This window comes from Urocampus carinirostris, chromosome 11 (assembly GCF_059441175.1).
Source record: "Urocampus carinirostris isolate Australia breed hairy pipefish chromosome 11, RoL_Ucar_1.0, whole genome shotgun sequence".
NCBI classification, from domain to species: Eukaryota; Metazoa; Chordata; class Actinopteri; order Syngnathiformes; family Syngnathidae; genus Urocampus; species Urocampus carinirostris.
The window spans coordinates 38,105,864-38,177,952 of NC_142359.1; the positions used below are offsets into that span (position 1 = coordinate 38,105,864).

Here is a 72,089-nt window from a genome sequence, read left to right on the forward strand (position 1 = left end):
TTGTGTTCGGATCGGCATCTGCGACCAACTTGAGCATCACGCCGGCCGAGAAGCTGCTATCCGATCGGATGCTGTGCTACTGGGGTGCTTTTGCCGGTACCGGCGACCCATCCTCGCGGCTCGGTCAGACCCAGTTCTGCCGGGAGAAACGATTGCCCATGTGGCCTCGCTATACGGACGGCAGCGGGTGGCTGCTCATGAACTTGACTTTGCGCTCGCACGCACAAGTCGGGTCCAGGAGCGTTTTTTGTGACTTTTGGGACCAGCTTAAGATTTACTAAAGATGCAGAATGTCGGCTACCTTTGCTGAAAAATGACCTGAACACTACTATACAAAGAAGTAGCAATTTTAGTTGACCCATCTAATATGGCCGACTGTTATATTCCGGCGTGCATGTGATGTCAAACGAAAACCATCAATAAGTCCAACGACCAGCTTCAAATATCACTTGCCCACTCTTTTCACAAGTAGCCTTTTTTAACATCACAATGGTCTCCAGAATAGTCTGCCATTAAAACTTCTTAAGTTCATCTGTAGCCTATGATTTTGCAAAAATTCTCTTCACCCCCAAAAAAATGCAAGCAAAGGACAAGAGAGGAAGACTACTGTTTCTAATAGGCCCAAGTTGAATGTTTTTTTTTTTGCTATCAAGGTTTTATTTTGATATTGCACGGACTAAAAACAAAATATAGTATTTTATCATGCCTCTATGCGGTCTGAAGACAGAAAATCTTTTACACCTGTGACACCTGCAAGCTTATGATATATACAGTAGCCCCTCTACATACAAAATTAATCCGTCAGTAATCAAGCTTGTATCTAGAATTTCTCGTATTTCAAACAAGTTCTTTCCATAAGCAATAACTGCAAAACAAAAAAATCTGCTCCCGGTCTTCCACAATCATCCAAGTTTACCCTAAATAGCTATAAAACACATCTTCCTGATCCCTAAAAGATGTTCAAATAGTAATTGAACATAAAAGTACTATATTACTACAGTATAATCACACACTTTTAATTCAATAGTTCTAAATTAAAATGTAAAGAATGCATGATAGGTAAAATTGGTACAAGGTAACACTATCTCCATCTTAATGTGATCTAAACATTAATCCGTGACAATGCCCTATGTAAAACAAATAACAAGGGAATTTACCTTTGATTTGTTCCCCAAAATCCCTCCAAAAAATAAAGGAAATGTCCCATTCCAGCTACATTTCAACGGTTCGGATCTGAGTCCCAGTTTGATCCTCAAGTGATCAAAAAGATAAATCCGTAACAATTGTTTGATTTTTAACTTGTGAAGGTATATTAGATATTATATTAGACCACTAGATGTAACTGTATTGTGTAGTGCAACCGAAAACAAGTGCTACAAAGCACAAATAAGACTCAAAAGTGACCAAAACAACCAAGATACTTTTTGCCTAGTCTTTTTTTAAGTTATTTGGTTTTCTGGGGTACCCTTCGCAGCAAGATTGGCAGACAATTATGTCGGCTTTCTCTAGGTGAGTCTCTTGTTATGTAAAATAAATGCAAATTTCTTGACGTAAGTATTTTAACAAATGCACGTTTCTAAAAGAGTTCATACATTTTCTCTACTATTCATATTAATGTTTTTTTTTTAAATGAGTGAAGTTTTACCTACCCCTAGGATGCACTAAATAATACATGCTCATCCATTGTCTGCACCGCTTATCCTCAGTAGGGTCTCAGGGTTGGTGGAGCCCATCCATGCCAATTTTGGGCGGTGGGCATGGGAGACCCTGAACTGGTTGCCAAGCAGTAACAGGGCACACAGATTTGGACCGGCCAATTAACCTGAAATGCATGTTTTTGGAATGTGGGAGGAACCCGGAGTGCCCCGGAGGAGACCCACAGTCTGAGAGCTCGGTTTCTATGTTTTCCTGTGTAAAAAACAAACAAAAATTGGGTCATTTTGACTCCTATTAGCGTTCCAAAACCCTTATCCAAAAACCAAATGAAATGTCACATCACGGCTCTTTTTTGGGAGGTTTTAAAGATCACGTATTGAAGCCCCGGAGTTGATTTGAGGTTTCGCCGATCATCACACATTAAACGCGAATGGCCTCATAAACTAACTTTATTTCAAGGTCCATAAAAGCAGCAGCCCTCGGCACCGGGGCATGCTTAGCGGCGCCGTAACGTTTAAGGTCGGCCAGCTGCTCTCTCATGCTTGCTTGGTCATCAGAATGTATTTTCTTATTGATTATGTTTATTAAATATAATATTATTAAATTCTTTATCATGCATTTTACTCATGAATTTTGTTGCGTTATTAAAAATGCATCTAAAATTAAATCCCCTAAAAGAAGTGAAAAACTTTTTCAAATAAACGAAGAATGTACACAAGATATAAATAAAAAAGGAAAATAAAAGTATTACAATTGATTTGAATGAATATTGAAATAAAGAAAAAAGAATTACTATCTTCCCTAACCAATTTATGCAAACAGATCAGGATCTTTTTCCCCCTGCGGTTAAAAGCACAGTGTAATATTTGACCACTAGATGTCGCGGTATTGTTTAGTAGAATGAAAAACGAGTGCTATAAAGCACGGGGAAAATGCAAACTGCAGAGACTCAAGGTGACAAAAGTACACCGTTTTCCTTTTTTGCTTAGCCTTTTGTGAATTAAACAGAAAAAAGCATTAAACTTTAAAAGGGAGAAATGTAGAGGGAAAAAAGGAAAAACAGAAAAGAAAAAAGGGGAAAAGAGGAACAGAGAGAGGAGAAATAAAAAAAAAAAAAAGAAGAAAAGAGGAGGAAAATGGAAAACAAAAAGAAGATAACATATCAGAAAATTAAAGAAAAAAAAGAAAGATATAAAACTGAAAAAGTACAAGAAAAATAGAAAAAAGAAAAGAAAGTGAATAAAAAAGAAAATACAAGAAAAAAGAGAAAAAGAATAAGAAAGCAGGGCAAAAAGAAGAGAAATGGAAAACAGTCAGGAAAAAAAGATAAAAAGAAAGAGGAAAACTGAAAGACGATAATGAGAAATGATTTAAGAAGGCAAAAAAATAAAAGATAAAAAACTGGTTTTCGGTTTTTTGAGGGGTACTCTTAACAGTAAGATGGCCAACGTATCAGCTTCCTGTAGGTGACCCTCATCTTATGTCAAATACCCTATTTTCCGCACTATAAGGCGCACCGGGTTATAGGGCGCACCCCGAAAAAATACTTTTTGGTCCTATTTTTGACATACATAAGACTCACCGGATTATAAGGCGCTACAATGGGAACGTCGACAAAACAGTCAGATAGTTGAGTCAAACTTATTACCCCCTTAACATTCCGAAAGCTTGCAAAGACGCAAATACGTGTCGAGAACACGTGCGGATGCGGTGTCCGTTCGATGTCACTCAAATGCATCGTTCCATCATTCAGAAGGTTAAAGTCTTGGGATTCAAGAAATGCCAACCATTCCTTAGTTTCTATTTTCTTTTACGCTCGCAACTTTACTGTGCATTTGACAATAAACACTTGGAATTGAGTTTAATTTAAAAATAGACACTCCATTCCATCCATTATCTGCACCGCTTAGCACAGAAACATCGAGTTCAGTCTGAAACAAGATACAGGGATAATATAAAACCCGGAGTAGCTCACCGAAGTCGTTGTGTTCATAATAATGTGCAGCCAATGTCCTCTTATATCCGTGAGTGTAGTAAATCCAGGAGAATAAAATATTTACAAATACAGAATAGTAAAAAATGCTCTCTATGCCGTCAACCCAACGTGCTATACACATTCATCTTTTTCGGCCAATTGCAGGCTTTGTTTTGCCGTTTAAGCCAATGCCAGCCTGTAAATGATAAAAAGGATCCGCCTCTTGACCTCCGAATAACTTTAGCCAATAGTAATCGATTGAACTGATGATTGACACATCTTTTTTGGCCAATTGCAGGCTTTGTTTTGCCGTTTAAGCCAATGCCAGCCTGTAAATGATAAAAAGGATCCGCCCCTTCACCTCCGAATAACTTTAGCCAATAGTGATCGATTCAAATGATGAATGACACATTGGTTAGCCAATGAAACGCCGGTAAATAAATCCCAGCATACACCGCGTACTACTTTGCGTTCGGGGGAAAATCTGGTCGGCGGCTGCAAGTTAGTTGGAAGACTTTACAAATTAATGTTGATCCATAAATAAGGCACACTGTATTATAAGGCGCATGGTCAGCTTTTGAAAAAAATAAAGGCTTTTAGGTGCGCCTTATAGTGCGGAAAATACGGTAGTGTTAATACGAATTCCTCCACCTACGAGTATTTAAAAAAAACTTCACATTTACGGTATATGATAGTTTGTGTATATTTGCTTATGATTTAAATCAATATTGTTTTCTTTTAGATGATTGGTATATTTTTTTACCATCTATCTATCTATCTATCTATCTATCTATCTATCTATCTATCTATCTATCTATCTATCTATCTATCTATCTATCTATCTATCTATCTATCTATCTATCTATCTACCTTGGTCATATCCCTCAAGAGGGGTGACCGACAGCAAGACACACACATAAAATAACAAAGAAAATAAAAGGGAAATAAATAGCATAAAAAACACACAAAAAGTTTTGGACCATGGGCCAACCAAATTGCCCAACAGCCAAACAAGTTAGGCACCTCGGCACCCAAGTTGGTCATGCTTTCGTCCCTCCAGATGAAATGGGACACCAGAAAGCGACCATGTCACTCGGGTCAGGGTGACACAACACACTCTTTTGTTCCACAGCAGGGCCCGACAGCTTTCACTGGTTTAACCCTGCCGCATCATACGGGTGCCCAGTCCATCCTTAAGAACGCGTCCACAATCCAACTATCGTTTCACAACACCTCTCCACTCCTTTCTATCACCAACAAGAGCTCTAGCTTCCATTATATTTAGACCTCTTTCCTGCAGTGCACCCATAACACCATCCATCCAAGTCTATTGCGGCCTTCCTCTTGGTCTCCTTCCAATGACTTCTGCTCTGTAGATCCTCTTCAACGTTCGCTCCTCATCCATCCTCTCCATGTGTCCAAACCAACCGAGTACTCTCTTATCAACACGCTTGCTCAGTTCCACAACTACTCCAGTTCTGTCTCTTACAATTTCATTTTCCGGCTCCGGTTTCCAACATGGCGGCGCGTGTTTACGTTGCGGCTGGTTGCTATCCGGCTATCCTACTATTTACCACTTGACTTGACAGTCTATCCAATCTTGTCACTCCTTACATAGTCCTCAAACACTTCATCTCAAAAACATTCAACTTCCTTCTTAAATCTGCGTTCAGGCTCCAAGTCTCTGCACCATACAACACAGTCGGCACAATCACACGCTCATACAGTCCCCTCTTAACATCCATACTCATACTCTTGTTGTTCATCACTCTCCTCAGAGCACCCAAAACCTTGCTTCCTTGATTCACTCTGTGCAATACCTCAAATACCATTCCACCAACTGCAGCCACATTACAACCCAAGTACCTAAAGCTTTCAACTTCTTCCAGCACCTGTCCATGCAACCTGATTTCTAACGTCATGCCCACTCCATCATGTGAACACTTCATCACCTTACTCTTCCCAACATTGACACATAACTTACGTCTATTACATACTCTTCCAAACTCCGTTACCAACCTTCTCAATGTTTCCTCAGAATCAGCCACGAGCGCTGTGTCATCTGCAAACAACAACTGACTTACCTGCCACACTGTTCCACTGTTGTCCATCATGTCTGCACCTCTGCCAAATACTCTTGCATTCACCTTTCTCACCACACCATCCATGTACATATTAAACAGCCATGGTGACATCACACACCCCTGTCTCACACCAGTCAACACAGGGAACCACTCACTTGTCTCACTCCCTACTCTTACACATGCTCTGCTGTTCATATAAAAACTCTTCAATGCTTCCAACAACTTTCCACCCACTCCATACATCAACACCACTTGCCACAACGCCTCTCTATCAACTGTCATACGCCTTTTCCGAGTCCATGAAAGCTAAATAAACATCCTTACCTTTTACAAACTATTTCACACACACTTGTCGTACTGCAAACACCTGATCCACACGTCCTCTTCCTTTCCTGAAACCACTCTGCTCCTCCATCCCCACCTCTTTCATTCTTTCTCTCACTCTCTTAATCAAGACTCTTCCATACAGCTTACCCGGCACAGACAACAAACTGATTCCTCTCTAATTGCTACAATCATACTTATCACCTTTACCCTTATACAATGGCACCACACATGCACTACACCAATCAACAGCAACCACACCACTTAAAAAGCATTCATTCAACAAGCGTACTAACCAGTCAATCATAGCTGTGCCACTTTTTTTCAGGCATTCAGCAGTACAACCATCCAACCCAGGTGCCTTCCCCCCTTTCATTTCTTTCACTGCCTCCTGCACCTCGCCTGTTTCCACAGGCTTCACATTTAAATCACCCAACACGGGCATTCTCTTCATACCATCGATCGCCTCGACTCTTACTTCTCTCCCATCATCCACATTTAGCAACTCCTCAAAATACTCTGCCCATCTCGTCCTGACTGCACTACCGCTAACCAGCAATCTACCATCCTTATCTTTCACTTTCTCTTCCTTTCCAGAATCACTGTTTCTTACTCTTTTCACTTATTTCCAGAACACTTTTCTCCTTTCCTCAAAGTTCACTCCTATCTTTCGACACCATTCATCATTTGCTTTTCTTTTCGCTGCTTCCACTTCCGCTTTTACCAACCTTTTCTTCACTTTATATCTTTCATACGCATCGCCACTCTTATGAGATGAAATGATCTGCTTTTATATAGCGCTTTTCAAGTCAATGACTTCCCAAAGCGCTTTACAGTGTGCTTCACATTTCTCAATAGCGGCCTTGTATTGCAGCCATGTAAGACGCTAACCTGCTTATTGGGGGTATTAGGGGTTCAGTGTCTTACCTTATCTTGCAGCCACTCCTCAAAGGCACGTCTCTTTTCTGTCACAGCCTCTGATACCTCATCATTCCACCATTCACTTCCTTTCCTAATACCTTGACCAACTTTTCTCATTCCACACACTTCTTTTGCACTCCTCAACACTGCCTCTTTACACTACTTCCATTCAATTTCCACACTCTCCATTTCTCTTCTACTAACCCGTTCATACTCTTCCCTTATCCCATCTTTAAACTCTCTTTCCTTTTCTGCCTTATCCAACTCCGACATTTTCACCTCTTCCATCACACTCTTCTTATAACTAGCCCTCCACGATCCATCTATTCTCAGTTTTCCTTCCACATAAAAATGATCAGACATACCACTCATTTCACCTCTGTACACATGCACATCCAACAATCTACTTAACATCCCTTTCTTAACCACTACATAATCCATCAGTGCTCTGTCCACCATCTTGCCACTATCCACTCTGACAAAGGTATACTTATTCACGTCCTTCTTTTTAAACAATGTATTTCCAATCACCAACTCATTTTCCACACATAACTCAATCAATTTCTTCCTAATCTCATTTCTTCCTGGTACTCCATATCTACCAATCACATTTTCAACCGTTTCATCACCCACTCTAGCATTCAGATCACCTAGTATTACCACTTTCCACCCTTCTTTCGCACTTGCCACACATTCGGACAAGTCCTTCCAGAACTCCTCTCTCTCCTCCGCGCTTCTTTCTGAACCAGGTCCATATGCACTTATAAACATCCATACTTCTACACCCCACTCAACCTCACCCACATCAATCTGGAAGATATCTCTTTCCACTCCACCAGTTTTTCCTTTGCTTTCTCACTCACAAGCACAGCCACTCCTTCTCTAGCATGTCCACCCGTAACTCCAGCCCTTCTACCATACATACCTCCAAGCTGTAATTTACCCTTTCTTTTCATCCTTGTTTCACTCAAGGTTAACACATCAACCTTCCTTTTAGTCATCATCCTTCCGATCTCCTCTTTCTTCCGCTCAGTCGCATTACTTCCACATCCGCTCACATTTAATGACCCTATACTATATTTTTACCGCTAGAAAGCTCTAAATAACACACACTGTCCCTTTGAAGATGGCAGTAAAATTAGCTAAAGGTGGGGTGTGTCGCTTGAGGTGCCCTTAAAAAGTACAAAGTTAAATACTTACACTATTATGTTTGTGTTAACAATGTCCAACTGAGTTCAAAGAGCCTGTTTGCCTTACTTTTTATTATTTTCCACTGCACCTATCTGCTTTCATCTTACTTTTATTATAGCTGTTCTGGGCTGAACACATTTGGTTCGAGGAATCGGGTTTGGAGAGTGCTGAAGAGTGACCATGCTCATCCCCGCTGGTTGTTTTGTCAGTGTCAGTGAAAATGGTGAAAGTAAATTCCAAACACTAACTCAAACCCTAAAAAAGATAAAAAAAGAAAAGTTTATTCAAGCGCGTCTTGCACGTATTTGCACGCGCATCATGAACAACTTGAATACGGTTGCAATCGTGACTTTGAGCCAGGAGGTGGCGGCACACAGTAGCAAAGTTTTAAGTTGCATACGGCACCTTTAAGAGGCCTGAATGTATTTTTTATGTGTTGTTATTTATAATGTTGTTAATTTGTATACTGTTTAGCTCACTCATTATGGTTGGCGTGTCCGCGGCACAGTTCTGAGGTCATGGGATCAACCCTTCCTGTGTGAAATTTGCATGTTCTCCCCGTGCTTGTGTGACTTTCCTCCGAGAACTCCAATTTCCTCCCACATTCCAAAAACATGCATTTCAGGTTAATTGGCAGGTAAAAATTGTCCCTAGGTGTGAATGAGCATGAGTTGTCTGTCTCTGTGTGCCCTGCGACTCGCTGGCAAGCAGTTCAGGGTGTTCCCTGCCCACTGCCCGAAGATGGCTGGGATGGGCTCCAGCACCCCCGCGACCCTACTGAGGATAAGCGGTGCAGATAGTAGATGGATGGAGTTCACTTATTATTTTGTTATCTATTAAAAAAAATTCTACAAATCAATCAAAAACTGAAGAAAGTAATTTAAAAAAAACGCAAAAACGTACCAAATAAAATTGTAGAAAAATATGCAATTTAATACAATTTTTTTTTTGATTATCCCTCATTCTCCCCTTCCTGGTATTGAGTGACAGGTGGGAAGGAGTGAGTGGGCAGGACATAGGGGTACACTCCAAAACTCTCTCATATGAAACAGTTTCCATAGCAACAGCCTCGGGAAAGTTGGGGATGGTGAGGCTAGTAAGGGGCGGGTCGGAATCAAACACTAGACACTGGCTGGCTTTAATGAGATCTGCAAGGCTGTCATGAAGAAAAAGGTTGACAAGAACAACAAATTAACTGTAATGTAATTGTAATGTAATTACAAGGAGATACATAATCTCAAATAAACAACAATGGAGCTGATTGTCATGATTGCCCTATTTGGAACACCTGTGGCAGCTTGATTGGCGCCAACAGCCCGGACAAGCTGATTGGTGGCCACACCCTTCTTAAGCCCCTGTGTTCTGTTCAAACTTTGTCAGATCGTTTGCGAGCTGTTGTGTTTTCACTCAGTGAGTGTTTTCTGTCACCGACCTGTCCCTGTATCCTGCTCAATTTCGTCCCCGTTTCCTGTATCGATCCCCTGTCCCTGGCATCCCGATCGTCTCCGGTTACTTGATCTCCGATCCACGCTCCGTCTCCCGTCCTGGCTGAATGAAGAGTGACAGATGTAGGACGACAAAAGATATGTTGGAACACAAAGTAGTTTGCACCGAAGAAAACATGAGAGCAAATTAATGTGGGATATGGTAGAATACCAACTGGGTATACAGGGAACATCCCTGTGAATGGAACAGTAAGGGTATATTATGTTCTAACACCGGGCAGCACGGTGGAGCAGTGGTTAGCGTGTGTGCGGCACAGATCTGAGGTCATGAGATCGAACCTCCTGTGTGGAGTTTGCATGTTCTCCCCGTGCTTGTTCTCCCCAAGATAGACGATACAAGAAACACCAACCAGATCTAAACGATTCACTATTTTAATCAGATTTTTAAATTATTTTGTTCTAACATATTTTTTCATGTATTTGTTTGTGTATTTCATTTTGTTTAAATCATACATCTATTTAGTTTTATTCATTAATTTCAAAACATATTTTTAATTTATTCAATACTCCAATTATTATATTCATTAAATAAATAATTCTATGGGAGGGCTTATTCTATTCATGCTTTTATTTTTTCCATTCATTTTTATTTATACATTTATTTTTTTATTTAATTTATTTAATATTTAATTGTACTCATTTATTCATGTAAAAGTTGGAGTACATGTAAGTGTCACTTATCCTCAGGAAAATACAAGGAGAGTTACCTTGGTGTAAATTTTAATCTTGCTCACAAAAATGCATTAAAAATAAGATAAAATGAAAAATAAAACAACGTAAAAATAGACCTCAAATAACTTCAAAAGTTATAATAACCTAGTTTTGGTTTAGTCTTAGGTGGAAACATTTCACATAGTGTTTACCAGTATTGCGATCTGAATTTTTTAAGAACGAATCAATTGATTTTATGAGATTTGATTTATTATTTATTCTTAATTGTTTTCGTCATTTAGCTAATTTGATTATTTTTAGTATTCATTAGTTGATGCATTTAAAATAATTTCTATGAATTTTTGTTCATTTATTTCATTCTATTAATTTAATTATATATCTTATTTATTTTTTTATTTATTTTTATTCATTCGCGTTGGAGTATTAACAAGGAATAAATTAATTTCATGTATATTCAAACATGTATAGTAAGAAATATAGAAAACAAACAAAAAATAAATAAGTAAATAAATCAGCACTTTACATGTCCCAGCATGAAAATTTATAAGACCCTGTATCGGTCCACAGTCAATTAAATTCTACACAAGTGACAAAATATTTGATTGAGTCATAAAAATGCATACAATCCATTACCATATTTTGCTAATATCTGTCCACAGTGTATGCATCAGTGCTCTCGTGTCATGCCGATACCCTAAACTCTTGACAGCTTCAGTAATTGCCTTCAGCGGATCATAAAATTGCACGGGTTGCATCACTCCTACCTCCCCCATGACGGCGAGGGGATGCGGTTTAAATGCACGCCGTGTTTCAATGCAGTGTTAGTTTGAAAAAAAAAGGCGCCACCGTATGCATAACAATGTGTCACCTAGCGACGACAAAAGTCACAACTGGGAAAACTTCGGGAGAAATTCATCATAAAAATGAATTATTGATGTTTTAACCCAAAAAAGGTAGGAAACAAGTTAAGGTACATTGTTCTCTACGGCCATCCCAAGTCAAAGTAATTTTTGACGTCTATAATTGTCAATGGTAGTGGATGAGTTAGGGTTCATTGACATCTATAACAATCCTACATAAAAATAATACTTGACTTCTATAGCCGTCAACGGCAGAGAATGAGTTAAGGTTCTGTGACATCTATAGCCGTCAATGGTAGCAAACGAGTTAAGGTTCGTTGAGATCTATAGCAAACCCAAGTAAAAATAATATTTGACATTTTTAGCCGTGAATGGCAATGGATAAGTTAAGTTCAGTGACATCTACAGCCTTCAAAGGTAGTGAATGAGTTAAGGTCCCTTGATGTCGTTAGCCATCCCCATTTAAATCATTCATTGACGTTTGTAGCCGTCAATGGCAGTGGATGAGTTAGGGTTTATTGACATCTATAATAATCCCACCTAAAAATAATACTTGACGTCTATAGCCGTCAATAGCAGTGGATGAGTTAAGGTTCGGTGACATCTATAGTTGTCAATGGTAGTGAACGAGTTCAGGTTCATTGAGATCTATAGCAATCCCAAGTAAAAATAATAGTATAGTAATAGTAAATAATCTATAGCCGTGAATGGCTGTGGTTCCTTGTGTTGTTAGCCATCCCCAGTCAAATCAAACAATGATATTTGAAACCATCAATGACAGTAGACGAGTTGAGGTTCATTGACATCCAACGCCGCTAATGGCAGTGAAAAAGTTATGGTACATTTATGTCAATGGTAGCGAACGATTTAAGGTTTGTTTATGTCTATAACCCATCCATCCATAATCCATCCATTATCTGCACCGCTTATCCTCAGTAGGGCCGCGGAGGTGCTAAAGCCCATCCCAGCTATCTTCGGGCAGTGGACACCCTGAACTGGTTGCCAGTCAGTCGCAGGGCACACGGAGACAGACAACTCACTCGGTTATTCACACCTAGGGACAATTTGGACCAGCCAATAAACCTGACATGCATGTTTTTGGAATGTGGGAGGAAACCGGAGTGCCCAGAGGAAACCCACACAAGCACGGGGAGAACATGCAAATTCTACACAGGAGGTTCGATCTCACGACCTCAGAACTGTGACGCACACGCGCTAACCACTGCGCCGACGTGCTGCCCATGTCCATAACCATCCCAAGTAAATCAAATTGTTGACAGCTATAGCCGTCAATGGCAGTGGAGGAGTAAAGGTTCAGTCATGTCTACAGCCTTTAATGGAAGCAAACGAGTTAATGTTCGTTGACGTCTATAGCTATACCATGTAAAATAATCGTTGACATCTATAATTGGCAGTAGATGAATTAAGGTTGATTAACGTCCGAAGCCACCAACTGCAGCAAACGGGTTAATTTCATTAAAATCTATAACTTTCCTGGGTCAAATCGATTCTTAACATTTATAGCCATTAATGTTAAGATTTGATACATTCATAGCAAAAAATGAGTTTATGCTTATGACCTCCTTGATTTTTACGCCACATCTGATGTCACTTGTCTTGAAAACCCTCCAATCACACCTCTCCGTCTTCCCTATTTGAAAACTCTTTATCTTTGGCATATTGCTAGTTTGTTGCCATTTTTGTCATGTTGTAAGCCTTATTGTCAACGACCTTGCCTATACAACTATTGACCCCTTAGCCTTCTGGATCACAAGTACTGCTTGCTAAATTCTTGGACTGACACTTTTTGCTGCCTGCTGGATCATCGACCCCTCGCCTGTTTCTTGGACCACTACTGCTGGATACTGTTGCCCCCCCATACCTGACTCCTTGTGTACCAAATCCTTCCCGAAAAAAAGACCACTGCCCTAACATTTGTTTCTGCTTTGTGTTTCTGAACCCCCAGTGGGGGCGTGAAACATCTAGAGCTGTTAATAGTAGCAGTGAACCAGTTCAGATTTGTGAGGTTTATAAAGTCTATAGCCGTTAATGGCACCAAATGAGTTAAGGTTTATGATGTCTATAGCAGTCAATGGCAATAAATGAGTAAAGGTTCATTGACGTTTTGGAAGTGTTAATGGCGGTAAATCAACCTCAATTCAAGTTTTTGACGTCACAGCCCTTCAATGGCAACAACTGAATTAAGGTTCATTGATGTCTCAAGTCGGCAATTGTTGACTTCATTTGCCATTCCAAGTCAACTCATTCATATAGCCGTCCCTGTCAGTGGCTGAGTTAGGGTTCTATGACATCTATTGCCGCCAATGGCAACAAATGAGTTAATGTTTAAGATGTCTATAGGTGTCGATGGGAACAAATGAGTTATAATTTATGATGACTATAGCTGTAAATGGCAACAAACGAGTTAAGGTTCATGACATCTATAGCCTTCGATGACAACAAAAGAGTTAAGGATCATTGACATCCAGAGATGCTAATGCTAGTGAATGAGGTTTTTTTGTTGATGTTTCGAGCTGTCACCGGCAACAAACAAGTTAAGCTTTATGACGTATATAGTTGTCAATGGCAACAGATGAGTTATGGTTCATGACATCTATAGCCATCGATGACAAGATAAAGGTTAAGGTTTACCGACATCCAGAGATGCCAACGGCAGAGAACGAGTTAAGGTCTCTTGATGTTTCGAGCAGTCAATGGCAACAAACGGGTCAAAGTTTATGACATCTATAGTCGTGAATGGCAACCAATGAGTAAAATCTAATCGACGTCCAGAGCTGTCTGTCAATTGCAGTGAACAAGTTAATAATTATATTGAATTATAACATGAAAATGAACTTCTCGTCTGACACCCACGCGTCTTTTGTCATTCTTTGAAGCGATTACTAAAAACAAAAGTTTTTTTTTCTTCCACGGAAACCTTGGAGCGTCCCCGTTTCCATAGATACCACATGCATTGCAGCCGGGAGCTTTCTGGAAGCGGACCAGAATATATTGAGAGCTGTTGGGGGGTGGGGGGGGGGGATGTTGGGGGTTGGCTCACTGTTGAGTGAAGCCAAGTAAAGAGGGGAAAAATAATTATGTTTTTTTTTCAAACAAGGGAAAAAACATTGTGTGTACAAGACTTTTCTTTTTTTTACGATTTTGGGGTTGTTTGTGTTTTCAGAAAAAAATATGATTTTAATTTAAATTAGAATTGGTTTGCCTAAAATAAGCAAAACATATTTTATCTTATTGAGCATAATTTTCTTTCTGCCTTGTTTACAAAATCTGGGGAATCATGTGATATTTTTCACTAAAGTTTCCATAGAGCTGAATTTAGATATCTTGGTAAAAAAAATAAAAAGTAAAATATCCTTAAAAATTGAGCAAGAAGTACAAAGGCGATGAAGAGAAGTGTTTTTCAACAGTTTTTTCCCCCCAACATACTCATTGCTGTTCTACAGTAAGTATTTTGAAACTTATTTAATTAAATCTTCACCAAAAATTGAATACCTTCTTGGGAAACAAATACTACAGCGTGACCTATACATATTTAATTCAAGTCACATTTACTCGTAAATACGCAATTTCCCATCTCAGCCAGCTGGTCGATGCAGATGATGACATGCTTTAGGTTCAGTTGGTGGTCTGCTCATCCTAATTCGTCTTTGTCCCTTATTTCGCCATGAACCAGGCAGCCAGAAGGGACAGGAAAAGAAAAGTATGAAGTTGCCATTAATCACAAGCTACAGAATAGAAGTGTGTCTTAAGTCTAGATTTAAAAACTTTCACTGAGGTTGCAGACCTTATTTCAGAAGGCAGAGCGTACAACAGCCTTGATGAAAACTCTTTCTAGCTTGCAAATTTCTTCTTGGCTCTTGGAGTCATGAGTAGATTAGCATTTTACGAGTGGAGACGCCGTGTAGGAACATTGGGGGAACTCAAATCAGAGAGATAAGAGTGGGCAAGTTCTTTGCAACCATTTGAATTTTAGTAACAGAACCTTAGATTCACATTTTAAACGGAATGGGAGCCAGTACAAGTTGGCTGAAATTGGAGTGATATGGTCAAACTTTCTGGTCTTAGTCAAAAAGTCAAAACTTACTCACTCAGGGTTGACTATTATACCTTAACGATTGTAACCTAAAAAGATTAGACTTTTATCTTTACACTTATTTAATAAAATTCCCAAAGGAAAACATCTGGTTTGGGGGGGGGGGTATGTGTTTGGGGATAAGATTTCTGTAGCTCTTTCATGAAAAATTTGAAATCATTCCAATCTTAATGAGAATTACAAACCATCAGCGATTAACCCGTCCGGGATTCGTGGTCCCCAGTGGACCAATAAGTGAAATGAGGAACGTAAAACGGAGGAACGGTTTTCTAATTTCGATTAAACATCAGCGGAGTCCTTGATGTTACCTTTTAATGAACCTCAGCAGACAATAAAGCTGCCTCATAACCGAGCAATCGAAAACCGTTTCCTCTTCACTAAGTGGAAGTCAAACCATGGCCAAGGACAGAAATAATATGAAAGAATAAAACTGGTTATATGTTCTGCAAACAAAAAGCTTCTCAAGACAAAGATGGAGAGGAACTTATTTTCAACTCTCTTTGAGGAAATAGCGATTTTTTTCCTAATAATGGAGTTTCTCTCTGAAGTCTGAAGAATACACTGTGGGATTACAGAAGTGTGTTTTTTATCCCTTATATTTTTGCTCTTTAGGAATGGTTAGTTTGCCACCATAGTCTGTGGTTTTTTATTTTCATGTTTTGTTCAGTTAGGGTTAGTAATTTGACGTATTCTGTGTTGTCTTTGTTACATGTTTTATCCAGTCAGAATTAGTGCTCCAATATAACCTAACTTCCCTGTTTTACATCCGTGTTCTGTTAAGTGAGAGATGAGTGGTGTATCAAAATATCTTGGGTCGTCCAGCTTAATTTTTTGGTCAGTTAAAGTTAGTTGGTGCTCCAACATATTCTGCATCGTATTACCTTCAATTTTTTTGATCAGTGAGAGTTGGGTGGTGTTCCAACATATACAGCATTGTCTGTAGTTCATGTTTTGTATGGCGAGAGTTAGTTAATATTCCAACGTATCCAATGTTGTTCCCTTTTATATTTTGTACAGCGAGAGTTGGGTGGTCTTCTAACATGTCCTGCGTTGTCTTCCTTTCAAGTATTTGTTCAATTAGAGTTGGTAAGTATTTCAACATATCCTATGGTTGCTACTTTTCAAGTTTTGTTCAGTTAGAGTACTTCAACATATCCTGCTACGTCTACTTTCGTGTATTGTTCAGTGAGAGTTTGGGGTGTTCCAACATATCCTACAACTTCTTCCTTTCATATTTTGTTCATTTAGTATTAATGAGTGTTTTAACTTGATGTAGCAGGAATGCGTAGTCGAGCCTTTGTTAGAGTAGCTTTGATGGATTTGAATTCTGAAGATCAGTCCTTTGAGACATTTTTGTGATTAAGGGCTATATAAATAAATTTGTTTGACTTGACTTAAATAAATTTGACTTGACTTGACTTGACTGTACTATTCTACTTTGTTTTTGTTCCAGTTAGTGTTCCAACATATTCTATGTTATCTTTCTTACACATTTTGCTCAATTACAGCTGGTTTGTATTTCAATATAACTTGCCTTGTTTACCATCATGTTTTGTTCTATGGTTGATGTTCCAACATGTTAAGCATGTTCTCCTTTCATGTTTTTTTTCAGGGAGAGTTGGGTAGAGGTCCAACACACCATGCATTGTCTTATCTTCATTTTTTTATTCAATTAGAGTCAGTTAGTGTGTCTGCATTTTATTTAATGGTCTCATCATCATCATTGCACTCACATAGTTGTTCTATCCACGTCTGGGAATGATTTATGTGTTGTCTTATTTTCCTGTTTTGTTCTTTTAGAGATGGGTAATGTTGGAATATTATTGTTTTTATCCATGCAAGAGTATGTTCTGTGTACACCTTCATTTGTGTTCTGTCTAGTGTGAGCTTTGTTCCAACATATCCTACAACTTCTTCCTTTCATATTTTGTTCATTTAGTATTAATGAGTGTTTTAACTTGATGTAGCAGGAATGCGTAGTCGAGCCTTTGTTAGAGTAGCTTTGATGGATTTGAATTCTGAAGATCATAGTTAACTTCATTGCTCTGTTTCTGTACAGTAATCGATGACAATACCTATGCTATAAATAAATCCTTTTCTTAAATTTAATTTTGTGTCTCCGTCTATGGGATCGGCCAACACATAAAGCTTCTTTCTTCGACCACTGACTTCTCTCATAGCTTTCTGATAGATGTTGACGATAAAATGGATCAATAAAACACTGAGGATGTTTTATGATCCTAATAAGATGCCGGTTGCTCTACAGGCAATGTTGAGCTACAGGCTACGTTGCAGTCCATTAAAGTCAAGCCAGCTTCTCAAAAATACAATTTGAGTATTTTTGCACTGCGTGGGTTCCTTGTTTTTCCTCCGTCTTCGGCCATGTTGACCTAAATACACAGTGCCGGTTCCTTTTCTTCATGCCACGTCTTTTAAAAAACTCATGAATAATCGATTGCGCTCAGATCGTGTCTAATTCGTCTTCATACTACTTGACTCTAAGTGAATGCAAAGTGCGCCACGTCTGCAATTGTCTTTCATTCAATGACGTAAACTGTTTAGAATATTTTAAAAAACTAAAAGTGAGGAAAGGTTGCTTTAGTTAATGCCATTTACGTTAAAGCTTTACCTCCTTGGACAATGCTGTAAAGCTGCAGAAACATTGCTTCATTTAGTGCTATTGAAGTTAAAGCTTTAAACTCTAAGTTAAAAATATAAAGCTGCAGAACCTTGAGCTTTACCTTCATGGTTAAAACTATAAAGCTGCAGAAACATTGCTTCATTTAGTGCTATTGAAGTTAAAGCTTTAAACTCAAAGTTAAATCTATAAAGCTGCAGAACCTTAACCTAATTTAAATGGTAAATGGTAAATGGTCTGCATTTATATAGCGCTTTTCAAGTCAATGAAGACCTCCCGAAGCGCTTTACAATGTGCTTTACACTTACTCATTCACACATACGCTCACACACCAATAGCGGCCATGCAGTAATGCAAGGCGCCGACCTGCTTATTGGGGGCATTAGGGAGTCAGTCTTGCCCAAGGACACTTCGACATTTAGTGCTATTAACTCCTTAACGTTCCACTTTTGATCAGTAAATACGTGTCTGTACGATGTCACCAGTCAGAAATATGTCATGCCACATAGAATTTAAAAGCTTAAACTCTTTTGATTTAAGATATAATAACCATTTTAAAATATACAAATCACAGAAAAATCAAGATCAGTCTGAAACAAGATCATCGAAACCTATAAAGCCGGGGTAACACACCAATTACTTCCTCTGTCTTTGGTACATCCGGAACAATCCAAATAATTCATCCATGTCAAATCTCATCTCATCTCATCTCATTAGCCGTACCGCTTATCCTCATTAGGGTCGCGGGGGGGCTGGAGCCCATCCCAGCCATCTCCGGGCAGTGGGCGGGGGACACCCTGAAATTGTCGCCAGCCAATCGCAGCCATGTCAAATATTTACTCCAAAACACACGATAATGCCGACTGATAAAAATAAACCTGCCTAAAAACACATCTGCTTTGTTCGACATTACTTCTTGTAATCTATTTGTTTCCTTCAAATATCCCCTTTACAAATAAACAGATTTACAAAATTATCCCCGATATGGTAAGTAGCCACTGACATTTAGGGGGCCGGTCACACAGCAGTTTGCGGCTGAATCACGGCCAGAAATTTCTGCCTGTGAGGCGGACGCTATTGGACGCTTTGAGATCGCCATACAGACGAGATACAGCAGTGCTTAACACGCGGTCGAAAATTCGCGCGCGGTTGGCAGCGCGAAAATGTTTTGCGCTGCTCAATTCTTTAGAGCGCGGGTTCACAGCCTTTCACGGGCGTATCGAGGCTGAACCACGGTCAGAAATTTTTGGCCGTGAAGCAGAAGCTGTTGGGCGTTGTTGGACGCTTTGAGACCGCCATATAGACGAGATACAGCAGTGCTTTACTCGCTGCTCAAAACTTTGAGCACATGGTAAACGCGGGCGGCACACGAGGTAATGACGCGGAAATGACGCGGAACGACGTGCTCTGGCCGCGGCCAGGGCGTGGTTACACATGGGTAGGACGGGAAATTTCAGCGGGTGTTCGTGGGTGGAGCATGGTAATAGCATGTTCTGCGCCTGTATCGCGGTGTTATTACGTGAAATTAGCGTGTTACGCGTGTGACGGTCAAACGCCTTTCTCCGCGTATATACAGCGCGATTTGCCGAGCACACGTCAGTTGTGCTCGAGACGTCAAGGGGGTGAACATGGATCCCCGTCACCGTAGTGACCTCGTCTTAATCCATTTTTATTTCTTGACATTTTTTTTCATTTCATAACAAGATAATAAAATAAAAATGAAAAACTTTTACAATAATAACATATTGGCTTCTTCTGTGCCATAGCTTGAAATCTTGATCTGGCTGCGTAGGAGTTGGATTTGGGCACAACACCGGCTCGGGAGCTTTTATACCCGTGGTCCACACGAGAAAATGACGCGGAAATGACGCGATGAGGAAGCGGAACAGTCGCCGGCGTGTGTTTTGCGGGCATACCACCGCTGAACAGCGGGTTGGCCAATTTTGCGCATTTTCCATCGCGGGCAACCACGGGCAAAAAAAAAAACGCAAAATTTTAGCCGTGATTCAGCCGCAAACGGCTGTGTGACCGGCCCCTTAGATTGACACCATTCTTGGCGAATAGCAAGCTTTTTTTTTACGGTCCACAGCCTGCATTTGCCTATCGGGCCTGTTTCATAAAAGGGAGATTGCCTCCACTAGGTCAAATCGAGTTAAGTCATGTTTATTTGAATAGCCCTTAATCACAAGGAGTCTCAAAGGTCTGCACACACCACAGACTATAGACGATTGTTGAGGTTTTTGAGTTCCTTGCCCTCATGTGGTTTTAAATCAGGGGACGGTGTAATAATAGTCTGTGGTTTGCAATAATCTGTGGTCTGTGCAGCCCTTTGAGACCCTTTGTGATTAAGGGCTATACAAATAAACATGACTTGACTATTATTACACCATCCTCGGATCTAAAACCTACATGAGGGCAAGGAAAAACTCAAATACCTCAGCATGAGGAAAATTAAGAAACTTTGAGAAGGGACCGCGCTTGAGGTAATCCCGCTTCCAGGAGAACCAGGCTACAATGCATGTTGCAATAACAACCAATAAAATAAAATATAAATGAAAAATAGAATATAATCATGATTGATATATGATATAAAATAGAAAATAAAAACGATGACCAGGTTGCAATGGATGTGGTATTCACAAAAAAATACACATCTATTATCAACCTGAAATAAAGGTCATTCATAAGCTATAGAATATAAGTGTGTTTTAAGCTTAGATTTAAACAATTCCACTGAGGTTGCCAAATCTCAAGAAGTAGAGAATTCCACAGCACTGGGACCCGAATGGAGAACGCTCTCGGATCTGAAACTATTTTCTTGGCTCTTGGGATCACTAGTAGACCAGCATTTTCAGAGTGGAGGCTCCAGACCTGAACATAAGGGGAAATTTAATCTGAAAGACATGAGGAAGAAAGTCCATGCATAATTTTGTATAATACCAACAGAACCTTAAAATCACATCTTAAGATGACAGGGAGCCAATGCAGGTTAGCTAAAATCAGGGTAATGTGATCAAACTTTCTTGTCTTAGTTAAAAGCCTCGCTGCAGCATTTTGTGCCAGCTGCAGGCCCTGGATTTTGCTCTTCAGGAGACCAGAGAGTAGTACATTACAGTAATTGAGTCAGAAGGTAACAAATGCATGAATTATAATCTCTGCATCAGACTGGGATAGCATAGGGCAAATTTTTGCAATGTTCAAATAGTAATATTCTTACTGTGTGTTTCGAAGGCTAAATTGGGGTCAAATGTGACACCTAGATTTTTGACTGAGTCACTCTAGAGCAGGGGTGTCAAAGTAAAATGGACGGAGGGCCAAATAAAACATTTGGCTACAAGCCGAGGGCCGGACTGTCCAATCTTTACTGAAACCAAGATTTAACCTACTGAAAACACAACAAATATATTACAATATGATTGGATAAATAAAGCAATATTTTCTTATGACTCTGTCAGTCATTTTTAATTTCAGCAGGCACAAAATACAAATGTCCTTTATATAAAAAACTCATAACAACAACTCATAACCATTTTCTATCATTCAATCATCTGAAATTATTAAAAAGAAATATTGCCTCGAAATACAATAAAATAAAGTGCAAAAATCTCTTGTTACTTAAAACCAATAGCAATCAACACACTGGACCTCATCTGTCCTGCTCAAATGTACATTGACTTTCCTTTCTGTGCTTTCTCTGGGTTAGTGTGAAAAAAAGGAATTACTGATTAACAAATAATAACAATCAAAAGTCATTTTCTCTGCTAAATAGGAGACAATTTTATCAAAAGACTGTTGTCCACATCAAGATCTATTTTCCATGAAAAGCCGAAAAACAAGAAACACTCCCAGGACAGAGTCGGCAAACAAAAACAACATAGTCAACATAGACAATAAAGCTTTAAAATTCTCGAGGGGAACAACAAAAAACAAGACCTTCTTTATGTGCATATTTAACTTTTAAACTTGAACGGAGTAAAAACTTCAAATGTGTAATTGCACAGGAAACATTACTGTATTATTACTGTATTTACATACATTTATATACAGTACTGTATTACTACAACTCTACATTACTTGTTTGAGGCGTGTGTTTTGTTTCATGATGCCGTCTAATATTATACTCTTTCATCACCGCCACACTTTCTCCACATAGCAGACACACAGGTTTTCCAGCTACCTCCGTGAACATGTACTCCAACTCCCACCTTGTTTGAAAGCCCCGGTTTTCAGTGTCCACCTTCCGTTGAGCCATTGTTGATGGGTATCTGTGGGCTAATTTTTGCTGTTATGCTAATGACTGCTGCTGATCGACTGCTGAATAAATCAAACCGCCTCCAACTTTGCTCCCGCTCGGCGCAACCCCGTTGCATTGTGGGAAATGTAGTTTTCATGCGTACTGCAGGCTGCTGGCTTGCAGCGGCCTGCGGGCCGGATCTAATAATATATTGATATCGTCACGCGGGCCAGGTAAAACCCTCTCGCGGGCCACATTAGGCCCGCGGGCCTTGACTCTGACATATGTGCTCTAGAGGATATTACATTTGTTAATGTTCGGAGCAGTTTTTGAGAACAAGTCAAGGGTTGAGGTGGAAGAAGATCAGAGAGGTTAAAAACTGTACTTATGCAAATATTGCGGCCGCTAGATCCTTTGGGTTCTTGAATACAACATTTAGCCAGCACCTCAAATGTAACTAAATAATGAGCAGATCACTATACATCACTATACAAGTCCAGTGTGTTTCCATTAGTCGGCAAATCAAACTATTGGTGAAAACCAAATGTGTCAATTAGAGACCAAAACGAAAATCTGCAGCCAATATTTACAGATTCGAATGATGATTCACACATTGGTTAGCCAATTAAATTTCCAACATAAATGTATAGAACTTTTTGATGTGTATTCAAATCAGAGCCGAAATTAAACTTGTGCAAAGCAATTCATAATTCATTTTTATGCACCATTATTACGCACAGGTGTGCGCAATCATTGGTTTGTCAAACATTTAAACTCTTCACAATGGCTGAAAAATTGGTCATAGTAAAATACAGATTTGCAAAGGTTTTAGTGTTGTAAACTGGTCATTTACCCTAAGAAAAATGTGTAAAATAGAATGTTTAGTTACGTACGTACCAGGTAATGCTTCAAGCTATTGTCTCACTTGTTTTCCAGCTAAGATGCCGATGTTACGCTTATCTGCAGCCGTATAATTGCAAAAAAAAAAAAATCTCCAATTAGTTAAAGAACAACATCCTTCGTTCCGAGAGCGCCGGTCTCATGGTGATCCCAAGAGCCAAGAAGTGTTCCGCTGGTTCGAGAGCGTTCTCCATCCGGGCACCGGTGTTGTGGAATGCTCTTCCCCCTGAGATCCGATCTGCAACCTCGGTGGAAATGTTTAAATCTAAGCTTAAAACTCACTTCTACTCTATAGCATACGAATAACCTAAACTTCTTATATGTAATAACTTGTGAAGCCCTTAGAGACTAATTGTGATCAAGGGCTATACAAATAAAAATGACTTGACTTGACTTGACTTAGGATTTTAGGCAAATTTTACAGTAACGTTAAGGTTTTAGAGTTAAAGCTTTAATCTCAAAGTTAAAGCTGTAAATATATGGAAACATTGCTTCATTAAATTCTATTTAAGTTATAGCTTTAATTTCTGAGTTAAACATATAACTCTAAGATTCTACAAATCCGCAGAAACATTGCTTTTTGAGTGCTTTCAAAGTTAAAGCGTCACCCTCAGAGTCACAGTTATAAAGCTGTGGAAACAGCTTAATTTAGTGCTATTCAGGTTAACTTTAACTTTAAAGTTAAAGCACTAAGGCTTCAGAGTTATTGCTTCACTAAGTGCTCTTAAAGTTGAAGCTTTTAACTTCAAAGTTAAAGCAATACGACTGCAGCTTGAAAGAAACATCTCCTGGATGCAACTGGGACGCATCATCAGTAATCTATGTAGCTACTGATTTTCCTTTCGAGGATCTCCACAGTTGATATCGGTATTGCATAGACTAAGAGAGGGCACAAGACTCTGGGAAGAATAGAGTGCTGGTAGATCCAGGCTTTAAATCTACCAGTCAGGCCGGACTTGTCCACCTTGGGGAGCCATGTTGCCAGTCGTTTAACAGACTCTTGGATGGCAGCAGAGTCTTTCAGAGTTGAGTCAAAGAGTTTCCCCTGGCTCTAAACTGGTTGTTGCGAAATGATTGGGATCTCAGTTCCAAAGATCGAAAACCTGAACCTATCCACCACCTTCCCCCTCTTCAGAACCGTGGATCTTGACTTTAAGGGCTTGAAGCTCATTCTCGCCCATGTTATGAGTCTCTCCAAACCCTGCAGGACCCATCTACTCCCAGGGACAGATGTTGTGGTGATGGTAAGGTCATCCATATATGCTCTTATGGGAGGCTGGCGCACACCTGATCTGGATAGTACCCCCCTGCATTCCACTTCTCCAGCTTTGACTACCATATTCATTGCCGGAGCAAAAAGGGTAACGGAAATGGTACAACCCGTTATTATGCCTTTCCCAAGGTGATGCCAGTCTGATGTTACTGACCCGGTGAACCTAAACCTAAAGTTGTCATAATAATCCAGGATTAGGTGCTTGGAACGTGGTGGAGTTGTAGTGCAAGCTCAACTAGTTTGTGTAGAATGGACCCGTAGGCGTTAGTCAGGTCCAACCACAACACAGCAAGGTCTCCTCTGTTCTCGTGGGCTTCTCTGATAAGTTGTGTGACAACCCCAGTGTGCTCCAGAAAGCCAGGACCTCCAGGAATCCCACCCTTCTGGACGGAAGTGTCGATGTAGTTGTTCTTAAGGAGGAACTCGATGCTAAAGAACACCTTCCCTTCCACACTCAATAGTGAGATTGTCCGAAACTGGTTGATATTTTTCGAGTCCTCCTCCTTGGGAATCCAAACTCCCTCAGCACACCTCCACTGGTTGGCCACTCTCCCTGTACGTCAGATCACTTTCAAAGTCTTCCACAGGTGCTGGAGAAGCACTGGGCAACGCTTGTAGACAAGGTACGGTACACCACTGGGGCCCTGTGCAGATGCTGACCTGGCTGCCTTAATGACCTCTTCAACCTCCTTCAGGCTCGGCTCCGTCACCTTGAAGTCCTCTGTTGGTGGTGCTAGGGTGATGAGAGCTTTGTTGGGACTCAGCTCTTCTTCCCTCATTGGTCGGTCAATGTGTTCTTGAGGAAGCTTTTCAACTCCTCTCTTGAGCACTCGAGTCGGCCACTTCGCTTGTCCCCAAGCAACCACTCAGCAAAACGGAAGGGATTGGCAATGAAGGCCGCCCGCTTTCTTGCCCTTTCCCTTCCTCGCCTCCTATGCCCCTCTGCTCTGCGTAGAGTTGTCAGCTTCTTCTGCAGGATGTTACGCAGTTCTACCAGCGGTTGCTTCTCCTCCACAGCGGCTCTCTTGAACTGTTTCTTGAGGGTTCGGAGCTCCTGGCGCAGTTGATGTATCTTTGTGGCTCTGCAGTTCATGGTGTAGGGCAGGGATGTCAAACTCAATTGCACAAGGGGCCAAAATTCAAAACACACTTAAGGTCGCGGGCCAAACAGGATAAACATTTATTGAACACACTTAAACTGAATGTTTTTGTAACATAAATATGAATAAAAAAAGACAAGAATATTAAATTTAAACCTTAAATCACTTATGCAGTATTTATTATTTTGCTCTAAATAAAAATATCTTGTTAAATTATACAACTTAGAACTCAACTTAAACAACTTAACATTAAAATAACATTCAAATTCCTTTGCTCCTATGTCAATGTATATACTAAAAAAAACTGAAATATCCCAAAAGATTTTTTTCCCCTAATATATCTCCTGTCAAAAGTAGAAATATGAAAATGCTACACAAATTATTTTGTAAAAACGTCACAACATTCTGAGAACAGGGAGCCTGATGTGCTTACCTTTGGCGCAGATGGAGTAGGGCGAGAGATGGGAGGGAGTGCTTGCACTTTTTGCATAGCTCCACCCATTCCTCCCACTCACCCAATCAAATAACTTTAAATTCTCATCCGGTGTTTTGGCGTATTTACAACTTGTTCAATGGATTCATCAAAAAGTATCTGAACACTAAACACAGATTATATAGTGAACTTTTATATGAAGGATTCTTTAGCGTTGTACAGCCAAAACAAGTTACTTTTTGTGTGACACCTTGACTGTAAATCGTAGTGAAAACGTGCCTTATATATTCTGAAAAGTACTGCTTTGTTGTTCAGCTTTGGTTTGGCTTTGCATGTATCTGAACAGGACCAATGGCTAAAGTTTTGAACGAGATGGAGAAAATTTGCATGCAATTAAATTTGTCTCTGAGCCATAGGTACTCATAGAAAGAGCCATATATGGCTCGCGAGCCATAAGTTCCCGACCCCTGGTATATAGTATAGAATACGTCATATATGAAGGAATGGGTACAGTGACTAAAACGTCAGAATATGAGGTCCAGGGATGAGATGGCATTGTTCATATTGACGGGCCATTAATAACAATAATGTAAAATGGTCTTGCGGTCCAGATATGATTACACTGTGGGCCGGACATGGCCCGCGGACCGGGAGTTTGACACATGTGGTGTAGGGGGTGGTCTTGGTTTTGGTGGTCATCGCTTGGAGTCTGCTGTCAATGTCTCGTTTGGCTGTGGCTTGGATGATTTTGGACATGTCCTCATCAAACTGCCGCCACTCGCTCTCTTTGTTCGCTGGAGGCCATTTAATCCGCTTCCATGGAACTACTCTTCTGGGGTTGGCAGACTTTGGCACGTGGAGGGACTGGGATCTGTGGGTTGCCTCCTGTCCGGGCTCCTCCTGCGTCTTACCAGGTCTAGGACCTGTGCGTTGTACCACGCTCTCCCGCTGCAAACATTTCATTCTGGCCTGATGAATTTTTAGGCCACGGTTGTTTTTGCATATTTTTCCGCAGATACATGTCACAATCGTCATCTGTTCATTTGCAGGGGTCGTTAACCTTTGGTCCGTCCGATTGGAGATCTCATCCTCCCCCCCTCTCGGGATCTCCTGGGGGTATCTCTCTTTAGGGCTTTTTGTAGCTTGTTGGGGTTTCTTCTCACAAAAGATACAGGCTACGGTGCTAACCCAACCTGTCCCGGTTGCCGTCTTTCCGGGCTGTCAACTGTCTCTCCAGTAGTCGACCAATCTGTTCTTGGTTGCCACCTAGTCTCTTCCTAGGAGCCACTGGCTGTGCCAGCTTGTAACTTGAAAGAAACATCTCCTGGATGCAACTGGGACGCATCATCAGTGATGTATGTATCCTGGAAACATTTCTTCACTAAAGTTTCAACCTAAGTGTTAAAGTGATATCTGAGTTAAAACCATAAAACTGCCTAGATATTGCCTCACAAAGTATTATTAAAATTAAAACTTTAACATCTGATTTAAAGCAATAAGGCTGCAGACTCATTACTTCTATAAATGCTATATTGGGCAAAGCTGTGAAGACATTGCTTTATTTAGTGCTATTAAAGTGAATGCTTTGTATTCTGAGTCCTGAGTTAACTTTAACATCTAAGTTAAAGTGATAAAGCAGCAGAAAAATTGTTTCTGTAAATACTATATCACTTAATTTCTTTAACTTTAGAGTTAAAGCTTTAAAGCTGTGGAAACATCGCTTCAATGAATGCTATTAAAGTATTGATCTTAAAGTTAAAGCTTTAACCTTAGAGTTATTATTAGCAATAATTTTGCTTCCCGTGAGAGAAAACTACCGCCGTCATTGGCCAAACGTTACATTTGCCATTTATAGCATTTGAGTACCTATTTTGATTTAGAAGCTACTAATGTGAGTAGCTGAGAAAACTCTAATTGATAAGAAAGGGTGATTTATTTTCTTAGCCAAGGCATTGAGTGCCATTCAGTTCTGAAACACATGTATCATGTTTAAAGTTGACATATGACTGAATGAATGAATGAAAACTTTATTTCGAACATTAGAAAATAAAAACAGGACAAAAACGATGACTCAACAACAAAAATAATGTTAACATAACATGTTCGAAAAGGAGTAGTAAGAAGCAGACGCTTTTTTTCCATACCCCTTCATCTTCCTTATGAATTACATTTTACAGATAGCTCTTTTGTGTCTAAATATAACAAAACCTCACAGATATTCATATTACATAGGACGGATATCAATATTTATAATAAAAACAGTAGTCACATATGTTTTATACTAATCGCCGTAGTACCCATCTATTAACGTTATAATGCTACTAGTCACATATTTTCCAATCATGAACACATACATAATCATGCGGACTTTATGTCAATCTTGTAGTGCTCATAAGAATATCATGTCATTATAGTTAGTACTGTCCATGTAGGTATTGATCGATTGACTGATAGAGTTGAGCTCTTGTCTCCCAACACTACTTTTTGGAAACAGTTTACCAGAGTTGTCTGATGTTATTGTAAAACAAAAATAAAGACATATTTAGCAATAGTTTTTACGTGTAATTGCTATTGATATCGGTCTATTTTTACTCAATAAACTCCCATTGGTACTAGCATCAAATCTACACTTCACTCCCTCTTCCCATGTCTGAACAGAAGGTTCCTTGACAAACTCTCGTAGCGTCTGTCGAGATCACGTTTTCGGTTCCAGTTTGTGCTGGGAAATATTTATGCCAGATGGTACGACTCTTTGTGTGTCGCCGCCAAGTGTCCCAATTATTATTTATGCAAAGTGCGGATGACGTGACCCAAGACAAACCCAAAAGAGCACAATGCCGGTATTCTCCACATTCGCATGCGTGACTAGAAACATTAGTGAGATAATACTACATATACAAGCGTAGTCAAATAAATTATTGTGTGTGGGGATGGAGGACATACTCCAAATGCTGTATCAGTTATGTTACAACAATGTCATGAATAGACCTCTTATAGTCAGGAGTTCTTACAAGCTAATTTGCTGATCTATTTTTGTGCATGTACATGTCACAAATAATTCTACAAGGACGAAGAGTGGACAAACTGTGGCCTGCCTATCACATACTCAGGCTTTTTAATCCGGCCGATCAATTGAAAAGTTTAGAAAAATACAAAAATTGTAGTTTAGGTGCTGCTCTTGTCCCAAGTATCACATTGTGTCTCTTGCCACAACAAAATGTATCTTTTTAATAAAGCATTGTATACTGTGCAGACGTCAAACTCATGTAAATGTCATGGCACAATGTATCTGTTTTTGGAATTTTTCTAATCATGTATTTATTTTATTTATCAACATGTGTATCCCCAAAAAACTCCTGAGTTAGCCCCATAGCATTTTGAATTTTTCAATGCCACTTTCTAAATGTAGTGCTTAAAATGAATTTTAAGTGTTTTCAGTCGACACAGCTCCATGAACAAAAAGTTGAATTAAAGGATAATTAAATTCAGTTGAAAATGTTCAGTAAAAGAATGACAGATTTTAACGCGATTTTAGCACTCACCATTTTTCAGAGATGGGAAAAGTCTAATATTCTTGAGTTACAGTCCAGTTACTTTGGTAAAATTAAAAGGTTTACATTGTCATAACCTAACTACCACTACATTGGTTGAAGATTTGTTACCGGTAACTGATCTGGATACTTTTCTACAGCAGAAAAAGCATAACAATCAAACAATAAAATGTGAATTTGTCATGATTGCCGAAGTGAAGACACCTGCGGCAGTCGTGTGGCGCGCTTGAGCGCGCTCCCTGATAGGCTGACGTTTTCTTCTTAAGCGGTCAGCGCCCAGACCAGTTTGTCCGAGCGTACCTCTGTGTTCCTGCGTGTTTATGCCAGATTATCAAGTACTAAAGACTACTCTCTGTTTTGATTCCTGCCTTTGGCTCCGCCCTGTTTTCTGCCCCACGTTACGACCTTCTCTCCTGCCCTGGCCATCGACCTCCCCGCTAACATTGATTCTGCTTACCTGTCACGGAACTGCCGTTCCGCCCAACGCTGCTAATGACCGACGTCCGCCAGCTTCCTAAACCAGCTCTGTCAACTAGTCAATAAAGATTCCTTTCAAACGTACGCATTTGAGTCTGAGATTCCATTCTGGGTTCTGACAGAATTAACACACTTAGAGGCTATTCCTCACCTTATGGTAAATACTGAACATGTTTTTCAAATGTGTCAGTCCACCTACCATTTAAATAACCACCGAACCATTTCCTAAGGCTCAGAAACAGGAAAAACAAATACCAGATTCTCCTTTATTTTCATTTATATAATGCCTAACTAGTTGACACTGACAATAATTAAAGCCCCGTTTCTTAGTCCGATGAGGAATTAAATAGCAACCTGAATTCCAACAGCAATCCAATTATCTTGGTGGCCTGTCATTTTAATTTCAGTGAGAACAGACTAAATATATAATGGAGCACACAACCCTCGGATGACATTAAAACTGCATGAATTAATGCGCCATGGGCTGTATGCTACCAACTCTAGCCAAAACTAAGTCTTCAGTTTTGGCTGGATTACTTCAACAAAGATACTTGTGGAAGTGTTCTTATTCAGTTTTAGAGGTAAGATCGGGCCTAAAAAAAAATCCAGCCCGACCCGAGGGTATAAAAGCCCAAAGCAGCCTGAGCCCGACAGATTATTTGAGCGACCCGGCTCGACAACATTTTCACAAAGAATTTTTTGAGGAGAAAGTTGATCTTGGCCATCTCCAACAACGAGAAGCCCAGCGCAGAGGTGTACAGCATGCAGTCAGCTACCCTGACAACTTCACAAGGAAGATTTTTGCCATCTCCAAATACAGGCAGCCTGGCGCCAAGGTTGGCACTTCGGCTCCGAAGTTCACAGCATGCAAGCTACCCTGACTACCTCGGAAGCCGTTTGTTATCAGAGACGGCAAAAGTTACCCTTCCGAAGTTGTCAGGGTAATGTGCATGCTGTGCAGATCCTCCGCGAAGGAAAAAAAAAACATAGAACACATGACGAGTGGATAATTTAAAAATGATAATTGCTGAGAGAGAGAAGCCCGGCCAGGCCTAGGCCTGATTGACATTTGGGTTTGGGTCCTGGCCCAAGATCTCACCTCCATTCAGTTTTATTCAGTTCTTAGGTAGGTATATCAGATGGCTTGTAGATAGGTAACTAGGGTCTATCATTTGGTTTGTTGACTGGGTGACTGATCATTTCAGTTGGTTGTTTGGAATGTCAGAGAGTAAGTAGTAATGGTTCTTTGTAGAAATTGATAAATTGTTCAGTTGGTATGTCCCTCCAAGTTAGGTAAGTGAATAGATAGATAGATAGATAGATAGATAGATAGATAGATAGATAGATAGATAGATAGATAGATAGATAGATAGATAGATAGATAGATAGATAGATAGATAGATAGATAGATAGATAGATAGATAGATAGATAGATAGATAGATAGATAGATAGATAGATAGATAGATAGATAGATAGATAGATAGATAGATAGATAGATAGATAGATAGATAGATAGATAGATAGATAGATAGATAGATAGATAGATAGATACTTTATTCATCCCCGCAGGGAAATTCACATTTCCAGCAGCATCCCCTTCGCTGAGAACAATACAATAATAAAGCAAAAGGAATACAATATACAAATACCCAATGTGACGTGCTAATACCCACTGTAGCGTGTTGTATAGAGTATTTAAATAGTGCTACATAAAATACACACTGCAATAAAAGTACGGTAATATGCAATGTAGGGGGTGTGGTTTAATGTGGGCCTTTACTCCGCCGGGTGGAGTTAAAGAGCCTCATGGCATGAGGAAGAAAAGATCTCTTCAGAGAATAAAGAAGAGAATAAATAGATTGGTCGTTACTTCTGAAGGTTAAAATCTTGGGAGTAATCTCTCATGCACATAAATGGTCATTTAGGACTATGGTCGTAAACAAATGATTGGAAGGAAAAATATGATAGGGAGATGGAGGATGCTCAATCCACAGGCAGTGTATAGGTAGGTCGCTTGGTTGTATGTGGTAAACAGGTTGGTATGACAGTAGATTGTATGTAGGGTTTGTCAAATGCTCTTGTGCAGTGGGCAACCCAGGAAACATTGGAGAGACTATGTCTATAGGCTGGCCCGAGGTTTTTCAGAGGTATTCAAGCCAAGCAGCTAAACCAGGACATGCTGAAAGGCTATGTCTCCTGGCTGGTTTGTTTTTTTCCAAGGCTCCTTAACCGCAGGGGACAAATCAGGACACGCTGAAGTGACTACTAACTCTAGGCTAGCTTGAAAATGCCTAGGGATCTTATCAGATGAGCTGGCTGAAGCGGCTAGCAATAGAATGGTCTGGCTACTATGCCGCCCTTGCGACCAGACACCACCTCCTAAATTATTCAAGTTCATCGACAGGTGAGTGGGGGAACTTAAGAACAGTCCGTTGTCATGCGGCTACAAATCAAAAACGGTGACAAGCCAAGCTACATTTGAAATTATTTGATCGATGGTTAGTTAATTAATTATGGGTGGAAATTACGGAGTATTAGTAAGTCATAGATTGTATTATTCTCAATGAGCATCCATAGCGTAGCGCCAAAGGCCTTCAAATCCTGACAACGTGAATAGAGTCTTATCATTACAGCCTCAGAGGTCCCGGTGGATCATTTTAGCCATGAGCTGCCCTTGCGGTGAAATGTTAATCACCTCGTTCTACAAAAGAAGAAGGCTAATGTTCCGTTGTGATTGTTACTGAGCCATTGGTGAGAGTAAAAGCGCTTAAGTTGAAGAGACGGAGTATAACTGCATATACGTTCAAAATGTCCTTCTGATTTCTGTGCCATTTCATTCTCCGCCTCGGGCTCTCAAATGTGATCCTTCTTGTTGTCTGTAACCCCGATGACCCACTGGTTATTCAAGACACGAGTTTGAAAAAAAAATGGAAAAAAATGAAAAAAACAGTAGAGCAGCTGTTGCTCCAAGCATCAATTCTGCATCAAAGCGCTCTTGTTTCCTTTCGTCTTCTCAGGGGAAACGGAGTAAACAACATGCCGAAAACACCAGTCTTACATGCATAATAAAAAAAGTCGTTTAGATTTAAAATCCCAAAATAGAAGCGAAAAAGATCCATCTCAAAGACAAAAACACAGACAAATGTAGCTTTGTAACTAATGCATTCGACTAAAGGCAAATTTCATACTTACAATGCTAACCTAGTTTGACATTTGGCAACAACGCGGAGTTTGAGGAAAACATCATTATAGTATTTCAAATTTGGCTTCATAGTAAAGGGCAAGAAAATGCACTATTGAGCAACACGCGAGCAAAGGCAAAACATATGAGACCAAACAACGAATTATTATAAGTGTGGTGATCTATTGTCAAGTTCTCATGAAAGTAGACCCAAAAAAGAGTGTACGAAAGGATTTAATTACAGTGAATGAATTGTTAATCGGTAATGTTCGTAAACACAAAAACCAAGTTCAGATTCAGATTCAGATTCAGATATACTTTATTGTCTTTCTAGTACACGTGTATACAGAACGAAATGTCGATACATCGGACCCGCACAGTTTTCTTGAATGTACAGATAGAAATAAAATGTTATATTGAGTTGGAGTATTGAAGTACTAATAATATACTAAATAATTATGGCTATATATAGTATTATACAATAGTGCAAAGAGTAGCAGCTAACCAGATGTGCAAAATGGGCAGTCAGGTAAACAAGTCTCTGTACAGTAACAATAACAATGTAGTGCAATAGTGCAGAGGAGAACAGATGTCCAAAGGAGTGGCTAGGTATAAAGAACTCCTAGTAGTGCAAAAAAACAAAACAGACAAACAGATGTACAGATTAGCAGCAGTGAAGACTTACTATGTGTGTGATTGACCATTTAACAGTCTAATGGCCAGGGGGACCAAACTATTGCAGAACCTGGTGGTCCTGCACCCCACACTGCAGTACCTCTTCCCAGAGGCTAGCAGAGTAACCAGTCCATGATGGGGGTGAGAGGGGTCCCTAATGATGTTCTTGGCTCGGGATAGGCAGCGCTTCTGGCCAATGTCTTGAATCGAGGGGAGAGAAGTGCCAATGATTTTCTCTGCTGTCCTCATCACCCTCCTCACACTACCCCAGTTCGAGGCACTGCAGCCTCCACACCACACTGGTCAGGATGTTCTCTATGGTGCCCCTGTAGAATGTGATGAGGGTGGGTGGGGGCAAGTGGGCTCTCCTCATCCTCCGCAGGAAGTACAGGCGCTGCTGTGCCCTCTTCACCAGTGATGCAGTGTTCACGGTCCAGGTGAGTTTGTTTGTGATGTGCAACCCTAGGAACTTGGTGCTGCTGACAACCTCCACAGCCTTGTTGTTGATGAGAAGTGGGGCATGGTTGGGCTGTTTTTTCCTGAATTCGATGATGATCTCTTTAGTTTTGTCAACATTCAGGACCAGGCTGTTGTCTGGGATCTTCATATTTCAAAGACATCAGAGTTACTGTAACACAGGCTTAACTAGGTATCACGGCTACATAATTGTGAAACAATTTTTAGATATGAATGAAGAAATCATAAAAAGGAAGACAATACCATTAAAAAACACCACAAGAAACATTGTCACGTATGGACAGAACAACAAGAGTGCCATGACGACGAGAACGTGAAACATAATGCCAGCACACTAACTTGCTGTAACTGCAAAAAACATGAAAGGAAGACATTGCAGGATATGTTGGGACACTATCTCTAACCAAACAAAACACCAAAGATGACACAGGAAAAATACTCATATGTCAAAAAAGGTTCTTACACAGCTCTAACAGAACAAAACATAAAAGGAGACAACACAAGAAACATTACCAAACATGGACAGAACAACATCGCGAGTGCCATGACCACTAGCATGCTTGTTCTGGGTTGGGGATGAGATCCTGCCTTAAGTGGAGGAGTTCAAGTATCTTGGGGTCTTGTTCACAAGTGAGGGTAGAATGGAACGGGAGATCGACAGACGGGTCGGTGCAGCGTTTGCCGTCGTGCGGACCCTGTCCGGTGTGGTGAAGAGGGAGCTGAGCTGAAAGGCAAAGCTCTCGATTTACCAGTCAATCTACGGTCCTACCCTCACCAATAGTCATGAACTGTGGGTTATGCCCGAAAGAACACGATCCCACATACAAGTGGCTGAAATGAGTTTCCTCCGCAGGGCGGCTTGGCTCTCTAGAGATAAGGTGAAAAGCTCAGTCATTCGGGAGGAACTCTGTGCAGAGCCACTGCTCCTCTGAATTGAGAGGAGCCAGTTGAGGTGGCTTAGGCATCTGATAAGGAGGCCTCCTGGACGCCTCCCTGCGGAGGTGTTCCAGGCATGTCCCACCAGCAGGAGGTCCCGGGGACGACCCAGGACACACTGGAGAGAATATGTCGCTAGGCTGGCCTGGGAACGCCTTGGGATCCCGTCGGGTGAGCTGGAAGAAGTGGCTGGGGATAGGGAGGTCTGGGCTTCCCTGTTGGGGCTGCTGCCCTCGCGTCCCAAGCCGAAGATAATGGATGGATGGACAGAAGAAAGGAGGGGACAAAGGGAACAAACTCACGCTTGAATAAAACGATCATAATGCTTCAACACAAACAACCTCTAGTCAAGTCGTCATGTTTCTTTGTATAGCCCTTAATCACAAAGAGTCTCAAAGGGTTGCACAGACCACAGATTATTGTAAACCACAGACTGTTTTTACACCATCCTCCGTTCTAAAACCTACATGAGGGCAAAGAAAAACTCAAAAACCTCAACATGAGGAAAATGAAAAAACCTTGAGAAGGGACTGCACATGAGGTAATCCCCCTTCCAGGATGACCAGGCTGCAATGGATGTTGCAATAACAAATAATACTCAGAAATTGTCAACGTAAAATATGGATTATTCATATCCTATAGAATAAAAGCGTGTTTTAAGCTTAGGTTTAAACATTTAAAGATCGAATCTCAGCAGGAAGAACATTCCACAGCACCGGGGCCCGAATGGAGAATGTTCTCGAACCTGCGGATCTCTTCTTGGCTCTTGGGACCACTAGTAGACCAGCATTTTACAGAACAAAACATGAAAAGCAGCCAACACAGAAAACATCCACTGTCAGGACAGAATAAAGGGACTGCCATGACAACAAGACCTTGCATGATGTCACTAAGTAGCTCCAACTGAACAAAACATGAAAGGAGGATGACGCAGGACATATACTGTACCTGAACGCTAAAACAACAATAACGACAGTGCCAAAACGGCAATACTATAAAATACTAAATTCACCGGGCGAATCTTTAAGACATCAAAGAGAAGGATTTCCTCTGAAAGCACCAAAACACAGAACATGACAGTAAAGGAAATACAGAGTAAGTACAAGTAAGAATTTGGGTGATGTCGTTCGTCCATTGGTCTTTACTCCCAAAGATTAAAATCTCGGGAGTAATCTCTCATGCAAGTAAATGGGTTATTTATATTACTTCAGATCTTGAACTCAAACATTGTGTGCATGTATGCAAAGTCAAATCAATAGCAATTTAGCATATTTCATGTTCTTTATTCATATTGGGCCGAGTTATGGTTCCAACGACAAAAAACGTGCTTTTTTTCAGTGTGTTTGCAATATTTGGATGACTGCTTCTATATCAGGCCAACAAGGTGACACTTCACTATTGTGAAATATTGATCAGAGTGAGACCTCCACAAATAACAGGAACAAAATGATGGATGGCTCAATAGGATCCCTGAAGAAGCCGCGATGGCCTCGGGGAACTTTTATTGACGCGGCAGTAGTCCCAAAAACGTGAGCCGCCCGTGAGAACCGCCCTGACTTTAATTCAAACGCACTCTGCCTGCTTGCCGTCGATTTAATATATAAATTTGGGGTGCGTTGCTTGAGGTGTCCTTAAAAAGTTTAAAATTATTTTCTTTATTAAGCATGTCTTAACAATGCCCAACTGAGTTCAAGGAGCTTTTATATATTTTTCCACTGCGCCTATCTGCTTTTATCTAACTTTTACCCCTTAGTGTACTCATACTCATCGCAGAGAAAGACCCCTCAAGCACTGCTGGACAATACTTCAACTATGACTTACAACATTGGTACTCTTTGCCTCCCTGTTTGGCGCTCGGCATTAAGGGTTGGAATTGGGGGGTTTGGTCACCTAATGACTAAAATGGCTGTGCCCTGTTTGGCTGCGGCTGCATCCGCTCGCTACAGTTTAACTGTACGGGTCAGGTGTATCGACATTTCGTTCTGTGTGCATTGTTACAAAGAATGACAATAAAAGTAAATTCTATTCTATTCTATTCTAACTAAGAGCTGACCGCTAATGCTGAATAGGTGCTCAGTTTAGGCGGATGACAGCCAAAACTTAAAGAAAAATAATACTTAAAATGAGAAGAAAAGGACTTCTTCGCATTGTAGTAATTTTTAACTTCAATGTTATAGTTGAGCATTGTTAGATGTTAATGCGCGTCTCTGATGCTAATAAAGCTAGTGACCGCTTCTGTGATGTCAGCTGCTCAAGCAAAGCTAGTTGCTTGTGTTGTGCTAGTCATAGATAAACAGAGGGGAGGACACAGCACGAACATGCGCCATTGTGCAGCTATGCCTGTCTTCGCCACCCCCCCAGTGTTTATTCTGTTTTATAGGCATATAAGCCGACCCCCTGCTTTCAGTATTTTATAGTTCTAAATTCGGCTTAAAGATGCGCGTGTATACAGTAATTTACCTTACGAATGAGCTGCAGTTGAACTTTTCAAATGATTGCTATAGCTATAGCTATAGCTAGCACTGAATCCTATAATTTCTACTTCATTTCTCGCTCAAGGAGGAGGAAATCCTCGTTTTTGGCATTTGCACCTCCCAACAGGCCACAGCCCCCGCCCGTGAGAACCGCCCTGACTTTAATTCAAACGCACTCTGCCTGCTTGCCGTCGATTGATGGAGACGGCTGTTGCCGAAATAAAAAAACGTTTCAGTGTTTATGGAGGGAGAAACCGGAACCCTGCAGCAGATTAACGGCTTTATTTTCCAATTAACATAATCAGCAGGAGCTGAAATGGCTCTAATTGTCTTTCTGTTTTCTCTCCTTATTTCTACGTCTATTTCGGATTGTCTCATTCAAACTTTTCAAACTTTGCCATTTCCCGTTTGTGCAGATGTGACATAAATAATTGAAATTCATTTTTTATTAATCTATTTTTTAAAAATGACCCTTTCATTTGTCTGTAGACATTGTGATTTATCTTGTAGGTAGGGCTTAACCTGGAGGAAAAGAAAAGAAAGCTGTCATTGCTGCTAATAGTCATCATGTTGTGAATTTGTGTGCGAGGATCGGAGAAAAAACATTAGTGATCGTAAATTGAAGTTTTACAGGATCCCAGCTGACAATTTTGATCAAAGAAAAAGAAGTAAGTTATGGTAAATGCATTAAGCGAAAAGATTGGACCGAGGCAGTCATCAGAAATACTCAGGTTTGCAGCGCACACTTCATATCAGATAAGATAAATTAAACGTTTATGATTGTTGCTATCGACTCCATATTCCATATTATATCGGCAAAATATGTTGATATTTTCTTATGAAGCGCTTTGGGAGGTCTTCATTGACTTGAAAATTGCTATATAAATGCAGAACATTTATATAATCGCAGAACATTTACATTTACTAAGCTTAAGCTAAATGTGAGAGTGTTGCCTAAATGCCAATGGTAGCCTGGTAAACTATGAGTGGGTCAAAAATAAAATCAGACATGCATTTCCAACAATTGCTGGGAACACAATCCAAGTAATATATTATATGCATTTGATTATTCATGTATTTATTGTTTTTATTTATAAGAAGCATCTCTTGATTGGTCTACACGCTAACAGTAAGCTCATGCTAAGAAAATAATAGGATGCTTTGTTGATATAATATGTAATATGGACTAGTTAGTACAAATTTCAAAGGTATGATTTTTCTTACCTTATATGAAGTGTGCGCTGCAAACCCGAACATTTTTGATGAGTGCCTCAGTCCAATATTTTCGCATTAATGCACAACTCTCTTCTTTTTCTTTGATCAGGTGTGTCGGCTAGGATCCTTTCAAACTAATTTGTGTAAGCTTGTTTTTTTTTCAGTGTTTTGAGCAGCGCAGAGCATTCTTTTACCTCCAGCTTCAACTGTGACTTCACGCGTGACGTAGGCTATGAAAGGGTCAATAGGATGTATTCAAAGAAGGGATGGACAATAATTAAAACTCTTAATCACGGTTAATCTCATGAAAACATCGTGAGAAACTGTGTGTAAAAATTACAAGAATTAAACAGTTCAGTACGTATACATTTGGAATAATTTCAACATTTTTGAAATACATTTTTTTCAAATTGGTTTTAAAGATAAATGTTTTCTTAAAAAACATTTGTCTGTATAAAACTAGTTAATAGTTAAAAATATATTTGAAAACAGTATATTAATAATTTTGATGATTTTACTTACACATTTTGTATTGAAATTTTGCACACACGTGGCCCAACCACGTGACGACACCATGACGGACGGTAGTCACCTGTTGTAAACAGTAGACAATATTAACAAAAACAGCTATACAATTCAACAACATTGGCAAAGACTAGTCAAATGAATATTGTGCAGGTGTAGGATGAGGTACCTCACCTTTTCGTAAAGCAGAAATGGTGCTATTTAGAAAAACTGAGGATAGCATTTGCAATGCTAGCTACCGAGCGATACAGTCTTCCTCTTGACATATTCATATTCTAAACAAATCATCCACACGATCTGTACCACTATATTGTAAATGGAGCACAGTGGTACCTCTACTTATGAATTTATTTCATTTTGGGGGTAGCTTCATCACCTCAAAACTTTGTAGAGTTGCATTTTAAATGTAAATGTGCTTACCCTCAAGACGCGCAAAAGTACAGTATATTTTTAAATAAACCATAAAAGAGCATCCGAACATGAAACAAATAAATGTTAAAATTAGTTTACCGCACAATAAACGTAAAACAAAAGGTACAATGAACAAAGAATAAAGGAAATAATGATATTATTGAGATTTCTCTTTTTGCCTCGTGTTTCTTGAAAAAACGATCCAATGACGTCCGCTTTTGCCAATCCGTTGGAATACGCAAGGAAGGTGTGACGATAGCCCAACTTGACAAAACACTGTTTGGGTGATTTGTTTTCACAAATTCCGAGACTTCATGGAATTTTGCAAAAATGTCTTTGATCTGGGCTGATTGAATGGTGGCGCGTCCCCCTCTGCGCTATTTTGGCCGGAATCCTTCCTCCTTCTCGTCTCTGAACTTTGCACTGTGACAGTGACATGAAAAGATAGATAGATAGATAGATAGATAGATAGATAGATAGATAGATAGATAGATAGATAGATAGATAGATAGATAGATAGATAGATAGATAGATAGATAGATAGATAGATAGATAGATAGATAGATAGATAGATAGATAGATAGATAGATAGATAGATAGATAGATAGATAGATAGATAGATAGATAGATAGATAGATAGATAGATAGATAGATAGATAGATAGATAGATAGATAGATAGATAGATACTTTGTTCATCCCCGAAGGGAAATTCACATTTCCAGCAGCATCCCTGAGCTGAGAACAATCGAGAACAATCGAAAATAACACGGGAGCTGCTGGAGTGGTTGCCATTCGAAAAGAATACTGGGAGCACTGGGTTGCCAGTGTCAAGGAACGGACCAGGAGACAGGAAGTGTGAACTCAAATGCGTAGACGATCTGTCACTTTAATTGGAAAATAAAAGTTGTCCAACACACAGGGACCAAAGACAAAACAAAACAGGCTTAAAGGCAATCAAAATACAAACAAGGCATTTACTCAGAACAAACAGGCATGAACATAGTGAAGCAAAACAATGGTATGGCAACGGGCAGTCCCAAAACGAGCCCTTAAGAATCCCACACACAATTAAGTCAATCTGTGTCAGCCGGTGTCAAGGGGCGGGACCAGCTGCGTGTCATGGCGACCATGCAGGACATGACAGAACCCCCCCTTCAAGGGACAGCTCCTGAGGTCCCAAAAGAAAATAAATACCTCGCACCCCAGAATGGGTCGACGCTCCCAATGAGGACAACCCCGCTCAATCCTCCGAAAACACAGGAACGGGGAGAGGCAGTTGCGGTCGTCGTCGGACGAGTCGGGCTGGCGATCGGTAGGGGGGGTCGGACAGGCGATCGGCGGGGGGGGTCGGACAGGCGATCGGCAGGGGGGGTCGGACAGGCGCTCGGCAGGGGGGGTCAGATAGACGATCGGCAGGGGGGGTCGGACAGGCGATCCGCAGGGGGGGTCGGACAGGCGATCGGCAGGGGAGCCGGACAGGCGATCGGCAGGGTAGCCGGACAGGCGATCGGCAGGGGTGTCGGACAGGTAAGCAGGGGAGTCGGACAGGTAAGCAGGGGAGTCGGACAGGCAAGCAAGGGAGTCGGACAGGCAAGCAAGGGAGTCGGACAGGCAAGCAAGTGAGTCGGACAGGCAAGCAGGGGAGTCGGACAGGCAAGCAAGGGAGTCAGACTGGCAAGCAAGGGAGTCGGACTGGCAAGCAAGGGAGTCGGACAGGTGAGTCGAAGTCGGAAAGGCAGGCACAGTGGGAGTGGGGAGCAGAAGAATTAGACGTGCGGACGGGTGAATCAGGCAGGCAGACAGGTCGAAAAGCAGGCATGGCGGGCGGACATCGGGACAGGCGGACGGATCTCGAGACTGGTGGGAAGGCAGGCGGATGGGCGGACGTCGAGACAGGCGGAAGGACGGACCTCGAGACCGGTGGGAAGGCAGGCAGACGGACGGACGTCGAGACAGGTGGAAGGACGGACCTCGAGACTGGTGGGAAGGCAGGCGTCGAGACAGGCGGAAGGACGGACCTCGAGACCGGTGGGAAGGCAGGGGGACGGACGGAAAGGCTGGCGTTGATGTCCTTGGGGACCTCGGACAGCTCGGCGCCAAGTCTTTCCGGAAACCCCACTCGAGGCACAGCAATTGCCATGACGGAGGGGCCGTGGTCCGAGTGGACAGGAAAGGCGACCTCACTGGGCGATTGCCAAACGGCGTCCTCCAGCTTTCCCCAAATTGTGTTGGGTTCGTTCGCTGAGTTCACATGAGTTGGCCATACCATTCTGTCAAGGAACGGACCAGGAGACAGGAAGTGTGAACTCAAATGCATAGACGATCTGTCACTTTAATTGGAAAATAAAAGTTGTCCAACACACAGGGACCAAAGAAAAAACAAAACAGGCTTAAAGGCAATCAAAATTACAAACAAGGCATTCACTCAGAACAAACAGGCATGAACAGGTTTTCTTCTAGTAAAGCAAAACAATGGTATGGCAACAGGCAGTCCCAAAACGAGCCCTTAAGAATCCCACACGCAATTAAGTCAATCCGTGTCAGCCGGTGTCAAGGGGCGGGACCAGCTGGGTGTCATGGCGACCATGCAGGACATGACAGCCAGATAGATTTTAAGCGGTAGCCACTTTGTTTATGTTCAGGAGACTCTGAAAGTGGCTAATAGCACGTACTGTACTGTAGTTTTTACTTCTTTCCTGAAATGCATTTGTAACTAGAGGTAATATTTTACCGTAAAGATACTTCATATGTAGAGACATTTGTAAGTAGAGGTACAACTGTGTATCCCCATACACCTGTGCTAATCACAAAAGTCTGGATGCTTACCAGTTACTGTTCCACGTTTTTGCCGACAAATCAAAAGCATATCACTCTCCTCAGGTGTAGTTCCAGCGGCTTTTAAATCTGCCGTTATTAACCCCACACTGAAACAACCCAACCTTGATCCAGAAAGCTTGTGTAATTATAGACCTGTGTCAAACCTACCGTTTCTTTCTAAAGTACCGTACTTGTGGCACAGCAGCTGAATGATTTCAAATCAGAGAACAATCTTTTTGAATCAATGCAATCAGGATTCAGGGCTAACCACTCTACTGAGACAGCTCTGATTAGGTAACCAATGATCTCCTACTGGACTCTGGCGCTTCATCACTTTTGCTGCTGCTGGACCTTAGTGCTGCTTTTGACACAGTGAACCATAATATCTTGATGACACTCAACTATATCTGCCACACTAAATTGTGGAAATTTGGAGGCCTGCCTCACTGAGAAAAAAGAGTGGATGTCACTCAATTTCTTGTGTTTTAACTCTAAAAAGACCGAAATGTTAGTTATTGGTCCATCTAAATGCCGCGACTTATTCTCAAAAACTGCTGTGAACACTGACAAATGTCACATCACACAGAGTGAGTCAGTTAAAACTTTAGGTGTCATATTTGACCCCGATCTGTCCTTTCAAACACATGTGAAGAAAATTACTAGAACCGCTTTCTTCCATCTTTGTAACATTGCTAAAATTCGTCCTATACTGTCTCAGTCGGATGCGGAGATTATAAATCACGCGTTTGTTACCTCCCGTCTCGATTACTGTAATGCACTACTCTCCGGTCTTCCGATGACCAGAATCATGAGTCTTCAACTGGTACAAAATGCCGCAGCGAGGCTTTTAACTAGGACAAAAAAGTCCGATCACATCACCCCGATTTTGGCTAACCTGCATTGGCTCCCTGTTAGCCTAAGATGTGATTACAAGGTTTTCTTAGTATTATACAAAATCATACATGGACTTGCCCCCTCATATCTTTCAGATCTGATTTCCCCAGATGTTCCGGTCTGAAGCCTTCGTTGTGAGAGCGCCGGTCTTCTGGTGATCCCAAGAGCCAAGAAGTGTTCCGCTAGTTCGAGAGCGTTCTCCATCCGGGCACCGGTGCTGTAGAATGCCCTTCCCCTTGAGATCCGATCTGCAACCTCAGTGGAAATGTTTAAATCCAAGCTTAAAACTCACTTCTACTCTATAACATATCAATAACCTAAACTTTTCGTGAACAATATCTCTGTATTATTTGCGATTGCAACATCCTCTGCTGTCTGGTAAGGGCCCGGTCACACAGCCGTTTGCGTCTGAATCACGGCCAGAAATTTCTGCCTGTGAAGCAGACGCTGTTGGACGCTTTGAGATCGCCATACAGCCGAGATACAGCAGTGCTTTACACGCGGTCGGAAATTCACACGCGGTTAGCAGCGCGAAAAAGTTTTGCGCTGCTCAAAACTTTAGGGCCCGGTCGCCAAGTCTTTCACGGGCGTATCGAGGCTGAATCACGGCCAGAAATTTCTGCCCGTGAAGCAGACGATGTTGGACGCTTTGAGATCGCCATATAGACAAGATACAGCAGTGCTTTACACGCGGTCGGAAATTCACACGCGGTTGGCCGCGCGAAAAAGTTTTGCGCTGCTCAAAACTTTAGACCACGTGTAACCGCGGGCGGCACACTAGGTAATGACGCGGAAATGACGCGGAACGACGTGCTCTGGCCGCGGCCAGGGCGTGGTTACACATGGGTAGGACGCGAAATTTCAGCGGGTAATCGTGGGTGGAGCACGGTCATAGCATGTTCTGCGCCTGTATTGCGGTGTTATTACGTGAAATTAGCGTGTTACGCGTGTGACGGTCAAACGCCTTTCTCCGCGTATATACAGCGCGATTTGCCGAGCACACGTCAGTTGTGCTCGAGACGTCAAGGGGGTGAACATGGATCCCCGTCACCGTAGTGACCTCGTCTTAATCCATTTTTATTTCTTGACATTTCTTTTAATTTCATAACAAGATAATAAAATAAAAATGAAAAACTATTACAATAATAACATACTGGCTTCTTCGGTGCCATAGCTTGAAATCTTGATCTTCACGGGACTGTGTCTTGAGCGGTTATGATTTCTACAGCCCGGTGTTATGCCGAGAAATACATCCCTGCCGAGATTTGCATCCCCTCGCTACTACAACCACTTTTACCTCGTTTTATCTCACTTTTATATCACTTTTAGGGAATGTAATGGCGAACATATAACCAAAACCACTTCGTCTTGCATTTGTTGGGAATGTAATACAACTTAAACCATTCCGTCCTTGTTTTTGTTGTGAACGTAATCGAACGGTAATGCACACCGTATATAAATTACTTTTGAGAACTGTTATGCACTCTACCGTAAAGCTTATTATGCAGAAATAAGCTTTATGGTAGAGTGCATAACAGTTTCAATACGAGCGATTTGAATAGAAAAAGGCAAAATAAACATGTTACCTGCTCAGGGGATGTTGTAATAACAGTCTGAAAAAATTGTCTGCGTAATCCTGTGAAGCCCTTTGAGACTCTTTGTGATTAAGGGCTATACAAATAAAAATGACTTGACTTGACTTGACATGGTAAAAAGGTATGGTTATATTCTTCTGTCGTGGTCATTGGTGTTTGTTTCAACCCAAGTGCTTATTAAACTGCCTCTTGTCGTCCGTCATGGCTCTCATTCTGACAGAGAAGGCAATACAGGCTCAATTCATTTTTAATGAAGTACATATTTTTTCACATTTTTTTCCTCCTAATTATCTATATAGAAAAAGTTAAATAAAATATTTTTAAAAGTATATTAATAACTTTGTTTTTGTTTCCTCATTTTTTTGTAATTTACATTCCTCTATTTAATTTATTTAAATTGATACAATTAAAACCTAATGCTTTATCAGAAACTACGTAAATAAATCTATATAAACATATTGATTTTTTTTTTTACTATTCTTTTTCTTAATAATTGGTCTTTTTTCATAATTGCGTTTGTCGATGATTTTTTCTGTTTTTAGTGAATCTATTTAAAAGAAAACTGTTCAACGGCCATAAATTTCTGCCCGTGAAACAGACGCTGTTGGACGCTTTTGAGATCGCCATACAGTCGAGATACAGCCGTGCTTTACACGCGGTAAGAAATTCACACGCGGTTGGCGGCGCGAAAAAGTTTTGCGCTGCTCAAAACTGTAGACCACGGGTAACCGTGGGCGGCACAGCAATAAGGACGCGGAACAGTCGCCGGAAGGACGCGGAACAGTCGCCGGCCAATTTTGCACATTTTCCACCGCGGGCAACCACGGGCAAAGAAAATGCAAAATTTTACCCGCGATACAGACGCAAAAGGCTGTGTGACCGGGCCTTTGGGCGTATCTTCCTACCTGAGGCTGATTCGGCAGCCTCCACTGCCTTATTGCCCTACTCAGGCTGAAGATTCAGTTGGAAAACATTTTTGTTCGGGTACATTCGCCATTATTTAACTTAATTATAAAACTTTAAGGGACACGTACTCAAATAAGCCATATCTGAACAACGTGTGACAGCACTAGCTTGAAGATAGCCACATGGTTGTTTTTTCTATCTAACTAATGTTAAATGCGTTCATTTTCTCAGCATAGTTGTTTTTTTGTTTTCTTTATAACAAAATACAACTAGCAATGCCAAAACTCTGAATTATTATAAACAGAACGTTTACCTATTATATGAAACGAGGGTGTGTGTGAATGGGTAAGTGTGAAGCACATTGTAAAGCGCTTTAGGAAGTCTTCATTGACTTGAAAAGCGCTATATAAATGCAGACCATTTACATGTACATTTTCATGAAAACGGGTCAACTAAATGCCTGCGTATAAACTCCTCTCAAATACATTTCAAATATATATTTTTTAAAAAGGCAGCACGGTGACTGAGTGGTTCGAGCCTCCGCGGCACACTGCATGTGTTCGTACCCAGCTACCAGCCTTCCTGTGCGGAATTTGCATATTTTCCCCGTGCTTTCACTCCAGGCACTTCGGTTTTCTCCCACATTCCAAAAACATACATGTCAGGTTAATTGGCCGGTCCAAATTATCCCTAGGAGTGAATGAGCAAATGAGTTGTCTGTCTCAGTGTGCCCTGCAACTAGCTGGCAACCAGTTCAAGGTGTCCCCTGCCCACTTTCCGAAGATAGCTTGGATGAGCTTGAGCACCCCCGCGACCATACTGAGGATAAGTGGTGCAGATAATGGATAGATGGATGTCTTCGTTCTCTCATTTGTGTTTTAAAAATACAATGTTCATCTTTTATTTCACAGACAAAGCACAAAACCATCCAGCAAGCTGTATTGTTTTATATGAATCATTTGAATACATTTCGAATATATTTTTTAATAAACCATAACTTTTTTTTCTTTTTAGTTTTTATGAAATACATATTTCATGTTTTGTTTCACACTCAAAGCACAAAAGCAGCCGGCAAGCTTTATTTGCACCAACAGCCATTTGATTTGGCTCTCGGAAAAAAGATAATCTGGCTCTCACGGCGCCTTTATCTCACACAAAAAGGGGAAGTGAGCATTTCACACAAACAAGAGGGCGGCCAGAAATTGGCGAGGAGACAGCTGTGACCTTGACGGAATCAAAAACAGGTGAACGTTTTTTGGCCTGCTGTCATTATCACCAACAGACTCCATGTCACCTGTAGGCGGGGCTTGTTTACGGTTATAACCACCTGCTCATAACGAAAAACAATGAAACTGTCTCCGTGTGAGAATCCCACACTATTTTCCATATGCTCGTACAAAAAAACAATGAACAAAAACGTTGAGTAATTCTTCCACCTACCATTAGAGGGAACCGGACTTGGAGAAACTGAGTTTAAAATCGCATCTGTGTTTTTATACTCCAGGCAAGATTATAACCAGCTTGCTGATGGCTAATTAGCTAGAGTAGAAGTGCCAAATCGGCATTTAGGGTGGCAGTGGGCGATACGGTGTAGAATCATGTGATGTCCCATTAACCGTGATAAAAGTTTCTGTGGAGGGGTGTTCCAGTCAGTAAGTAAATAAAGTAGCAGGCGGCGCATATTATACACAGACTCATCTCATCTCATCTCATCAGCCGTACCGCTTATCCTCATTAGGGTCGCGGGGGGGGCTGGAGCCCATCCCAGCCATCTCCGGGCAGTGGGCAGGGGACACCCTGAACTGGTTGCCAGCCAATCGCAGGGCACACAGGGACAGACAACTCATTCGCTCATTCACACCTAGGGACAATTTGGACCGGCCAATTCACCTGAAATGCATGTTTTTGGAACGTGGGAGGAAACCGGAGTGCCCGGAGGAAACCCACGCAAGCACGGGGAGAACATACAAACTCCGCACAGGAAGTCTGGAGCTGGATTTGAACCCACGACAGGTTCCCATGACATGAACTGTGCCGCACAAGCGCTAACCACTGCGCCGCCGTGCTGCCCATACACAGACTCCACCAAAGAAAAAAGGAAAGAAAGAAAAAAGAAAGAAAGAAAAAAGAAAGAAAAAAAATAAATAAAGAAAGAAAGAAAGAAAGAAAGAAAGAAAGTTAAAAAAAGAAGAAAAATATAAAAAAATACATTGGTATGATAGCTCATGTAATTTTGCCAATTAATTAAATTTATGTTGTTTTTTTTTGACTGAAGGGGTTTTAAACCCTTGGAGGCACTTAATATTACACACTCTCCCTTGGGTGGGGTGGGGGGGGGGGTTCAAGAGCGCTATTTGAGTAGTAATCCGGAATGATGTGGCCGACGGCTTCCCTTACTTTAGCGGCTCCAATCAAAGAGTCGTCGGATAGCATGCCAACAAGCGTAAACTTGCGTACGGCAGCTGACTCCCCGAAGAGACCATCAAAGGCAGGGAGGCCCGTGGGGGCCCCGTCGCCTCGTTTTTGAAACTTAATCAATCTGTCCTCCCTCAAAGACCATAGCATGAATGCCTGTTTGAAGCTAGTCATCCTATTTCTTCATATCGGAAATGTTGAAGCCCAAGCATTTAAACAGGTTTTGCTGGGCAAACACTCTAAGCCAGGGGTCTGCTTTGTGGAAAACCCCATTTGGCTCAACCTCACTTTAGACCCTAGCTCGAGTAGCACCCAATTAAACTGAGTTTAATCCCCCTTCTTTAAACCCTTAGGGTAAAAAAAAACAATTTAGGTTAAATGACAGGACTGATCCATTCGGATAATTTGACCTAACCTCCTCCGTACTAGTATAAAAAAAAACTAATGCGTTGATCATACACAAAGGTCAGTTTTCTTACAATAACTCCCCCAAATACAGGGATGTCCAAACTTTTTAGAAAGCAGGCCAGATTTGGTCAACTGAAAATGTGTGTGGGCCAACTATTCAGCCTGGCATTGTTTGAACAGTCTTTAATAAGTTCCCCCTCCTGACCTCGTAGCTTGCCTTTGTGGCATTTTCATTTGACTCTCGGGGACTCGAGAAAAAGTGCCGTTGTGCCGTGAGAACCACTTCCAGTTGCTTCACCTTTTCACAGTGTTCATTTCCAGTTAGCATGTCGTAGTCATCGTGTTTCATCTGGCAGCCACAGTCTCTTGCAAATTAGGCAGACGCAGTGGTTTTGGATTTTATTGAAAATAAATACTCTTCAACTTGTCCTGAAGCAGCAGTCCTCCGAGGCAACTTTCCTTTTTGTTAATTTACAGTGGACATGTCGGAAATAGGGTGGGGTAAAGTTCTCACAAAAAGCCATGGGCAAGGTGGTCAAAGGACTATTGCCGTTACCTATGAAATTGTGATATAATTTTTTTTCAAAAGTATTTTATACTCGCGGGCCACATATAATAAATTTTAAACCCCCTTTAACTGGGTACTTTTATGACAAGACAAGCCGTCCCTTTAAAAAGCTTTCTTTAGTTAGAACCAGTTGGTATTCAACTTAAAACTAATTCTTCCTTCTTCAACCTTTTGTTCAGTTACAGCTTTGTGCCTGCATTGTATCTTATGGTCTCATTGTCATGACCAGTGTTAGGAATAAAATCGTCATACAATGGCATTATTTTTTTCAGTAACGGGGTCATCTAACTCGTTATTTTTTTCTGCCGTCACGCCGCCGTTACCGTTACAGTCAAAAGCAGTGTGTTACGTGCTTGCATTATATTTCATGGTCTTGTTGTCATGCCCCCCCCACTCCTTGCTATTCTGTCCATTTTTGGGAATGCTTCTTTTTGCCTTTTTTAATGTTTTGTTCAGTTACAGCTGGTGCTTCATTATTTTTCATGGTGCGGTCGTCATGGCACTTTCGTTGTTGTTCTGTCCATGTGAGGGAATATTTCTTGTGTGCTTTTTTTTTCATGTTTTGTACTGTTAGAGCTGGTTGGTGTTGGAACATTATGTACTTGTTCTATCCTTGTTTGAGTAGGTTTGCGTCTCTCTGTTATTTTTTTATTTACAACCAGGTAGTCCACCATATACCGTGTCTTCTTGTCATGGCACCCTTGTTTTTGTTCTGTCCACCTGTAGGAAAATTTCCTGTGTTGTTCTGTCAGAGCTGGTTGGTGTTGGAATATTCTGTAATTGTTCTATTCAATTGAGTGAGTCTGTTTCTTGTGTCTCATCTTTTCTTGTTTTGTTTAATTAGAACCAGTTGGTATTCCACCTAATCTTGTGTCTTCCGCTTGTTTTGTTTAGTTAGAGTGAGTTAGTTTACCAACATGTCCTACATCTTCTCCTTTCACGTGTTTGTCTATTTACAGCTACCGTAAATTCCGGACTATAGAGCCGCACCCACCACATTTCGAGAGGAAAACCGATTTTGTACTTACACAAGCCGCACCTGTATATAAGCCGCATGCGCCCACATAAAAAAAATGTAATACAAAATTTACCCAGGCCAAGTCTCGCGATTGTAACTGAATATCCTTCATTATAGAACACAGTCCAAAAATCACAGCCGACTAAATGAATGTTAAATGATACCCGTACTTAAGGTTTGATACAGACCGGCAGAGTCCGGGTCCCGTTGAAAGTAATCCAAAGAAAAAAGTGTATATTTCCAAAGGTAAGGGTGGGAAAATATATATCCACTATTGTCCGCCGTGTCCACAAACACTCACCTTTACCGGTCCCCGCTTCCCGTCAGCCCGCGTTTGTTACGCCCCTTCTTTTTAATTCGCCCGTCCAAAAAATATCAGAATAAGTGTCCAAAATAAATAAAAAATAAATACATTACAAAAATATACAATTGCAAATACATATTATACATGGTTACACATATTTACAAAAAAGACGGTACACCGAGAGAGTTTTCAAAGCTTTAATAATAATAATATAAATTTCATCCCAAACGGTGCCTCTGACAGGTAGCAACACGCTAGCAACGCGCTCCCAACAAAGTAAATGGGTCTGTTAAAAGAACATCTCATCTCATCTCATTAGCCGTACCGCTTGTCCTCAGTAGGGTCGCGGGGGCTGGAGCCCATCCCAGCAATCATCGGGCAGTGGGCAGGGGACACCCTGAACTGGTTGCCAGCCAATCGCAGGGCACACAGGGACAGACAACTCTTTCGCTCATTCACACCTAGGGACAATTTGGACCGGCCAATTCACCTGAAATGCATGTCTTTGGAATGTGGGAGGAAACCGGAGTGCCTGGAGGAAACCCACGCAAGCACGGGGAGAACATACAAACTCCGCACAGAAAGTCTGGATCTGGATTTGAACCCACGACAGGTTCCCATGACATGAACTGTGCCGCACAAGCGCTAACCACTGCGCTGCCGTGCTGCCCAAAGAACATACCGTACTTGTAAAAATGTAGGTAAACCGTCTTCATCTTCCTCCTTACAACTGAAGCCATCAAAGTCGTCTTCCTCAGTGTCGGAAAGAAACAGTGTCATATAGACGTCGTCCCACGCTCCCGCAGCCTCACTCACTCTGTCACTGTCGCTGGTGTGCCCTCCTCTCCGTCACAGCTTTTCGGGAACCCGTTGGTGATAGTGGATTTTTTGATGCTGCCCCACGCTGTCAGGATCCACTGGCAGACTTGCGAAAAAGTTGCCTTTTGCATGCGGCCAGTTTTAGTGAAAGATTTCTCGCCGCTAGTCAAGCTAATAAGTTGCAGTCTTCCTCGGCGCATCTATTCCACCAGTCTAAATCTTACCTTTTGTACTCGAGCGCCGCTGGCGGCTGTTAGAAAAATTACATAAATTGGCCGCATCACTGAATAAGCCGCAGGGTTGAAAGTTTGGGGAAAAAGTAGCGGCTTATAGTCCGTAATTTATGGTAGTTAGTTTTCAACATTGATTCATGGTCTGGTTGTAATGGCACTCTCGTCGTTTTATCCACGTTCGTGAATGTTTCTTGTGTGGTCCCCTTTTATGTTTTGTTCTGTTAGAGCTGTGTTAGAACATTATTTGAGTGTTCTTTCAACATATGAGTATGTTCCCTTTGTCATCTTACTTTTGTGTTTTGTTTGGTGAGAGCTAGTGTCACAACATATCCTGCATTGTCTACCTGTTACGTTCAGTTACAGCTAGTTAGAATGGTAGGATTTTATTTCACGCTCTCGTCGTCATGGCACTCTCGTTCCATCCACACGTGAGTAGATTCCCTTTGTCTTTGTGCTTTGGTGTTTTGTTCACTTGGGCTCAGTTGGTACCAAATACTGTAGCTTCCCTCTTTCATGTTGTGTTAGGTTACAGTTAGTTCGCGCTTCCACATTATGTAGCAAGGATGCATAGTCATACTAGCCTTGATGTCTTTACATTTTGAAGATCCTAGTAGACTTTGTTGTTATGTTGCTGTGCGCTATCCGTACTGATTCCTTTCAGGTAAATAAATCATTTTCTAAAACCTTATTTTGTGGCTGCGTTTATGTGATCCCCTTCTCCTGCCGAGCCGGAACCTGACGAGTTTGAGCTTGGTGTGCGCTTAAATCGGTCGCAATAAATAAAAAAAATCCCCAAGTGAAAATTCAAGTCAGGCGTCAAGTATTGAAAGCGACAAGCTGGGCCAGCCGGAAGCTGTCTGTCGCCGACAATGCCGTCACCGTGTGCTCGCTAGCCTCGCTTTAATGAAATTAAGTCGGATTTGCACGCGTTTTGACACGACTCACTGGTGGCGCTTCCTCCGAGCCGCAGCAACTGGCTAGGAAACGTGATCCCGAACGCCCCGGAAGCCCCCTCCCCGCCCTCACGCTGCTTTTAGACTCGGAAATGAGGTGGGTGACAAAACATGAAAGGAATACAGAAACATGAGCCCAGTTAGTGCTTTGTGCACTTTTTTATGGAACGTGTCATTTGGAAGTATGAAAAAAATGGGAGAGTATAAGAAAAAGGGACGGGGGAAGGGGAGCAGTGAGGTTAAAGGTGAGATAAAGCAATGTTTTTCAACCTTATTTGAGCCCAGGCACACTTTTTTTTTTAGTAGAAAAAATCTTTGGAAACAAATTTCAAGCACTAGTTTAATGTTTTATTTTTAAAGCTTCAATTATCATGTGACCTAAAATGACAGTGTAAAGTAGGGGTTGGGTAAGTTTTGGACCCAAAGAGGCAAGGTGTAAGCAGTTCTTTTGTAAATATGTCACAAAACACTGCAAATGAAACGTTTCCAGCTCTATTGTACACTTCAGCGCAGTGGGCACGTGTGAGAGAGAAGGAAGCATGCTTTATTTACAAAGATCCGCCCACCCTTACCACTCACCCAATAAAATCTAGCCACTCCTAACACTTTCCTAATCAAATTGTTCTGCGTACTTCGATGGCGTTTTGGGGAGTATACAGTTTGTTCTGTGGGTTTTCATCACAAAGTGTCTCAACAATTAACATAAACATAAACAATTTAATGAGCTTTCATATGAAGGATTCCTTAGCGATGTAAAGCTAACGGGTGTCGTTGTGTGACACTATGACTTTACACTTTAGTGAAATCTGTGCCCTTTATTAACTGGACCGAACCATCATACATTAGTCTTACAATGACTTTGGATGTACCTAACTTGATTAAGTTCAGATCAAAATTGTAACAACATGGATAAAATTTGCGTGATTTAACTTTTACCTCTGATCCATAAGAATTCATGAAAAACATCTTCATTAAACAAAACATGTTTACCCTGTACTACAGTTTTTTTAGGCAGATTATTATCATATAAAAAGTTTTGAAAAAAGTGTATCTGCTACCACGTGATGATATTGATGAACGTTACGAGTTATTTGGCTGACCACTGGAAGAAAAGGAAAAATATTGAACTGTTGCATGCTTTTTTGTAAAGATAATATTGGGAGATCTCCTCTGGCACACTAGGCGAAGTTTCACGGCACACGAGTGTGCCCCGAAAAAAATGGTTGAAAAACACTGAGATAAAGGACATAACAATAACAACATTTGTTAACTCCATTGCCATGCAAACATAACGTCTTTAGAAGTTGTAACTAATTGGTAGATAGTCTTTTTAATATGTTGTGCACTAAAAGTGTTTCTTTCACGGATCAGCTTGTATTCTCCACCACCATCTAGTCTAGTAAGAAAAACAGTGGGGATTTATGATAAACGTGCATCTTTTAAAATACTTTTAAGATCTGAAATTTGCATTTATTTTACAAAACATGAGCCTCACCTTGAGGAACCTGATATAATTGTCGTCCATCTTGATGCTACAGGTAAAACAAAAAAGAAGATAAAAATTGAGGAGAAAAATTGTGCTGATTGTTCACTTTGAGGCTCTGCAGAAGAGGCAAGATCATAAGCCCAAGCCCAACCCAAACTCCTGGTAGCGTCGGGCCTAAAATGTCAATCATTGCGTTCGGGCCGGGCTTCTCTCTCGCTGACTTGTCCACCCATCATTGTTCTTTGTTTGGAATTATTTGTTTGTGATTCTTTGTGTTGCGTGGCGTAGGATGTACTCAGCCCCTCTCACGCAGCGCTTTCCGCAGAACAGCCCACATTGCTGCGCTTGCCAGCGCGCTCATCAGTGCATTTGCAATGAGCAAGGGTAAACTGAATCCATCGCACAGATCCTCCAACACACAACTCAAAGAAAAAGAAACAAAGAACAATGATGGGTGGATAATTTAGATTTTAAAAAAGGCGTCGAGAAAAAAAGACTGCGAGAGAAATAAGTCAGCGAGAGAATTAACAGGAAAATTCGATTTTTCTTCAAACACGGTCCTCAAATCAAGTTAATTGGTCGGGTTCAAGCTGGGTCTGGCACCTTGATGACACACGACTGCGTCCCTAGGTCCGCCACAAACCACATCGTGAAGTATGCTGACGACACAACAGTGGTGGGCCTCATAAGGGATGACAACGACCTGGCCTACAGAGAGGAGGTGGAGCAGTTGGTGGGCTGGTGCAGGGACAACAGCCTGGTCCTGAATGTTGACAAAACTAAAGAGATCATTGTCGACTTTAGGAAAAACCAGCCCAACCATGCCCCACTTTGCATCAACAACAAGGCTGTGGAGGTTGTCAGCAGTATCAAGTTCCTAGGGGTGCACATTACAAACAAACTCACCTGGTCCGTGAACACTGCATCACTGGTTAAGAGGGCACAGCAGCGCCTGTACTTACTGCGGAGGATGAGGAGAGCCCACCTGCCCCCACCCTCCCTTTCGTTCTGTATACACGTGTACTAGAATGACAATAAAGTAGATCTGAATCTGAATCTGAATCTAATACTTGCAGGTCGGGTTGGGCTGGATGTTTTAGGCCCGGTCTTACCTATACTCCGTAGTTTGTATTCATCCTTGTTCTTTTCCTAGCAATTAGTTTAGTTACATAACACAATACAGCAACATCTACAGGTCCACACTGTCCATTTAATTGTGAATCCATGACGGGGCGTGGGCAAATTACAGCAAGCAGGCCACATCAGGCTTTTTAATTAGCCTTGCAGAAAAAAAAAACCTTTAAAAGGTGCTACAAATAAAAATGTTTTGTTTTAGTTTCACTCTCGTCTCCAGTGTCCTTTTCTTGCCCCTTCCTACCTCCACAATTTTTTTTTTTCATAAAGCTTTGATGTGTATTTAGCAGATTTTAAAATGATGTTAATGTCATGGATATTTTTTTGCAGTAATTGCAATTGTTCCTACGATTTTATTTATAAATGTATTTATCAAAACACTTTCTCGTTGGATTTTTTTTCAAGTATATTATCAGATTTAGTGCTTAAGGGGAGCATAAAATACTATAGAAGATAATAAAATAAATATTTTTGGTTTTCTTCGTTCTGGCGTTTCCCCTCAGCAAAAACTTTTGACCCCATGTGGCCCGTCACTTTAAAAATGTACCCACATCTTTTCAGAATGTAAAATAACAACAATAAATACAGTACTAATTGTTCAGGTACAAAGAATGGAACACGGTAAACTTGCAAAGTAGCGAGCCCACTCCTATCTTTATGGTCTTTGTTGGGAAAAAAAATATATTTAAAACTACCTAGAATTTTACCAAAGAGTGAGACAACGTTATATGTTGAAAGACTACCGTTAAAAAGTAGTTTCAAAAATGTAAAATGCCATTATGAACAATTTTCAAACCCTTCATCTAGGTGGCAATTTTGTAAAACGTTATATATCACTCCATTTGACTCCCTAAATGTCTCAATCAAACACAAAAACAAGAACCAACTTCAACAATATTTACAGGACGGTGCTAAATGCTGACACTAATGACTAAAAGAATGAAAGCAGGTACGTTAGCACCGGGCAAACTCCACAAACAATAAAAAAAAAGAAATTGCAAACATAAAATACAATGGTGATATGACATTTCGTCAGAAGGGCTAGGAGGCCCACTGCTAGCATCAGAGCTCATCCATGCTACGTACCCAGATTTCACTGTATTAACAAAAGAAAATGGCTGCTACTTTTACCAGATACGCTCCTAACCTCAGTCGCTATCAGTTCATACATCACCGTCAGATTTAAGACTTTGCAGGCTCCCGTGGCGAATTATCATTAAGTAAAACGGGCAAAAATCACATCTTTGAAAGAATCTTTGGTTCAATGATGCTAATAATGTTGCCAATGAGAAGACGACAGTACAAAGAAAGGCTAGTTTCTGATAATGGACTTCCATTTCAATACACTTAAGAAAAAAATATGTACATGTAATAAATAACGCCACGGCACTTAGTTTCCACACATGCTTTTTTGTCAGTCCATGAGTCTTTAGTGGAGAAGTCCGTGTTGTGGGGGAGGGACTGTGGAAGGGGGAACGTAACGGGGCTCCATGAGAATCGGCGCTGATGTCGATATTCATTCAATAGTGTTCGGTTAACCTGTGAACAGAATCAATTAGACATAATGGAACAAAATGATCAAAAGTTAATGTTAAGTTTAAACTATAGCAGACTTTCACAATCAGGAGACAAGACATCAATGGATTTTGAACTTGCGAGGAGAACAGGGAGGGAAGCCTTCAGATAAGAAAATTCCATTCCCCGTTTCAGAAGCTTTCCTCTGAGCCTTCCCTTTTTATTACAAAAAAACGATCAGACCTCAAAGAACAGTAACGTGATTGGCCAAAAGCGACAATGATTTAATAGTGAAAACAACAAACAACAGTCCAAATAACTGGCATCCTACAAAATCTACTTTGTCCAATATTAAAAACAGAATAAACATGGAACAACATGAGTAAATGCAAAGTCTGATTCATCATCAGATACACCTAAAAGTTACTTCCCTTGTCGTGCTTATTTTGTGTTTACTCATATTTTTCAGGACAACTTTCTGGCACCGTGAGTAACAGTAGTCTGATAATCATTTGGAATGATAAACCGAATGCATTATTCACTGTCATGTAGATCAGTGGTTATAAACAACTGTGCTGCAACACAGGGATTAATTGTCGTATTGTGCCGTGGGAAATTATCCAATTTGTGTGCCTGTGCGGTCTAGCGAAAGCTATCTTTCATTTTCGTTTTACTTTCGTGCACATCTGCGATCGCCATGGTGATCGAAATCATGCGATCACTTCACCGGAACATCGGGCGCTGAAAAGTCTTGCAAAGTTATTGCATCGTTTATGCATTTGTTCAGTGTTCTTGAAATGAAATTTCTGTATATGAAAACCATTGTTTAGATCAAGGGGTGTCCCAACATTTTAGAAAGTGGGCCAGATTTGGGAAGCTGAAAATGTGTGAGTGTCATTCTCTGAACAGTCTTTAATAAATTCACCCTTCATGAAAGGGTTGCAGTGCTTGGCAATCTACAGAAAGATCTATTAAATGTATTTGTGTATAACCTTTGCTGTGACCTCGTAGTACGCCTTTGTAGCATTTTCATTTGAGTTGCAAGATGTCATTAAAAAACGCTGCTGTGTCGCTAAAACAGCTTACGGTTGCCTCTCCTTTTCACAGCCTTCGTTTCCAGTTAGCTTTTAGTAGTCAGTATATTTTGTCTGGCAGTGCATCTTGACATTATATTCTTTGAAATGAGCCACAGGAAATTAGGCAGACGCATTTGTTGTGGATTTCAGTGAAAAAAATACTCAAATTTCTACTTTTCCTGGAAGCAGTGGCCCTCACAGTCAACTGTTGTTTTTTTTTAACTTAAATTGGACATGTCAGAAACGGGGTGGGCTAAAATTCTCACACAAAGGCAAGGTGGCCAGAGGGCCAGTCCCATCAGACGGTGATTTTTTGGGGGGGTTACAAATGTATCTTATACGGTGGTCAACACTACTGGCGGGGCATATTATTAATGTTATGAAAATGGTCGCTGACTGGTAAAGATTTGATTACGCGCTGTAACTGGCTTTGGACCAGCCTGGTTTGGCTATTGGAGGTATCACAAATCCCCCCCGATAAAAACTAAGTGAAAGGTTTGTATGAAATGTGTCACAAAAGGCCATTTTTCTAAGATTTCTTGGAAATAAGTATTTTCATAAAGCTTAGCAACATTCAACTGTTGTTTATCAAACAATGGTAAAAGCCAGAAACATACTTTTTTTCTAATGAAAGATGAGAGTTGAAGCTTTCTTTTTTTTATGTCCTTTGCCAATATGGCTACAGAACTCAAATTTCTGTGTGCCATCAAAAATGAGTCAAAATGGCAAAAATTGTCTGGCACCCATACTTGCTATTTGAGGAGACGTCTGGTATTTAATGAATTCAATATGAAAAATATATGACGAAGGACAAATTTTAGGTGGGGAGCGCTACAATCCGATTCACTTTATAGTGCAGAAAGTACGGTAATCTCAATTTACATTATCATTGAAATCACATGTGTATTAGTCCAAGAATAAGCTAATAGCATGTGAACAAAATTGAGCGTTTCAACACGGTGGTCGTTGCCGTCACAAGAACCTCCATTGCCATCCCTTCCTTACCGCGAAAGACGCTTGGTGTCTCGTCCGAACTGAACCGGGTCACGCCACGTTGGGCGAGCTCCGCAGCGTCTTGTGGCTTTGTCCGGGCATGTGCACGACGAGGAGCTGCTGCTTCTGGCGGGTTGACTTGACGGCCAGGATGGCCTGGCGGTTCTTGTACTGGACCATCTGCAAAGTGATCTCGGCGTTCCAGCCTTCGTCCTGCGGGCACCTGAAGTCGATCTCCTTCCCGTCGGACATGACCACGGTGAAGTAAACGTACTTGCCCTTGCGCTCCACGCAGTCCACAGTCTTCATGTTGGCGAAGTGGAGCTCCTTGGCTCTCCCAGCGTCGTGGTGGGGATGATGATGATGCAGGTGTTGGTGGTTCTTCTGGTTCTGGTTAGGTTGCGAGTGATCGTGCTGCTTGGGCGGCAGCAGAAGGACGCCGTCATCGGTCAGAACGCACAGCTTCTTCTTCCACAGCTGCAGCAGGCCGTCGCTCCTCTTCTCAAGAACACCTTCCTTCAAAACCGTCCTGCCGTTTTCCAACATTTTCTTTCCGAAGCTGCCACTTTGGGTTGCTTTTGTTTTTCTAGCCCAGGGAGGGCGAAGACATAGCAGAGACGCGTGCGGCGAGTGATGGAGGCGGAGGTTGGGTCGCTTGAGATGGGCTGAGGGAAGGGAAGGGGTGGGGCCTGGGACCTGGACACGCCCACACGATTCTGCCCCAACCGACCAAGTTGAACTCAATTTGATAGTACTGTAAAGCACTTTTCAACTTTAAAGTGCTATATACAACATTTAAAAAGACATAAACACACCCCTTTGAAACGTAACTTAATTTGGAATTTTTAACCCCCAACTTATTTTAACTAGGAAGGTAATTCCTGTTATTCGGTGCTATTTGAGTCCCAGTGACATAAACGGTATATTTTGTTTAAAAGTGGGCTTTTACTTATTTTAAAAATGTTTTTGTATGCTAAAGTGCCCTCTACAATAGTACACCGTGATAGGTATGGAGGATAATTAATTTTAAATAAATTACTCTGATTGTTGTACACTTAAATGCCAAACCCCCAATCATGTTTGGTTGACTTCTGTTAGAAATTTAAGTGGAAAAAATATAATTAATGCAAGTTTTTTTTTCCCATTATTTCTGTAGTGCTTCAATGATAAATTCCTCACCCAATTTCAATTATTGGTAAATTTTCCAGGTTTAACATCTCTAAAAAGTGTTGTGTCCCAGTGTGAAAGAATGTGAATGAATTGTCCATGATTGACCGCAGCTTGTTCAGTGACCGTCTCTCAGCTACAGTTGTCAGGCTGTCCAGGTCTGTGCCCACAACAGAGCCCACCTTCTTCACCAGTTCATTATTTTTACTATGCATTATAACCGGGGACACATTTGGCCTATGTCACATGTAATTAGTAAAAAAAATGTTGCACAATTCTATTCTGGACCAATACATTTCTATTGTAGTTTGTAATTCCCTCTTTTAGATGAAATGTTGAGCACATTGAATATTTTCCATTTTTTTTGAGTGACGGTTACCATGCTGATTTAGCTTCCAATAGTGTGATTGACCCAGGAAAGGGCAGGTGCAGACTCTAAGTTTTAGTCCAATAACAGTGTAAGGTTTGGCCTGAGCCTTATACTATACTAGAATTACAAACAAAGACACTGCATGTTCTTGTTTACCTATTTACTGGATGCCAGAAAGAATGGATACAATTCTGTGAAGCTTAATTCAGCATGACGCAGAAGAGGTCTGTGTAATGGCCTGTCGTTGCCGGGCATTCTACTCAAGCGAGGTTTGTTGAGCCACTATAGAGTCCCAAAGAGCAGTATGACCACATGCAGCTCCAGAGTCGCTTGAACACGAAAGCAGATGTTTATTAATTTTGTTGGTGTTCCCTTGACACAAAACCTATCTTAAGACTCTCACAGAGGCCTAAACTACTGCAACAGTTTCAGAACCTTTAAGGCACCTATGAACACACGCACGCAAATCTTGATTTATGTAATAGTGTTGACTAGATTAAATAGTGCCTAGTCCGATTTTTTGGGTGAAATCTGATGTTTTTGTGAGATCGTTCACATTTCAAACTAAATATGCCTTGTATGTGAACACCACAAGTATCCTGCCTGTGCAGGAGCGGCCACGTGACATCACACACAATGCGCTCAGTGTTTGAGGAAGTACTAATCGATGTTAATGGCATAGTGTATGTAGCAATTTACCAGAGGTAGAATAAATACAAAACTTGCTTTCCCTCCAGTGAATGCTCTCCCAAGTTTTTGTCCGCTATGGTTGTATTCGTCGGCTTCCCCAAGCCTTGTTCGCATAGAATAGTGACATCTGTGGCCTATCGATGACGTGCAGGTTGCGTGAATGCGTCTCGACCGTTTACACAAGTCACATTTCAAAGGATCAGATATTCCTCGGATTAATGACCACATATGAAAGTGGCCTGGGTCTAGTGTGATTTTTTTTTTTTTTTTTTAGATTTTCCTGCAGGAAACCTAGCCTTATACTGTGTTGTTCGCCTACCCACACAGGGAGGGTGAGAGGTTGGGGGGTGACTGAGCCTCACCACTGTGCCAATGTGAGACCCAGCAGTCCTAACTAGTGTAAACTGAAAATGTGCAAGAATGCTTTTAGATAGGAAGACAATAAGCAAAGACCTCGCTGGCTCGCTCAATTCTTCTTATACACAATAGGACTAATCTAACAAGTCTATTACATGCAAAATCTTTTACATTAAAAAGTGGTAGCAATTATTGTGCACTTCTATTGAAATAGCAAACTTACCAAAACGGAAGTCGAATGCGGTTTATCTATCCACAAAGACATGCTTCAAAATAAAAGCAGCCATAGCCTAAAATATTAGTCCTGAGTCTTTATGTGTTTACATTTAAGTGTTTTTTTTTTTTTTTAAATCTGTCGGAGTTTAAGGTGCAAAAGCGGCGGCCTAATGAGCAAAGCAGTAGTGTTGGTATTTTCTTTTTCTTCTTCTAAAGAGACAATGTTTTTTAGCGGGGGTAGCTGAATAGTTAGCGGGTGTGCCTCATAGTGCAAAGGACCAGGGTTCACTTTCAGCTATTTGCACGTTTTACTCGTACCTGCGTGGGTTTCCTCCCACTTTGTGGGAAACCTTGTGAAAGACTGGACAAGGAAATAAGAAAAATAATGCAGTTTCGTAACTTGGGAGTCTCTGTAATTTATATTTTTCATTGTGCTTTTTAGCACCCCACATTAGAGGGACATCTAGTGGTAAAATATTACACACCTTCCCTTCAAGCAGCGTTGACACTAGGTATCCAGTTAATATTAAAAGGTTTCTGTAGTTGCAATGGTTACCCAAATGCAATAAACTCAGCAATAATGTTTGGAATTAAATACTTAGGAAAAACATGCTCATACAATTCATTCTCTTTGGGAAAAAAAGTAATAGTTCAAGATTTAGAATTGATTTTGCAAAATAATAAACTCCATAACTCGTCGCGGCCATGTTTGTCTGGAATTGAGCTGCTACGCAGTGATCATTTTGCACTGGTTTTCCTTTGCATTAGACAACAGTGACCCCTGGTGGTCAAATAAGTCACACTTGGTTTTTAAATAATTCCCAATTTTTAAAATGTTTATTACTCGTTTTTGTTGCAATATGTTAGTATTCAGCAGTGACAGAAACATGTACTATTGGTATCGTAATCAATAACTACACAAGAGTTCAGAGTATCAGCCAAAAAAATTGATCCAAACGTCTCCAATTTTCAGTGTAATATTTTAGCTGGTTTTTCCTTTTACAATAGTAACCAATTTTCACGATGGTAGAAGGAGTAACACTTATCACATGAGCTTTTTTCAAATCTTTGAAAGGGAAAGCGGCATTTTTGGCACTTCCGACTGGTAAAGAAACTCAATTAAAAAAACATTTATCACCATAACCATTAATACATAAACTACCACAATAATTTGCATTAAAAAAACGTGTAAGGTTGAGAAATTTGCATTCTACATAACATGGGCCTCACCTAGAACGCGCTGAAATTATTGGCGATTTTGCTACAGATACGTGCAGGGCCGGCCTAAGCCTTCATGCGGAATTAAGAAAATTTAGATTTTGGACCCCCATATTACTTGATAATATGCATACATCCTAATATAACTCATTCTTAGGCAACAATTGAGTTGGGGGCCGCATTGGATTGTATTAAAAAAAAAAAAAAAAAAGTGGCAAAGGGGCCCATCTTGGAGACAAATCCAATTGAACTATGGATAAATATACATGTAGACACTTACAGGAGTTTTGTTTTAAAGGATTGGTTATGATCACAATTAAACCAAAATAATATAGGTACCAGTTTAAAGCACTTTATTAGCTATTGCAATTTGAAGTATTGATTTATTTTTAGTACTACAGCACTTTTTGTGATTCATTTTGTAATATTACTGCAGTATTTTTTGGGGGTATTTTGTACTATTTGTTGTATTTTGTAGATTTTCTGTAGAATTTAATTGGGTATCTGTAGAATATTTATAGTCCAGTATCACTGTAGTTTCATTTTTGTCTCATTTCCAGTGTAGAACCTTTGTAGTGTATTTTTGCATTTCTGTCGTATTTTTTCTAGTAGTACTGTATTATGTAGTATTTCTGCAGAAGTATTGTTTCCAAAGCAGTATCACAGGCATTTTGTGGATTTTTTTTTTTTTATAGTATTTCTGGGGTAATATTTCTGTAGTCGTATTTTGTATTACTATAGTAGTTGTTTTTTTTTAGTTATTTTCAGAATAAAACTAAAATATAACGTCCTTGTTTTTAAGCACCATGTTTGATATTTAGTTTTGTAGTTATTGTGTAGTATTTTTGTAGTGGACTAAGTGTCGATGGGGACAATGTCGGCACCGAAAATGTTAAAAGCTCTCGATGGGTTCCTTGGCAGTCGCAGGGCGCAAAGCTGCCGGCTTAGCTTAAAACCTAAATACTCGCAAAAGGCTCAGCAAAAACAACCCAGTGTGATTTGGTAACTTTGAAGTTCCATAAATTGTTGTGTTTTTTTTAAGGACTCAACTTTGAGTAGCACTACATAAAACAATGAAGCCTGGTGGTCAATACAAACCATACCTTTTAAACCAAGGTCTCCAATCTTAAGCTACTTTTGTTTCTAATTGGCGCAAAAGATTTTGGCAACGCCCTATGATAAAAGATCTTCAGCTTTTTGAAAGATTGACTCGTGTAAACTTGGGCATGTTTAACTGGTTTATTCATCAACATACACATACAGTAATTGAGTAAATTAGTTTTTGTAGCATGGTTGCTGTTCTGCCCCCTCCTAAAGTCACCTTTCCAACATTCCCCATGTGGCCTCTAAGAGTTCTGTACACCAAAATGTTTAAGAATAGTGGGGAACAGGGGTATGTCACACGCTCACGTTTGCATTCACAGTGCTAGAAAGGAATCGTGTTGTCAGTAACTTGAGAAGTGTGAGGAAAAAGCGCTGCTGAATGTCACAAAATAAAAAAAAAAAAAAAGAAATTGAAGCGCACACACACACTGGTAGTCAGTTTCATACCCTGCTTTTTTGGTTAATTTCCTTGAGTGAATGGACGCCAATCAGATTTCCTGGAATGTTTTTGACACTGAAGTGTACAGCAGAAGCGCTATGTGAAGGCCCACCAAGAGAGAAAAAGGATCACCTTGGATCCATCCTCTGCCACAGCTGTTGTCTATGAGCAAACACCACAAAAAGACTTTACAAGAACTAGTTTAGCAGTAAAGGTCATGCTTTTGCTCTTTTCTAATGTACAGAGAAGAAAAACGGCTCTAGTAAAATACTATATACGAGCCACACAGCTCAAAGTATCATGACCATGTTTTTTTTTTTTAAACATCTTTTTTTAAATAAGGTTGTTTTGTAACGAAAACCCTTGAAACCTCCAAATTGCTTACCAAGAAAGAATACAAAAACATCATAAGGCGGTAAGTTACTAGTTGTTCAACAATATAGAAGTGTGTTTTTCTTTCCTTCTTTATCAAATTAAGTTGTTAACAGTGCAGTTGAATTCCAGAGGTGGCAAAGCCACACATCACTGGGACTTGCATTCAGCTGGGGAGGCCTTGTCCTTCTGCACAAACAAAGGGAAAAATAATGACCAAGGTTGAAACAACAGAGCGAAAAAAAAAAAAAAAGTAATGAATAAGTCAGTTTATAATGCGGGTGCAATCAGATTTTGATGCATCACCTCACTTTGTCATCAATGTGATCTAAATGTGCAGAACTCACAATGGAGTCATGTAAATATGCATAGTCTCGCAGTTTGTTTTAATTTACTTACTCAGAAAAGGTGAGAATATTTGAGAGTAAAGACCAAAGATGTGCATCTGCATATTTTTGTTAGTTGCGATTGTAGCCTAGACTAGCGTTTTTCAACCCGTTTAGAGCCAAGGAACTCTTATTCATAAAAGTTGAGGCAAACTGTTGAATTTGTGTAAACATGCCTGGTGAGTTTCAGGTTTGGTCGATAAAGCTTTGGTTATGCTACATACATTGATAGTGACATATTTTTTCTGATCATTTGTGGTCACCGTGACACCTGAGAAAATACCGGTTATTCACTTTTTGACTATAATTTTAACCCGTTTCACTGTATGATCATGTTCTAGAAAAATGGCAATAACCATACTTGGTTAACCCCCACCCCTAGAAAACGGTAAGAAACCCACTTGGCTCACTAAGAAAATACTTCAGCAAATGTGTATGCAAGCCTTTCACTTCATTTGATGTATATTTTTCCATTCAAGTTTAAACGGCTTTAAACAAAACAAGTTGTATCAAATATTTCACTCTACTATATCAAGAGCGATGTTTTCCAATAGTCACATTCTGAATTCACTACAAATCAAGACTTGTTAACTAAAACGAACAAATGGAAAAACGTTTTAATGATAAATTATAAATAAAAATATGTATAAAAATAAAACGTTTAATTATATGAATAGATAAAACAATTAAGACTTAAGAGCCTGTTATTATTACCTTAAATTCCGGACTATAAGCCGCTACTTTTTTCCCCAAACCTGCGGCTTGTTCAGTGATGCGGCCAATATATGTAACTTTTCCAACAGCGGCGCTCGAGTACAAGAGGTAAGATTTATATATTCGCCAAGGAAGGCTGCAACTTCGTAGCTTGTGCACAAATTAAATTAGCGTAGACATATCCTCATCATGCAACTTGCTAAATGAAAGGCACATGAGGTAGCTTTCAAGCTAAAGGCAAACGAGTAGTTCGATAAAGGAGACAGAGCTACTGCACGTAAACTTCACTTTGCGAACGTGCTGCTACCGTGTTATTGATTAAGGGAGTGTTTACCACAGACGTGGTCGAAGTTTCTTTCCCATACTGGGGAAGACTACTTTGATGAAGTCAGGTATAAGGAGGAAGATGAGGACGGTTTACTGTGGTTTCTACAAGTGCGGTGTGTTTTTTAACAGACCTGTTAACCGTGTTGCGAGGGTATTGTTAGTAGCGTTTTGCTACCCTTCACAGGCACGGTTTGGGATGAAAGTTATAATTTAAGCTTTGAAAACTCTCGGTGTACCGTCTTTGTAAATATGTGTAACGGATGTATAATATGTATTTGCACCTGTATATTTTTGTAATGTATTTATTTGATACACTTATTCTGATATGTTTTGTGAATTAAAAAAGGGTCTGAGCAAACACGGGCTGATGGGAAGTGGGGTAAAGGTGAGTGAGACCTGTTGTCATGGCGGACAATAGTGGATATACATTTTTCCCCACCCTTACCTTTGGAAATACTTTTTTTCGTTGGATTAGTTTCAACGGGCACCCGGACTCTGCAGGTCTGCATTAAATTTTAAGTACCGGTATCATTTTCTGTTCATTTTACCGGATGTGGAGTTTGGACTGTGTAGTTCACATTCAGTTACAGTCGTGGGACTCAAAGCCAGGTTTGAATCAATTTTGTGTTTGTGGGCGCATGCGGCTTATATACAGGTGCGGCTTGTGTAAGTACAAAATCGGTTTTCCTCTTAAAATGTGGTGGGTGCGGCTTATAATCTGGTGCGCTCTATTGTCCGGAATTCACGGTAGATAAAAATCTATAACCGACAAAAGTTAACAGGCTTTTTTACTTAAAAATAAATGAAACATGAACAAAAAGCCAGCTGTATTAAATCATAGCTTTAAAAAACAAAAAAAAAAACAAAAACAACTGAATAGGCAGTAAAATGTTGACTGCAGTGGGTTATAATTAGACTCCATAAAAAAGTATTTTGTCATAAATGCACCATTGCTAAATAGTTATCACTTGTTAAGAACAATGGCTCAATAAGAGGGAGACATTTCTGTAGTATCACTAATGTTGGGGAAAAACGATTGATTTTTGGACTAAATAATGACTTAATACACCCGAGTTCTTACCAGATGTCCTTAGATTATATTTGTCATTTACTTGAGGCCCTAAGAGGAAAAAGTTTAATACACAATAATTCAGTGCTCCATTTTGCTCTACAGTAAGCAACTACATTCCATTTCAAGCTCAACCTATGCAGTCACAGCCAAACGCCGGAATAGAAAAGCTGTTTGAGAAACTGCAACTTTTCCACTTGTTTTAAGCTTTCTTTGCCAATCAGTGAGGAAAGACTTGTTTTTAGAATGAAAATGGATCAATAATGTTCCAAAAACAAAGCCAACAAACAGATCTGCCAAAACTAAAGAAATTACTTTGACAAAAAGTAGCTTCAACATACAGGAATTAAACATATACATATGTTGTGAGCATGATGATTGGACCAGGGGTGGGAAAGCCATGACCCGCGGGCCAAATACAGACCATCAACCTTTTTAATGAGACTGTTCCCCGTTTTTTTTTTAGTTCAAGATATTTATCAGATTTCGTGCTAATACTCAGGATAGCCCGTTTGCTTTTTGAGTGAGTGCACATCATCAGATTTAATGTTGAAAAGGACAATAGAACTGCTTTATAGGTGGGGTGCTTAGTTTGAAGTGTCTTTAAAAAAACTTAAATATTTTCTCTATTGAGAGTGTGTTAAGAATGCTAAGTTTTAAGAGCCCTCATGCTTTTTCCATTGAGCCTTTCTGCTTTTATCACGCCGAAAAAAAGCAGGAAGTTTATCTGAGCGAGTCTAAGAAATACCATGTACTTGCACACAAATCATGAGTTACTCTGCCACCATTTCCTGGCTTAATCATGATTGCAGCTTTAAGTTCTCAAATGCTGCACCCCACCTTTAATTCTGACCATTTCAAATTAATTAAGCAGTCAATCATAAAACCAATAAATTATCATACTATGCAGATGTCTGCATGTATATTCCTACATGCACGAGAAACGACAGGCGCACTTTAGTATACCTCATTAATATGGCTTTCACATTCTTTAGCCTTTTGCAAATTTTGACCTTTTAATCCAACTTGCATTGACAGGAGAAGCATACTAATTTATACTTGTATAATGACAAAAACCATTGTATTCATTTTTTTCTGACGTATAATATTTGCTACCATTTTAAGCAGATAATTTTGTTCCTCCTGGCCCATTGTCTTCTGCAGATTTTTTTCCAAACCAAAAGTAGCCCGCAAGTCAAAGTTTGCACACCCCCAGATTAAATGTCAAAAATCCAAAGCAATGAGTTAGTGAGGAGCACACAGCAGCAAAACAAGAGGGACAAAAAAAAAAAAAAAAAAAAAAAAAAAAGTTAAGGTTTGGCGATGGTAGCAAGCAGACAGTTGACAAGCTGTACCTACCGGGACAGGGTTATTTTTCTACAGTCACCACTTAAACCTAGTGAGGAAAAATTTAAAGAGCTGACAATTGATGCCAAAAACATGAGCGATTGACAAGACAATGACATCGAGAAAATGAAGGCAAAAATAATAGCATTGTGCAGTTTGGAGAGCAGCATGCCGCTGGTTCAAGTGGGTTAGGGAATATAAACAAGACTTTGGGTGAAAAGAAGAGCTGCTACTTTAACCAACTAAAAATGTTGACTTATTGGTTCAAGCCCTAAGTCAAACGAAAACATTACGATAATTACAAGCAATGAGATGCATTAGAATGCATAGATTGGGTTTTGTGAATGACAAATTCTTAGATGGGATATAAAAGAAAATCCAAAGTCATGACCCGGGAATTCTGCGGTGATGCCAGGCAAAGACCTCACCTTGGGATCATAATCCGGGTCGTTCTCCTCGTCCGCTTCCTCCTCGCCTTCCTAAAACCAACCAGAAAAATGTTTGGTGTTCAGTGCTGACTTGAACAACCACAAGTCATTGGAAAACTCACCTCATCATCAGCCTCTTCCCCCTCTTCGTCATACTGAGAAAAATAAAGGCATCAGATTAAAACCAGGAACCATTCAAATTTTATCATCAAGGTAGCCAATACGACATTAGATGGATTGGACAATTAACGAGATCACGATTGTTGTTGTTGGTCTATGCATTTATACCAACAACAACTGGTGTAGAAATGCGAAGATAATCTCGAATCACTGCTCACGAGACATTGAACTTTTGACGGTGATCTGCAGACCCTTCTACCTACCGAGGGAATTTAGCGCGACTATCATTACTGCCGTGTACGTGCCCCCCAGCGCTAATACGAAGGAGGCAATGGACGTTCTCTACCGAACTGCAGCATGCTTACACAGAGTGCATTTTTATTGCGGCGGGGGACTTTAACCAGGCCAATATGAAAACAGTTCTCCCGCATTTCCATCAGCATGTAAACTTTGCTACAAGAGGTAGGAACACATTAGACCTGGCCTACACAAACATCAAAGGTGCATATAAAGCAGCCCCCCGCCCCCACCTTGGCTCATCAGATCACCTTTCCGTTATGCTAATTCCAGCATACAAGCCCCTGCTGACCAGAGAAAAACCTACAGTGAAGCAGGTGAGGGTGTGGTCTGAGGGGGCAATGGAGGCACTACAGGACTGTTTTGATTGCACTGATTGGGACATGTTTAAATCGGCTGCCACTTACAACAAAATAAATATAGATGAGTACGCCATTTCTGTGTCAGCCTACATCAGTAAATGCGCAGAAGACGTCAGCAAGACCAAAACTATATGCACCCGTGCCAATCAGAAGCCCTGGATGACTGCTGAGATACGCAAACAACTAAAAGTACGGAACCTTGCCTTTAAATCTGGTGACAAGGAGGCGCTGAGATCAGCGAGGGCTAACCTGAACCGTGCTATCAGACTAGCTAAGCGAACGCACAGTCAAAAAATCCAGGAACGTTTCCTCAGTACAACCAACACCAGGGATATGTGGAAAGGCATTCAGGCCATCACCAAATACAAGCCAACCACCGCCCCAGTGCAGGACACTAGCATGGACTTTCTGAATGACCTCAACAAATTCTTTGGAAGGTTCGAGGCACAAAACGGCACCCCTGCAGCGAAAGCGGTTCCAAATCAGGACGAAAGAGCACTCCACCTGGACTCAACTGACGTGAGAAAGACCCTGAGAGGGGTCAACACAAGGAAGGCTCCAGGCCCGGACAACATTCCGGGGCAGATACTTAGGGAGTGCGCCGATCAGCTGGCTTGTGTACTAACAGACATTTTCAACACCTCGCTAGACCAAGCCAAAGTACCATCATGCTTCAAAATTGCCAACATCATCCCAGTGCCAAAGAAACCCCAGATCTTATCATTCAACGATTACCGGCCCGTTGCACTGACTCCTATCATAATGAAGTGCTTTGAGAGACGGGTTAAAGAGCACATCACCTCCAGTCTCCCCTCCTCATTCGACCCCTTTCAGTTTGCCTACCGGACAAACCGCTCCACCAGGGATGCCATCTCCTCTGCGCTTCACCTGAGCCTGACACACCTAGAGGAGAAGAACACCCATGTGCGGATGCTGTTCCTGGACTTCAGTTCAGCATTCATCACCATCATCCCACAACATCTGGTAGACAAAATGAGACTCCTGGGTTTCAACACCCCCCTGCGGAACTGGCTGCTGGACTTCCTCAGTGACAGACCCCAATCAGTGCGGATAGGTCAGAACATCTCAGATGTCATCTACCTCAGCACGGGCTCCCCCCAAGGCTGTGTCCTGAGCCCCTTGCTGTTCAGCTTGATGACACACGACTGCGTCCCTAGGTCCTCCACAAACCACATCGTGAAGTACTCTGACGACACAACAGTGGGCCTCATTAGGGACGACAACGACCTGGCCTACAGAGAGGAGGTGGAGCAGTTGGTGGGCTGGTGCAGGGACAACAGCCTGGTCCTGAATGTTGACAAAACTAAAGAGATCATTGTCGACTTTAGGAAAAACCAGCCCAACCATGCCCCACTTTGCATCAACAACAAGGCTGTGGAGGTTGTCAGCAGTATCAAGTTCCTAGGGGTGCACATTACAAACAAACTCACCTGGTCCGTGAACACTGCATCACTAGTTAAGAGGGCACAGCAGCGCCTGTACTTCCTGCGGAGGATGAGGAGAGCCCACCTGCCCCGACCTTTCCTCATCGCATTCTACAGGGGCACCATAGAGAGTATCCTGACCAGCTGTATCTCTGTGTGGTGTGGAGGCTGCAGCGCTACCGACTGGGGTAGTGTGAGGAGGGTAACGAGGACAGCAGAGAAAATAATCGGGACTACACTTCCCTCCATTCAGGACATTGGCCAGAAGCGCTGCCTATCCCATGCTAAGAACATTATCGGGGACCCCTCTCACCCCCATCATGGACTGTTCACTCTGCTAGCCTCTGGGAAGAGGTACTGCAGTGTGCGGTGCAGGACCACCAGGTTCCGCAGTAGTCTAGTCCCCCTGGCCATTAGACTGTTCAATGGTCAATCTAACATATAGTTAACCTAAATCTAAACGGCTGCTAATTTGACTTTTTGCACTACTGGCAGTTCTTTATAGCTTGCCACTCCTTGCACATTTGCTCTCTGCACTATTGTACTTACAGCGTTATTGTTACAGTGTTACTGTTTACCTGACTTGTTAACCTGACTGCCCATTTTGCACATCTGGTTAGCTACTCCTCTTGCACTATCGGCACTATGGTAAAATACTATACGTAGCCATAATACAATACAACTTTTACTTATATCTGTACATTCAAGGAAACTGGGCGGGTC

The 72,089-nt window shown here is 40.9% G+C and overlaps 4 protein-coding genes across 8 annotated transcripts in view; 2 read left to right on the forward strand and 2 right to left on the reverse strand.

The window, feature by feature from the left end:
• Window positions 1-531, forward strand: part of LOC148357302 (cAMP-regulated D2 protein) — a 19,105-nt gene extending 18,574 nt beyond the window's left edge. Inside the window, exon 8 of one of the 2 annotated variants that reach the window (XM_088348454.1) lies at window positions 1-531. This exon is cut by the window's left edge and continues 172 nt beyond it. In XM_088348454.1, the coding sequence (XP_088204580.1) occupies window positions 1-281 (281 nt within the window). In that variant the 3' untranslated portion in view covers window positions 282-531. The other variant, XM_088348455.1, reaches the window with a different exon arrangement.
• A 52,118-nt stretch (window positions 532-52,649) lies between these two features.
• On the forward strand, window positions 52,650-55,276 carry LOC148357303 (uncharacterized). The gene is made up of 2 exons (XM_088348036.1): window positions 52,650-52,831; window positions 54,851-55,276. Exons 1-2 carry the CDS (start codon window positions 52,827-52,829, stop codon window positions 55,245-55,247), a joined length of 402 nt encoding a protein of 133 aa, XP_088204162.1. The 5' UTR covers window positions 52,650-52,826; the 3' UTR covers window positions 55,248-55,276.
• Window positions 55,277-55,410: 134 nt separating this feature from the next.
• Window positions 55,411-59,610, reverse strand: phlda1 (pleckstrin homology-like domain, family A, member 1). Its single transcript, XM_088348037.1, has 2 exons — window positions 58,951-59,610; window positions 55,411-56,893 (listed from the first exon to the last, which is right to left on the reverse strand). The coding sequence occupies exon 1, from the start codon at window positions 59,482-59,484 to the stop codon at window positions 58,990-58,992; it is 495 nt and encodes a 164-aa protein (XP_088204163.1). The 5' UTR covers window positions 59,485-59,610; the 3' UTR covers window positions 55,411-56,893; window positions 58,951-58,989.
• Window positions 59,611-64,181: 4,571 nt separating this feature from the next.
• Window positions 64,182-72,089, reverse strand: part of nap1l1 (nucleosome assembly protein 1-like 1) — a 23,188-nt gene continuing 15,280 nt past the window's right edge. For 2 of the 4 annotated variants that reach the window (XM_088346705.1, XM_088346704.1), the window contains exons 13-15: window positions 69,265-69,297; window positions 69,143-69,193; window positions 64,182-65,060 (exon numbers count right to left, since the gene is read on the reverse strand). In XM_088346705.1, the coding sequence (XP_088202831.1) occupies window positions 65,022-65,060; window positions 69,143-69,193; window positions 69,265-69,297 (123 nt within the window). In that variant the 3' untranslated portion in view covers window positions 64,182-65,021. Of the gene's footprint in view, window positions 65,061-67,379; window positions 67,419-68,726; window positions 68,764-69,142; window positions 69,194-69,264; window positions 69,298-72,089 lie in introns of all 4 variants that reach the window. The other 2 variants (XR_015851946.1, XM_088346706.1) reach the window with 2 other exon arrangements.

Excerpts from the sequence above, each read along its gene's own strand:
- phlda1 (XM_088348037.1), bottom strand. The coding sequence starts at position 59,484 with ATGTTGGAAAACGGCAGGACGGTTTTGAAGGAAGGTGTTCTTGAGAAG.